Source organism: Thalia democratica, chromosome 8 (assembly GCF_965202585.1).
Source record: "Thalia democratica chromosome 8, ktThaDemo2.hap1.1, whole genome shotgun sequence".
In the NCBI taxonomy this organism is placed as follows: Eukaryota; Metazoa; Chordata; class Thaliacea; order Salpida; family Salpidae; genus Thalia; species Thalia democratica.
In genome coordinates, this window is record NC_139172.1 from 1,332,325 (window position 1) to 1,400,562 (window position 68,238).

At 28.9% G+C, this 68,238-nt stretch overlaps 14 protein-coding genes across 14 annotated transcripts in view; all 14 read right to left on the reverse strand.

The window, feature by feature from the left end:
- LOC145842251 (nuclear RNA export factor 1-like) overlaps nt 1–1,769 on the reverse strand; it is a 1,914-nt gene extending 145 nt beyond the window's left edge. Inside the window, exons 1-3 of the mRNA XM_082949671.1 lie at nt 1,735–1,769; nt 979–1,449; nt 1–849 (exon numbers count right to left, since the gene is read on the reverse strand). The exon at nt 1–849 is cut by the window's left edge and continues 145 nt beyond it. Coding sequence (XP_082805797.1) covers nt 1–849; nt 979–1,449; nt 1,735–1,769 — 1,355 coding nt within the window. The remainder of the gene's footprint in view (nt 850–978; nt 1,450–1,734) is intronic.
- A 3,245-nt stretch (nt 1,770–5,014) lies between these two features.
- On the reverse strand, nt 5,015–6,928 carry LOC145842253 (nuclear RNA export factor 1-like). Its single transcript, XM_082949673.1, has 3 exons — nt 6,894–6,928; nt 6,138–6,608; nt 5,015–6,008 (listed from the first exon to the last, which is right to left on the reverse strand). The coding sequence occupies exons 1-3, from the start codon at nt 6,926–6,928 to the stop codon at nt 5,015–5,017; spliced, it is 1,500 nt and encodes a 499-aa protein (XP_082805799.1).
- A 3,245-nt stretch (nt 6,929–10,173) lies between these two features.
- Nucleotides 10,174–12,087, reverse strand: LOC145842256 (nuclear RNA export factor 1-like). The gene is made up of 3 exons (XM_082949676.1): nt 12,053–12,087; nt 11,297–11,767; nt 10,174–11,167 (listed from the first exon to the last, which is right to left on the reverse strand). The coding sequence occupies exons 1-3, from the start codon at nt 12,085–12,087 to the stop codon at nt 10,174–10,176; spliced, it is 1,500 nt and encodes a 499-aa protein (XP_082805802.1).
- A 3,244-nt stretch (nt 12,088–15,331) lies between these two features.
- On the reverse strand, nt 15,332–17,245 carry LOC145842257 (nuclear RNA export factor 1-like). The gene is made up of 3 exons (XM_082949677.1): nt 17,211–17,245; nt 16,455–16,925; nt 15,332–16,325 (listed from the first exon to the last, which is right to left on the reverse strand). The coding sequence occupies exons 1-3, from the start codon at nt 17,243–17,245 to the stop codon at nt 15,332–15,334; spliced, it is 1,500 nt and encodes a 499-aa protein (XP_082805803.1).
- Nucleotides 17,246–20,490: 3,245 nt separating this feature from the next.
- On the reverse strand, nt 20,491–22,404 carry LOC145842258 (nuclear RNA export factor 1-like). Its single transcript, XM_082949678.1, has 3 exons — nt 22,370–22,404; nt 21,614–22,084; nt 20,491–21,484 (listed from the first exon to the last, which is right to left on the reverse strand). The coding sequence occupies exons 1-3, from the start codon at nt 22,402–22,404 to the stop codon at nt 20,491–20,493; spliced, it is 1,500 nt and encodes a 499-aa protein (XP_082805804.1).
- Nucleotides 22,405–25,647: 3,243 nt separating this feature from the next.
- Nucleotides 25,648–27,561, reverse strand: LOC145842260 (nuclear RNA export factor 1-like). The gene is made up of 3 exons (XM_082949680.1): nt 27,527–27,561; nt 26,771–27,241; nt 25,648–26,641 (listed from the first exon to the last, which is right to left on the reverse strand). Exons 1-3 carry the CDS (start codon nt 27,559–27,561, stop codon nt 25,648–25,650), a joined length of 1,500 nt encoding a protein of 499 aa, XP_082805806.1.
- A 3,245-nt stretch (nt 27,562–30,806) lies between these two features.
- On the reverse strand, nt 30,807–32,720 carry LOC145842261 (nuclear RNA export factor 1-like). The gene is made up of 3 exons (XM_082949681.1): nt 32,686–32,720; nt 31,930–32,400; nt 30,807–31,800 (listed from the first exon to the last, which is right to left on the reverse strand). Exons 1-3 carry the CDS (start codon nt 32,718–32,720, stop codon nt 30,807–30,809), a joined length of 1,500 nt encoding a protein of 499 aa, XP_082805807.1.
- Nucleotides 32,721–35,965: 3,245 nt separating this feature from the next.
- Nucleotides 35,966–37,879, reverse strand: LOC145842262 (nuclear RNA export factor 1-like). Its single transcript, XM_082949682.1, has 3 exons — nt 37,845–37,879; nt 37,089–37,559; nt 35,966–36,959 (listed from the first exon to the last, which is right to left on the reverse strand). Exons 1-3 carry the CDS (start codon nt 37,877–37,879, stop codon nt 35,966–35,968), a joined length of 1,500 nt encoding a protein of 499 aa, XP_082805808.1.
- A 3,245-nt stretch (nt 37,880–41,124) lies between these two features.
- LOC145842263 (nuclear RNA export factor 1-like) lies at nt 41,125–43,038 on the reverse strand. Its single transcript, XM_082949683.1, has 3 exons — nt 43,004–43,038; nt 42,248–42,718; nt 41,125–42,118 (listed from the first exon to the last, which is right to left on the reverse strand). Exons 1-3 carry the CDS (start codon nt 43,036–43,038, stop codon nt 41,125–41,127), a joined length of 1,500 nt encoding a protein of 499 aa, XP_082805809.1.
- A 3,245-nt stretch (nt 43,039–46,283) lies between these two features.
- LOC145842264 (nuclear RNA export factor 1-like) lies at nt 46,284–48,197 on the reverse strand. The gene is made up of 3 exons (XM_082949684.1): nt 48,163–48,197; nt 47,407–47,877; nt 46,284–47,277 (listed from the first exon to the last, which is right to left on the reverse strand). Exons 1-3 carry the CDS (start codon nt 48,195–48,197, stop codon nt 46,284–46,286), a joined length of 1,500 nt encoding a protein of 499 aa, XP_082805810.1.
- A 3,245-nt stretch (nt 48,198–51,442) lies between these two features.
- On the reverse strand, nt 51,443–53,356 carry LOC145842266 (nuclear RNA export factor 1-like). Its single transcript, XM_082949687.1, has 3 exons — nt 53,322–53,356; nt 52,566–53,036; nt 51,443–52,436 (listed from the first exon to the last, which is right to left on the reverse strand). Exons 1-3 carry the CDS (start codon nt 53,354–53,356, stop codon nt 51,443–51,445), a joined length of 1,500 nt encoding a protein of 499 aa, XP_082805813.1.
- Nucleotides 53,357–56,601: 3,245 nt separating this feature from the next.
- LOC145842270 (nuclear RNA export factor 1-like) lies at nt 56,602–58,515 on the reverse strand. The gene is made up of 3 exons (XM_082949690.1): nt 58,481–58,515; nt 57,725–58,195; nt 56,602–57,595 (listed from the first exon to the last, which is right to left on the reverse strand). The coding sequence occupies exons 1-3, from the start codon at nt 58,513–58,515 to the stop codon at nt 56,602–56,604; spliced, it is 1,500 nt and encodes a 499-aa protein (XP_082805816.1).
- Nucleotides 58,516–61,760: 3,245 nt separating this feature from the next.
- Nucleotides 61,761–63,674, reverse strand: LOC145842272 (nuclear RNA export factor 1-like). The gene is made up of 3 exons (XM_082949694.1): nt 63,640–63,674; nt 62,884–63,354; nt 61,761–62,754 (listed from the first exon to the last, which is right to left on the reverse strand). The coding sequence occupies exons 1-3, from the start codon at nt 63,672–63,674 to the stop codon at nt 61,761–61,763; spliced, it is 1,500 nt and encodes a 499-aa protein (XP_082805820.1).
- Nucleotides 63,675–66,919: 3,245 nt separating this feature from the next.
- The window catches only part of LOC145842276 (nuclear RNA export factor 1-like), a 1,914-nt gene continuing 595 nt past the window's right edge, over nt 66,920–68,238 (reverse strand). The window contains exons 2-3 of the mRNA XM_082949697.1: nt 68,043–68,238; nt 66,920–67,913 (exon numbers count right to left, since the gene is read on the reverse strand). The exon at nt 68,043–68,238 is cut by the window's right edge and continues 275 nt beyond it. Of these exons, the coding sequence (XP_082805823.1) occupies nt 66,920–67,913; nt 68,043–68,238 (1,190 nt within the window). The remainder of the gene's footprint in view (nt 67,914–68,042) is intronic.

Here is a 68,238-nt window from a genome sequence, read left to right on the forward strand (position 1 = left end):
TTCAACATCTCCGTTCGCACGTCACACGGCGGTCGTGGCAACTGGTTGATTGCGGCCACCTTGGCGGCGTTTTCTTTCTTTTCGGCGACCGATTGGTTCCTGATATGGAGCATGTCGCTCAGTATTGTAAATTTAATTTCAGCGGAAATTGCGCAGGATATGCTTCTGGTGAAGGCGCGAACTTTACCACCGGCTTCTTCAAAAGTGCCGCTGATAACGTAACTGATGAACTCACTAGAGCAGAACGTGACATCACAAACAAAGCTGTCCATGATGTGTTTTGATAAGGGTAGCTTGCGCAACGCTTTCACAATTTCCTCTCTCCCAAAGTTATACTTTTTGGAATCGGACTTATTACAACCGACTCTGACTTTCTGTCGGTTGTTTGGTGTGCACTCCTTGCACACTTCCAAGTATTTTTTCATTGTAGAATCTTTATCATTGCTAGAAATTGTCAAGCTAAACTGTGAATCTTTACAGTAAAAGTTGCTTGCATCATCTGAGGTTTTTACTTTGTCAAGGCAACTGAATAAGTTTTTGACATGATTGATGAACACTTCTTTTGCACTATCAGAAAGCAGCATAAAGTTGCTTCCCATAGTTTTTGGTATTTCATACTCTGCAACATCTATTTTAACTGGAGGCTCATAATCTCTGCAGTTAAGTTTGATCAAGTCTGGAAAGAGTTTTCGCCAGTTGCTTATATCATTTACAGTTGCATCTTGACTGCTATCGTATAACTTAAGCTCAATTAAATTCCAATCTCTTAATGCTTTCAAATCTTTTACGATTTTAATGTGATTTTCAGAAACTGAGAGACGGTTAATATTGGGAAACATATCAATGAGGCTGTTTTTGAGAAAGCCAATTGATTTATAACTTAAGTTATTTTTTTCTAAATTTAATGTTGTGATTCTTTTATTTTGATCACTTCCTCTGAACAGCGAATCTAATGTTTTTACAATAATTGTAAAATACTCGCTTCTATGCAGGTTAATTCTGATACCTTGCTTCTTCAGAGTTTTGTCAAAGCTGAGACCGCTCAAGTCAAGAACGCCTTGTTCTAAATAGACCCGGCTTTTGATGCACTGCTTAATGCTTTCTAGTTGGTCGTCACGGTATACATCAGACTTTGCTGTGTACCTAACTACTTTCAGCATATCATTACCGAAACTGCTGGTAAGTTGACGGTTGCAACTCAACAGCGCATCTGCTTTGCCTTTTCCAAGCACATAGAAACTAGCATCACCGTTGAAAACGTGATACTGCCTGTATTCTATGGGAGCATCAATAATTTTACTCATTTTTTCAATCAATTGAGTTTCAACTTCATCTGCGCCTCGAAATACTTTTATTTGGTACCAGGCGTTTTCTACATCAACTTTTGACTTATTGATGTTGTTGAAGTTGTTTTTGATTGCGGCAGGAGATATTTTGATATTTTCTCTCCTGTCAATTTTAAACTTTCTTATTATTGATCCTCTGTTTCGGCTCAACGGGTCACTGTGAAATTTAATACATTAAAGTTTTGTTTTACAAGGTAGTAAAACCTTGTACTCATAACCAAAACCTTGTACTCAAAACAATTGAATTTTTATTCAATATTATATTTTGATAAATGTTTTAGTTATTTTTATTATTAGTCTTAAGAGTTTACGTATAATAAAAAAGTACAAAAACTTAATATTTCAATTATACGAAAAATAAGTTTAAAAAAAACAAACAACAACTTACAATTTCTTTTTGTGAGCGTATAAGTCTCCCTTCATAATGACACAACCGTCATTATCTATATCATTATTATTTTGTGGTCGTCGTTTTCCAAGGCGGTCATAAACTGTTTTCCTTTAAAATAGTTTTTGTTTAACAATTTAAAAGTTTCATTATGAAATCGAAAAAATATACCATTCATGAGGAACGGTCTATAAAGCGTTACAAACAATTTATAAAACCTGAGTTACTGTAGTCTCAAATTTAAATATAAAATAGAATATCATAAGTATAGTATTGAGAAAAACAAACTACTGTTGAATAAATAATTTAAAAACATTGCGATTCAATATTTGTATTCAAGCTAACTTTGTAAATAACCAACTTTCAATTTCATTTTTAAATAACTCAACTTAATTCTATTTAAACTAGTTGTTAATTAAAACCTTTGTTTTCCTAGACGACCCTTGACTTTGTAACATTTCATTTTGTTTTTGTAACGTTTTCTACCACTTTTGTACGATATAGAACATTTTTCTAATGTCTTAGGTTCGTAACAATCTCCGTGATCAACATGATGTAATGAGATGTTAAGTCTTTCATCATGATCATTGTTTTTTTTATGAGATTCTGAAAAATAGTTTGTTTCGACGTTTAGCTAATTTACATGACTAAAAATATTATAAAAACACATTTACCTAGGTAACTTAAAAACTTATATAACTTAATAACGGTAAGAAAAAACATCTTAATAATTTTATAAGAACACTGTAAACATTACCTCTGCTTTTAGGTGGTTTATATAATTGAATACTTTTCTTTTGAACTGTAATGTTTTTCATTTTTGACAGTAAATCTTCCATATTTGTCATTATTTATTTGCGTTATATGTTACTAAGCTGTTCTGAAAATACGCCACTAGTTAGTTTAAGTACAGTCATCTATTCATTTTTCTAAAATACATATATTAAATAAAAATTAGAGACAGGTATCATAAAACCATTTTTGTTGTGCAAAAAAGTAAAACATGTTTCAGCTAATACTTATCAACTACTTTTGTTAGCAACTAATTATATCATAAACGTCAATTAAGTAGCTTTAGGTTTTATCAGAGTAAGATAAAAAGTAAGATCAATTAAGTAAGATCAAAAGTTTAAAATTACATAATTAATTTGTGTTAATGTAATTATAAACTGTTAATAACCGTTAAAAACTGTTAAAATTACGAGTAAATTCAGTTTGAAACTTGCTTTGTTATATTTTAAATCCCACAATACTAACTATAAGTAACAAATATAGTTTTATAATTTTTAAAACAATTGTAGTTATAACATCAAACTTTAAAATTATTTAAGTTAAAAGAAGCATAATTAACTTAAGCTTTTAACACAAACTAAATTTTACATAAATTATTATTTGGTGTGCTGCTATAATTAGACTGAATATCTGATGCAATACTACTCTAAAATACTAATTTACAAGTATGATTTAGTTATAAGTACTAAATTATAACTTAAATGTCCTTTCTCGAGAATTTTCTTAAACCTGTCGTCTCAATAACTATAGGTTTTTATATTTACTTATAAACAACTTTGTCATATTAATCTTACATTATATTATAATTATATTTTTTCTAACTATTTTATCAAAGTCATCAAGTGATATCTATCACTTAATACAATACACTTTTAGCTAGCTTTAATTCTAACCTAATCATAATGTAAACTAAAAACAAACAAAAAGTGCCTTGGTTTGTTAACAAAATTAAACTTGTCTGACTTTTTTTGCTTAACTTTTAATAAACAATGAGTTTTTATAAACTTTCATGTATTATTTTTTTCAAAGGTAAAACTATTTTGTTATTGTACTAGCCAAATCATATCTATTTATTTTTAGATACTAAAGTATAATAAAAACATGGTCAACTTTAGAACTTGAACAAACAATTTTTCATATAAAATAACAATATTAAACTTTAAGACTATTCCAGCTAGTAAAAAACTAATTTACGTAAGCTTCCGTACAAACTAAAACTTACATGTTGCTCTCTTGACTGCTAAGCTCAAATGAAAAAAATTTGATAAGTTCAACTATTTATACAAAAACTGCGCCAACTAGTGGCAATTGCGTCAGTATTCGAATATGGCCATTTTTTTGTCTGGCACCAGTACTCAGGGTTAAAACAATAAATAATGCAAGTAACTTCTAGCAACATTCTGACTTTTTTTGCTTAACTTTTAATAAACAATAAGTTTTTATAAGTTTTCATGTATTATTTTTTTCAAAGGTAAAACTATTTTTTTATTGTACTAGCCAAATCATATCTATTTATTTTTAGATACTAAAGTATAATAAAAACATGGTCAACTTTAGAACTTGAACAAACAATTTTTTATACAATTAACAATATTGAACGTACGAAAAAAAAAAGCGCTCAAATATTTGGTCCTAGGACCTGATGTACGAAAAAACCTTTCGGTTATTGAGTCATACACCAGGATACAGTTTAATGTCATGTCCAGGACAGAATACTAAACTTAACTAACTAAATATAACTATTTAAGCTAGTACAAAACTAATTTGCATAAGCTTTTGCACAAATATCGAAAGCCGTCCTCTAGTTTTTGTTTAATTTTATACATGTCAGTCTTATATTCAATAAAAAACTAAATTTTGCCAAATCTCGGTTCAGTTTATTTTCAAACATGACCAATGGGATTTATCAGTGCAAACACTTTTATTTCTTAAAATATTAGACTGTAGTCTAAATTAAACTATTTATCTATAATAATAATAAACTGAAAGTATCCAAACGAAAGTATGATATTTAAAATGATTGAGTTACAGTAAAGCCTTATGTTTTATATTATATGACCTTGATGTTTTAATGCAAATGAAATAGTTTTGGAGTAGGCAATCTAAGTATTATTTTTATATAAAATAATTCATTTATTGTAATTTATTTCTATTGTATTAGATATTATTTTATGATAATTAATACTAAACATCAATTTCTTTGCATAAAAAACTCTTCTATCAAAGGTTTTCGCATTCTTTTCTGCGGATATATCAGTGAAAACTTTTATTTTACTTAGACCATTTTTTAGCTTATACTTATTGATAATATAAAAATTTATTTTTTTTTAATTAAAATTTATTAAAATTGTAAAAGAAAACAACAACAAATAAAAGAGCTCAATTAAAAATTTGTTAAAATCAAGGGAAAAAATAACAAGAAAAGAAGCTTTTAGTTAAGATCGATAGTTCGTTTTAGCTTCTTTGTTTTTATTTTGTTAACAGTATTTTAGAATTGATATGCTTCAAGCGGTATGTGGTTGTTTTTGTGCAGTTCCATAAAATTTCTTCCGGCTTTATCATAATCCCACCCGTTGTTGTGCAGACATTCGTGCGAATATTTCTCGTTCATTCCTGAGTCTTTCATGAAAGTTTTCAGCATCTCCGTTCGCACGTCACACGGCGGTCGTGGCAACTGGTTGATTGCGGCCACCTTGGCGGCGTTTTCTTTCTTTTCGGCGACCGATTGGTTCCTGATATGGAGCATGTCGCTCAGTATTGTAAATTTAATTTCAGCGGAAATTGCGCAGGATATGCTTCTGGTGAAGGCGCGAACTTTACCACCGGCTTCTTCAAAAGTGCCGCTGATAACGTAACTGATGAACTCACTAGAGCAGAACGTGACATCACAAACAAAGCTGTCCATGATGTGTTTTGATAAGGGTAGCTTGCGCAACGCTTTCACAATTTCCTCTCTCCCAAAGTTATACTTTTTGGAATCGGACTTATTACAACCGACTCTGACTTTCTGTCGGTTGTTTGGTGTGCACTCCTTGCACACTTCCAAGTATTTTTTCATTGTAGAATCTTTATCATTGCTAGAAATTGTCAAGCTAAACTGTGAATCTTTACAGTAAAAGTTGCTTGCATCATCTGAGGTTTTTACTTTGTCAAGGCAACTGAATAAGTTTTTGACATGATTGATGAACACTTCTTTTGCACTATCAGAAAGCAGCATAAAGTTGCTTCCCATAGTTTTTGGTATTTCATACTCTGCAACATCTATTTTAACTGGAGGCTCATAACCTCTGCAGTTAAGTTTGATCAAGTCTGGAAAGAGTTTTCGCCAGTTGCTTATATCATTTACAGTTGCATCTTGACTGCTATCGTATAACTTAAGCTCAATTAAATTCCAATCTCTTAATGCTTTCAAATCTTTTACGATTTTAATGTGATTTTCAGAAACTGAGAGACGGTTAATATTGGGAAACATATCAATGAGGCTGTTTTTGAGAAAGCCAATTGATTTATAACTTAAGTTATTTTTTTCTAAATTTAATGTTGTGATTCTTTTATTTTGATCACTTCCTCTGAACAGCGAATCTAATGTTTTTACAATAATTGTAAAATACTCGCTTCTATGCAGGTTAATTCTGATACCTTGCTTCTTCAGAGTTTTGTCAAAGCTGAGACCGCTCAAGTCAAGAACGCCTTGTTCTAAATAGACCCGGCTTTTGATGCACTGCTTAATGCTTTCTAGTTGGTCGTCACGGTATACATCAGACTTTGCTGTGTACCTAACTACTTTCAGCATATCATTACCGAAACTGCTGGTAAGTTGACGGTTGCAACTCAACAGCGCATCTGCTTTGCCTTTTCCAAGCACATAGAAACTAGCATCACCGTTGAAAACGTGATACTGCCTGTATTCTATGGGAGCATCAATAATTTTACTCATTTTTTCAATCAATTGAGTTTCAACTTCATCTGCGCCTCGAAATACTTTTATTTGGTACCAGGCGTTTTCTACATCAACTTTTGACTTATTGATGTTGTTGAAGTTGTTTTTGATTGCGGCAGGAGATATTTTGATATTTTCTCTCCTGTCAATTTTAAACTTTCTTATTATTGATCCTCTGTTTCGGCTCAACGGGTCACTGTGAAATTTAATACATTAAAGTTTTGTTTTACAAGGTAGTAAAACCTTGTACTCATAACCAAAACCTTGTACTCAAAACAATTGAATTTTTATTCAATATTATATTTTGATAAATGTTTTAGTTATTTTTATTATTAGTCTTAAGAGTTTACGTATAATAAAAAAGTACAAAAACTTAATATTTCAATTATACGAAAAATAAGTTTAAAAAAAACAAACAACAACTTACAATTTCTTTTTGTGAGCGTATAAGTCTCCCTTCATAATGACACAACCGTCATTATCTATATCATTATTATTTTGTGGTCGTCGTTTTCCAAGGCGGTCATAAACTGTTTTCCTTTAAAATAGTTTTTGTTTAACAATTTAAAAGTTTCATTATGAAATCGAAAAAATATACCATTCATGAGGAACGGTCTATAAAGCGTTACAAACAATTTATAAAACCTGAGTTACTGTAGTCTCAAATTTAAATATAAAATAGAATATCATAAGTATAGTATTGAGAAAAACAAACTACTGTTGAATAAATAATTTAAAAACATTGCGATTCAATATTTGTATTCAAGCTAACTTTGTAAATAACCAACTTTCAATTTCATTTTTAAATAACTCAACTTAATTCTATTTAAACTAGTTGTTAATTAAAACCTTTGTTTTCCTAGACGACCCTTGACTTTGTAACATTTCATTTTGTTTTTGTAACGTTTTCTACCACTTTTGTACGATATAGAACATTTTTCTAATGTCTTAGGTTCGTAACAATCTCCGTGATCAACATGATGTAATGAGATGTTAAGTCTTTCATCATGATCATTGTTTTTTTTATGAGATTCTGAAAAATAGTTTGTTTCGACGTTTAGCTAATTTACATGACTAAAAATATTATAAAAACACATTTACCTAGGTAACTTAAAAACTTATATAACTTAATAACGGTAAGAAAAAACATCTTAATAATTTTATAAGAACACTGTAAACATTACCTCTGCTTTTAGGTGGTTTATATAATTGAATACTTTTCTTTTGAACTGTAATGTTTTTCATTTTTGACAGTAAATCTTCCATATTTGTCATTATTTATTTGCGTTATATGTTACTAAGCTGTTCTGAAAATACGCCACTAGTTAGTTTAAGTACAGTCATCTATTCATTTTTCTAAAATACATATATTAAATAAAAATTAGAGACATGTATCATAAAACCATTTTTGTTGTGCAAAAAAGTAAAACATGTTTCAGCTAATACTTATCAACTACTTTTGTTAGCAACTAATTATATCATAAACGTCAATTAAGTAGCTTTAGGTTTTATCAGAGTAAGATAAAAAGTAAGATCAATTAAGTAAGATCAAAAGTTTAAAATTACATAATTAATTTGTGTTAATGTAATCATAAACTGTTAATAACTGTTAAAAACTGTTAAAATTACGAGTAAATTCAGTTTGAAACTTGCTTTGTTATATTTTAAATCCCACAATACTAACTATAAGTAACAAATATAGTTTTATAATTTTTAAAACAATTGTAGTTATAACATCAAACTTTAAAATTATTTAAGTTAAAAGAAGCATAATTAACTTAAGCTTTTAACACAAACTAAATTTTACATAAATTATTATTTGGTGTGCTGCTATAATTAGACTGAATATCTGATGCAATACTACTCTAAAATACTAATTTACAAGTATGATTTAGTTATAAGTACTAAATTATAACTTAAATGTCCTTTCTCGAGAATTTTCTTAAACCTGTCGTCTCAATAACTATAGGTTTTTATATTTACTTATAAACAACTTTGTCATATTAATCTTACATTATATTATAATTATATTTTTTCTAACTATTTTATCAAAGTCATCAAGTGATATCTATCACTTAATACAATACACTTTTAGCTAGCTTTAATTCTAACCTAATCATAATGTAAACTAAAAACAAACAAAAAGTGCCTTGGTTTGTTAACAAAATTAAACTTGTCTGACTTTTTTTGCTTAACTTTTAATAAACAATGAGTTTTTATAAACTTTCATGTATTATTTTTTTCAAAGGTAAAACTATTTTGTTATTGTACTAGCCAAATCATATCTATTTATTTTTAGATACTAAAGTATAATAAAAACATGGTCAACTTTAGAACTTGAACAAACAATTTTTCATATAAAATAACAATATTAAACTTTAAGACTATTCCAGCTAGTAAAAAACTAATTTACGTAAGCTTCCGTACAAACTAAAACTTACATGTTGCTCTCTTGACTGCTAAGCTCAAATGAAAAAAATTTGATAAGTTCAACTATTTATACAAAAACTGCGCCAACTAGTGGCAATTGCGTCAGTATTCGAATATGGCCATTTTTTTGTCTGGCACCAGTACTCAGGGTTAAAACAATAAATAATGCAAGTAACTTCTAGCAACGTTCTGACTTTTTTTGCTTAACTTTTAATAAACAATAAGTTTTTATAAATTTTCATGTATTATTTTTTTCAAAGGTAAAACTATTTTTTTATTGTACTAGCCAAATCATATCTATTTATTTTTAGATACTAAAGTATAATAAAAACATGGTCAACTTTAGAACTTGAACAAACAATTTTTTATACAATTAACAATATTGAACGTACGAAAAAAAAAAGCGCTCAAATATTTGGTCCTAGGACCTGATGTACGAAAAAACCTTTCGGTTATTGAGTCATACACCAGGATACAGTTTAATGTCATGTCCAGGACAGAATACTAAACTTAACTAACTAAATATAACTATTTAAGCTAGTACAAAACTAATTTGCATAAGCTTTTGCACAAATATCGAAAGCCGTCCTCTAGTTTTTGTTTAATTTTATACATGTCAGTCTTATATTCAATAAAAAACTAAATTTTGCCAAATCTCGGTTCAGTTTATTTTCAAACATGACCAATGGGATTTATCAGTGCAAACACTTTTATTTCTTAAAATATTAGACTGTAGTCTAAATTAAACTATTTATCTATAATAATAATAAACTGAAAGTATCCAAACGAAAGTATGATATTTAAAATGATTGAGTTACAGTAAAGCCTTATGTTTTATATTATATGACCTTGATGTTTTAATGCAAATGAAATAGTTTTGGAGTAGGCAATCTAAGTATTATTTTTATATAAAATAATTCATTTATTGTAATTTATTTCTATTGTATTAGATATTATTTTATGATAATTAATACTAAACATCAATTTCTTTGCATAAAAAACTCTTCTATCAAAGGTTTTCGCATTCTTTTCTGCGGATATATCAGTGAAAACTTTTATTTTACTTAGACCATTTTTTAGCTTATACTTATTGATAATATAAAAACTTATTTTTTTTTAATTAAAATTTATTAAAATTGTAAAAGAAAACAACAACAAATAAAAGAGCTCAATTAAAAATTTGTTAAAATCAAGGGAAAAAATAACAAGAAAAGAAGCTTTTAGTTAAGATCGATAGTTCGTTTTAGCTTCTTTGTTTTTATTTTGTTAACAGTATTTTAGAATTGATATGCTTCAAGCGGTATGTGGTTGTTTTTGTGCAGTTCCATAAAATTTCTTCCGGCTTTATCATAATCCCACCCGTTGTTGTGCAGACATTCGTGCGAATATTTCTCGTTCATTCCTGAGTCTTTCATGAAAGTTTTCAACATCTCCGTTCGCACGTCACACGGCGGTCGTGGCAACTGGTTGATTGCGGCCACCTTGGCGGCGTTTTCTTTCTTTTCGGCGACCGATTGGTTCCTGATATGGAGCATGTCGCTCAGTATTGTAAATTTAATTTCAGCGGAAATTGCGCAGGATATGCTTCTGGTGAAGGCGCGAACTTTACCACCGGCTTCTTCAAAAGTGCCGCTGATAACGTAACTGATGAACTCACTAGAGCAGAACGTGACATCACAAACAAAGCTGTCCATGATGTGTTTTGATAAGGGTAGCTTGCGCAACGCTTTCACAATTTCCTCTCTCCCAAAGTTATACTTTTTGGAATCGGACTTATTACAACCGACTCTGACTTTCTGTCGGTTGTTTGGTGTGCACTCCTTGCACACTTCCAAGTATTTTTTCATTGTAGAATCTTTATCATTGCTAGAAATTGTCAAGCTAAACTGTGAATCTTTACAGTAAAAGTTGCTTGCATCATCTGAGGTTTTTACTTTGTCAAGGCAACTGAATAAGTTTTTGACATGATTGATGAACACTTCTTTTGCACTATCAGAAAGCAGCATAAAGTTGCTTCCCATAGTTTTTGGTATTTCATACTCTGCAACATCTATTTTAACTGGAGGCTCATAATCTCTGCAGTTAAGTTTGATCAAGTCTGGAAAGAGTTTTCGCCAGTTGCTTATATCATTTACAGTTGCATCTTGACTGCTATCGTATAACTTAAGCTCAATTAAATTCCAATCTCTTAATGCTTTCAAATCTTTTACGATTTTAATGTGATTTTCAGAAACTGAGAGACGGTTAATATTGGGAAACATATCAATGAGGCTGTTTTTGAGAAAGCCAATTGATTTATAACTTAAGTTATTTTTTTCTAAATTTAATGTTGTGATTCTTTTATTTTGATCACTTCCTCTGAACAGCGAATCTAATGTTTTTACAATAATTGTAAAATACTCGCTTCTATGCAGGTTAATTCTGATACCTTGCTTCTTCAGAGTTTTGTCAAAGCTGAGACCGCTCAAGTCAAGAACGCCTTGTTCTAAATAGACCCGGCTTTTGATGCACTGCTTAATGCTTTCTAGTTGGTCGTCACGGTATACATCAGACTTTGCTGTGTACCTAACTACTTTCAGCATATCATTACCGAAACTGCTGGTAAGTTGACGGTTGCAACTCAACAGCGCATCTGCTTTGCCTTTTCCAAGCACATAGAAACTAGCATCACCGTTGAAAACGTGATACTGCCTGTATTCTATGGGAGCATCAATAATTTTACTCATTTTTTCAATCAATTGAGTTTCAACTTCATCTGCGCCTCGAAATACTTTTATTTGGTACCAGGCGTTTTCTACATCAACTTTTGACTTATTGATGTTGTTGAAGTTGTTTTTGATTGCGGCAGGAGATATTTTGATATTTTCTCTCCTGTCAATTTTAAACTTTCTTATTATTGATCCTCTGTTTCGGCTCAACGGGTCACTGTGAAATTTAATACATTAAAGTTTTGTTTTACAAGGTAGTAAAACCTTGTACTCATAACCAAAACCTTGTACTCAAAACAATTGAATTTTTATTCAATATTATATTTTGATAAATGTTTTAGTTATTTTTATTATTAGTCTTAAGAGTTTACGTATAATAAAAAAGTACAAAAACTTAATATTTCAATTATACGAAAAATAAGTTTAAAAAAAACAAACAACAACTTACAATTTCTTTTTGTGAGCGTATAAGTCTCCCTTCATAATGACACAACCGTCATTATCTATATCATTATTATTTTGTGGTCGTCGTTTTCCAAGGCGGTCATAAACTGTTTTCCTTTAAAATAGTTTTTGTTTAACAATTTAAAAGTTTCATTATGAAATCGAAAAAATATACCATTCATGAGGAACGGTCTATAAAGCGTTACAAACAATTTATAAAACCTGAGTTACTGTAGTCTCAAATTTAAATATAAAATAGAATATCATAAGTATAGTATTGAGAAAAACAAACTACTGTTGAATAAATAATTTAAAAACATTGCGATTCAATATTTGTATTCAAGCTAACTTTGTAAATAACCAACTTTCAATTTCATTTTTAAATAACTCAACTTAATTCTATTTAAACTAGTTGTTGATTAAAACCTTTGTTTTACTAGACGACCCTTGACTTTGTAACATTTCATTTTGTTTTTGTAACGTTTTCTACCACTTTTGTACGATATAGAACATTTTTCTAATGTCTTAGGTTCGTAACAATCTCCGTGATCAACATGATGTAATGAGATGTTAAGTCTTTCATCATGATCATTGTTTTTTTTATGAGATTCTGAAAAATAGTTTGTTTCGACGTTTAGCTAATTTACATGACTAAAAATATTATAAAAACACATTTACCTAGGTAACTTAAAAACTTATATAACTTAATAACGGTAAGAAAAAACATCTTAATAATTTTATAAGAACACTGTAAACATTACCTCTGCTTTTAGGTGGTTTATATAATTGAATACTTTTCTTTTGAACTGTAATGTTTTTCATTTTTGACAGTAAATCTTCCATATTTGTCATTATTTATTTGCGTTATATGTTACTAAGCTGTTCTGAAAATACGCCACTAGTTAGTTTAAGTACAGTCATCTATTCATTTTTCTAAAATACATATATTAAATAAAAATTAGAGACATGTATCATAAAACCATTTTTGTTGTGCAAAAAAGTAAAACATGTTTCAGCTAATACTTATCAACTACTTTTGTTAGCAACTAATTATATCATAAACGTCAATTAAGTAGCTTTAGGTTTTATCAGAGTAAGATAAAAAGTAAGATCAATTAAGTAAGATCAAAAGTTTAAAATTACATAATTAATTTGTGTTAATGTAATTATAAACTGTTATAACTGTTAAAAACTGTTAAAATTACGAGTAAATTCAGTTTGAAACTTGCTTTGTTATATTTTAAATCCCACAATACTAACTATAAGTAACAAATATAGTTTTATAATTTTTAAAACAATTGTAGTTATAACATCAAACTTTAAAATTATTTAAGTTAAAAGAAGCATAATTAACTTAAGCTTTTAACACAAACTAAATTTTACATAAATTATTATTTGGTGTGCTGCTATAATTAGACTGAATATCTGATGCAATACTACTCTAAAATACTAATTTACAAGTATGATTTAGTTATAAGTACTAAATTATAACTTAAATGTCCTTTCTCGAGAATTTTCTTAAACCTGTCGTCTCAATAACTATAGGTTTTTATATTTACTTATAAACAACTTTGTCATATTAATCTTACATTATATTATAATTATATTTTTTCTAACTATTTTATCAAAGTCATCAAGTGATATCTATCACTTAATACAATACACTTTTAGCTAGCTTTAATTCTAACCTAATCATAATGTAAACTAAAAACAAACAAAAAGTGCCTTGGTTTGTTAACAAAATTAAACTTGTCTGACTTTTTTTGCTTAACTTTTAATAAACAATGAGTTTTTATAAACTTTCATGTATTATTTTTTTCAAAGGTAAAACTATTTTGTTATTGTACTAGCCAAATCATATCTATTTATTTTTAGATACTAAAGTATAATAAAAACATGGTCAACTTTAGAACTTGAACAAACAATTTTTCATATAAAATAACAATATTAAACTTTAAGACTATTCCAGCTAGTAAAAAACTAATTTACGTAAGCTTCCGTACAAACTAAAACTTACATGTTGCTCTCTTGACTGCTAAGCTCAAATGAAAAAAATTTGATAAGTTCAACTATTTATACAAAAACTGCGCCAACTAGTGGCAATTGCGTCAGTATTCGAATATGGCCATTTTTTTGTCTGGCACCAGTACTCAGGGTTAAAACAATAAATAATGCAAGTAACTTCTAGCAACGTTCTGACTTTTTTTGCTTAACTTTTAATAAACAATAAGTTTTTATAAATTTTCATGTATTATTTTTTTCAAAGGTAAAACTATTTTTTTATTGTACTAGCCAAATCATATCTATTTATTTTTAGATACTAAAGTATAATAAAAACATGGTCAACTTTAGAACTTGAACAAACAATTTTTTATACAATTAACAATATTGAACGTACGAAAAAAAAAAGCGCTCAAATATTTGGTCCTAGGACCTGATGTACGAAAAAACCTTTCGTTTATTGAGTCATACACCAGGATACAGTTTAATGTCATGTCCAGGACAGAATACTAAACTTAACTAACTAAATATAACTATTTAAGCTAGTACAAAACTAATTTGCATAAGCTTTTGCACAAATATCGAAAGCCGTCCTCTAGTTTTTGTTTAATTTTATACATGTCAGTCTTATATTCAATAAAAAACTAAATTTTGCCAAATCTCGGTTCAGTTTATTTTCAAACATGACCAATGGGATTTATCAGTGCAAACACTTTTATTTCTTAAAATATTAGACTGTAGTCTAAATTAAACTATTTATCTATAATAATAATAAACTGAAAGTATCCAAACGAAAGTATGATATTTAAAATGATTGAGTTACAGTAAAGCCTTATGTTTTATATTATATGACCTTGATGTTTTAATGCAAATGAAATAGTTTTGGAGTAGGCAATCTAAGTATTATTTTTATATAAAATAATTCATTTATTGTAATTTATTTCTATTGTATTAGATATTATTTTATGATAATTAATACTAAACATCAATTTCTTTGCATAAAAAACTCTTCTATCAAAGGTTTTCGCATTCTTTTCTGCGGATATATCAGTGAAAACTTTTATTTTACTTAGACCATTTTTTAGCTTATACTTATTGATAATATAAAAACTTATTTTTTTTTAATTAAAATTTATTAAAGTTGTAAAAGAAAACAACAACAAATAAAAGAGCTCAATTAAAAATTTGTTAAAATCAAGGGAAAAAATAACAAGAAAAGAAGCTTTTAGTTAAGATCGATAGTTCGTTTTAGCTTCTTTGTTTTTATTTTGTTAACAGTATTTTAGAATTGATATGCTTCAAGCGGTATGTGGTTGTTTTTGTGCAGTTCCATAAAATTTCTTCCGGCTTTATCATAATCCCACCCGTTGTTGTGCAGACATTCGTGCGAATATTTCTCGTTCATTCCTGAGTCTTTCATGAAAGTTTTCAACATCTCCGTTCGCACGTCACACGGCGGTCGTGGCAACTGGTTGATTGCGGCCACCTTGGCGGCGTTTTCTTTCTTTTCGGCGACCGATTGGTTCCTGATATGGAGCATGTCGCTCAGTATTGTAAATTTAATTTCAGCGGAAATTGCGCAGGATATGCTTCTGGTGAAGGCGCGAACTTTACCACCGGCTTCTTCAAAAGTGCCGCTGATAACGTAACTGATGAACTCACTAGAGCAGAACGTGACATCACAAACAAAGCTGTCCATGATGTGTTTTGATAAGGGTAGCTTGCGCAACGCTTTCACAATTTCCTCTCTCCCAAAGTTATACTTTTTGGAATCGGACTTATTACAACCGACTCTGACTTTCTGTCGGTTGTTTGGTGTGCACTCCTTGCACACTTCCAAGTATTTTTTCATTGTAGAATCTTTATCATTGCTAGAAATTGTCAAGCTAAACTGTGAATCTTTACAGTAAAAGTTGCTTGCATCATCTGAGGTTTTTACTTTGTCAAGGCAACTGAATAAGTTTTTGACATGATTGATGAACACTTCTTTTGCACTATCAGAAAGCAGCATAAAGTTGCTTCCCATAGTTTTTGGTATTTCATACTCTGCAACATCTATTTTAACTGGAGGCTCATAATCTCTGCAGTTAAGTTTGATCAAGTCTGGAAAGAGTTTTCGCCAGTTGCTTATATCATTTACAGTTGCATCTTGACTGCTATCGTATAACTTAAGCTCAATTAAATTCCAATCTCTTAATGCTTTCAAATCTTTTACGATTTTAATGTGATTTTCAGAAACTGAGAGACGGTTAATATTGGGAAACATATCAATGAGGCTGTTTTTGAGAAAGCCAATTGATTTATAACTTAAGTTATTTTTTTCTAAATTTAATGTTGTGATTCTTTTATTTTGATCACTTCCTCTGAACAGCGAATCTAATGTTTTTACAATAATTGTAAAATACTCGCTTCTATGCAGGTTAATTCTGATACCTTGCTTCTTCAGAGTTTTGTCAAAGCTGAGACCGCTCAAGTCAAGAACGCCTTGTTCTAAATAGACCCGGCTTTTGATGCACTGCTTAATGCTTTCTAGTTGGTCGTCACGGTATACATCAGACTTTGCTGTGTACCTAACTACTTTCAGCATATCATTACCGAAACTGCTGGTAAGTTGACGGTTGCAACTCAACAGCGCATCTGCTTTGCCTTTTCCAAGCACATAGAAACTAGCATCACCGTTGAAAACGTGATACTGCCTGTATTCTATGGGAGCATCAATAATTTTACTCATTTTTTCAATCAATTGAGTTTCAACTTCATCTGCGCCTCGAAATACTTTTATTTGGTACCAGGCGTTTTCTACATCAACTTTTGACTTATTGATGTTGTTGAAGTTGTTTTTGATTGCGGCAGGAGATATTTTGATATTTTCTCTCCTGTCAATTTTAAACTTTCTTATTATTGATCCTCTGTTTCGGCTCAACGGGTCACTGTGAAATTTAATACATTAAAGTTTTGTTTTACAAGGTAGTAAAACCTTGTACTCATAACCAAAACCTTGTACTCAAAAAAATTGAATTTTTATTCAATATTATATTTTGATAAATGTTTTAGTTATTTTTATTATTAGTCTTAAGAGTTTACGTATAATAAAAAAGTACAAAAACTTAATATTTCAATTATACGAAAAATAAGTTTAAAAAAAACAAACAACAACTTACAATTTCTTTTTGTGAGCGTATAAGTCTCCCTTCATAATGACACAACCGTCATTATCTATATCATTATTATTTTGTGGTCGTCGTTTTCCAAGGCGGTCATAAACTGTTTTCCTTTAAAATAGTTTTTGTTTAACAATTTAAAAGTTTCATTATGAAATCGAAAAAATATACCATTCATGAGAAACGGTCTATAAAGCGTTACAAACAATTTATAAAACCTGAGTTACTGTAGTCTCAAATTTAAATATAAAATAGAATATCATAAGTATAGTATTGAGAAAAACAAACTACTGTTGAATAAATAATTTAAAAACATTGCGATTCAATATTTGTATTCAAGCTAACTTTGTAAATAACCAACTTTCAATTTCATTTTTAAATAACTCAACTTAATTCTATTTAAACTAGTTGTTAATTAAAACCTTTGTTTTCCTAGACGACCCTTGACTTTGTAACATTTCATTTTGTTTTTGTAACGTTTTCTACCACTTTTGTACGATATAGAACATTTTTCTAATGTCTTAGGTTCGTAACAATCTCCGTGATCAACATGATGTAATGAGATGTTAAGTCTTTCATCATGATCATTGTTTTTTTTATGAGATTCTGAAAAATAGTTTGTTTCGACGTTTAGCTAATTTACATGACTAAAAATATTATAAAAACACATTTACCTAGGTAACTTAAAAACTTATATAACTTAATAACGGTAAGAAAAAACATCTTAATAATTTTATAAGAACACTGTAAACATTACCTCTGCTTTTAGGTGGTTTATATAATTGAATACTTTTCTTTTGAACTGTAATGTTTTTCATTTTTGACAGTAAATCTTCCATATTTGTCATTATTTATTTGCGTTATATGTTACTAAGCTGTTCTGAAAATACGCCACTAGTTAGTTTAAGTACAGTCATCTATTCATTTTTCTAAAATACATATATTAAATAAAAATTAGAGACATGTATCATAAAACCATTTTTGTTGTGCAAAAAAGTAAAACATGTTTCAGCTAATACTTATCAACTACTTTTGTTAGCAACTAATTATATCATAAACGTCAATTAAGTAGCTTTAGGTTTTATCAGAGTAAGATAAAAAGTAAGATCAATTAAGTAAGATCAAAAGTTTAAAATTACATAATTAATTTGTGTTAATGTAATTATAAACTGTTAATAACTGTTAAAAACTGTTAAAATTACGAGTAAATTCAGTTTGAAACTTGCTTTGTTATATTTTAAATCCCACAATACTAACTATAAGTAACAAATATAGTTTTATAATTTTTAAAACAATTGTAGTTATAACATCAAACTTTAAAATTATTTAAGTTAAAAGAAGCATAATTAACTTAAGCTTTTAACACAAACTAAATTTTACATAAATTATTATTTGGTGTGCTGCTATAATTAGACTGAATATCTGATGCAATACTACTCTAAAATACTAATTTACAAGTATGATTTAGTTATAAGTACTAAATTATAACTTAAATGTCCTTTCTCGAGAATTTTCTTAAACCTGTCGTCTCAATAACTATAGGTTTTTATATTTACTTATAAACAACTTTGTCATATTAATCTTACATTATATTATAATTATATTTTTTCTAACTATTTTATCAAAGTCATCAAGTGATATCTATCACTTAATACAATACACTTTTAGCTAGCTTTAATTCTAACCTAATCATAATGTAAACTAAAAACAAACAAAAAGTGCCTTGGTTTGTTAACAAAATTAAACTTGTCTGACTTTTTTTGCTTAACTTTTAATAAACAATGAGTTTTTATAAACTTTCATGTATTATTTTTTTCAAAGGTAAAACTATTTTGTTATTGTACTAGCCAAATCATATCTATTTATTTTTAGATACTAAAGTATAATAAAAACATGGTCAACTTTAGAACTTGAACAAACAATTTTTCATATAAAATAACAATATTAAACTTTAAGACTATTCCAGCTAGTAAAAAACTAATTTACGTAAGCTTCCGTACAAACTAAAACTTACATGTTGCTCTCTTGACTGCTAAGCTCAAATGAAAAAAATTTGATAAGTTCAACTATTTATACAAAAACTGCGCCAACTAGTGGCAATTGCGTCAGTATTCGAATATGGCCATTTTTTTGTCTGGCACCAGTACTCAGGGTTAAAACAATAAATAATGCAAGTAACTTCTAGCAACGTTCTGACTTTTTTTGCTTAACTTTTAATAAACAATAAGTTTTTATAAATTTTCATGTATTATTTTTTTCAAAGGTAAAACTATTTTTTTATTGTACTAGCCAAATCATATCTATTTATTTTTAGATACTAAAGTATAATAAAAACATGGTCAACTTTAGAACTTGAACAAACAATTTTTTATACAATTAACAATATTGAACGTACGAAAAAAAAAAGCGCTCAAATATTTGGTCCTAGGACCTGATGTACGAAAAAACCTTTCGGTTATTGAGTCATACACCAGGATACAGTTTAATGTCATGTCCAGGACAGAATACTAAACTTAACTAACTAAATATAACTATTTAAGCTAGTACAAAACTAATTTGCATAAGCTTTTGCACAAATATCGAAAGCCGTCCTCTAGTTTTTGTTTAATTTTATACATGTCAGTCTTATATTCAATAAAAAACTAAATTTTGCCAAATCTCGGTTCAGTTTATTTTCAAACATGACCAATGGGATTTATCAGTGCAAACACTTTTATTTCTTAAAATATTAGACTGTAGTCTAAATTAAACTATTTATCTATAATAATAATAAACTGAAAGTATCCAAACGAAAGTATGATATTTAAAATGATTGAGTTACAGTAAAGCCTTATGTTTTATATTATATGACCTTGATGTTTTAATGCAAATGAAATAGTTTTGGAGTAGGCAATCTAAGTATTATTTTTATATAAAATAATTCATTTATTGTAATTTATTTCTATTGTATTAGATATTATTTTATGATAATTAATACTAAACATCAATTTCTTTGCATAAAAAACTCTTCTATCAAAGGTTTTCGCATTCTTTTCTGCGGATATATCAGTGAAAACTTTTATTTTACTTAGACCATTTTTTAGCTTATACTTATTGATAATATAAAAACTTATTTTTTTTTAATTAAAATTTATTAAAATTGTAAAAGAAAACAACAACAAATAAAAGAGCTCAATTAAAAATTTGTTAAAATCAAGGGAAAAAATAACAAGAAAAGAAGCTTTTAGTTAAGATCGATAGTTCGTTTTAGCTTCTTTGTTTTTATTTTGTTAACAGTATTTTAGAATTGATATGCTTCAAGCGGTATGTGGTTGTTTTTGTGCAGTTCCATAAAATTTCTTCCGGCTTTATCATAATCCCACCCGTTGTTGTGCAGACATTCGTGCGAATATTTCTCGTTCATTCCTGAGTCTTTCATGAAAGTTTTCAACATCTCCGTTCGCACGTCACACGGCGGTCGTGGCAACTGGTTGATTGCGGCCACCTTGGCGGCGTTTTCTTTCTTTTCGGCGACCGATTGGTTCCTGATATGGAGCATGTCGCTCAGTATTGTAAATTTAATTTCAGCGGAAATTGCGCAGGATATGCTTCTGGTGAAGGCGCGAACTTTACCACCGGCTTCTTCAAAAGTGCCGCTGATAACGTAACTGATGAACTCACTAGAGCAGAACGTGACATCACAAACAAAGCTGTCCATGATGTGTTTTGATAAGGGTAGCTTGCGCAACGCTTTCACAATTTCCTCTCTCCCAAAGTTATACTTTTTGGAATCGGACTTATTACAACCGACTCTGACTTTCTGTCGGTTGTTTGGTGTGCACTCCTTGCACACTTCCAAGTATTTTTTCATTGTAGAATCTTTATCATTGCTAGAAATTGTCAAGCTAAACTGTGAATCTTTACAGTAAAAGTTGCTTGCATCATCTGAGGTTTTTACTTTGTCAAGGCAACTGAATAAGTTTTTGACATGATTGATGAACACTTCTTTTGCACTATCAGAAAGCAGCATAAAGTTGCTTCCCATAGTTTTTGGTATTTCATACTCTGCAACATCTATTTTAACTGGAGGCTCATAATCTCTGCAGTTAAGTTTGATCAAGTCTGGAAAGAGTTTTCGCCAGTTGCTTATATCATTTACAGTTGCATCTTGACTGCTATCGTATAACTTAAGCTCAATTAAATTCCAATCTCTTAATGCTTTCAAATCTTTTACGATTTTAATGTGATTTTCAGAAACTGAGAGACGGTTAATATTGGGAAACATATCAATGAGGCTGTTTTTGAGAAAGCCAATTGATTTATAACTTAAGTTATTTTTTTCTAAATTTAATGTTGTGATTCTTTTATTTTGATCACTTCCTCTGAACAGCGAATCTAATGTTTTTACAATAATTGTAAAATACTCGCTTCTATGCAGGTTAATTCTGATACCTTGCTTCTTCAGAGTTTTGTCAAAGCTGAGACCGCTCAAGTCAAGAACGCCTTGTTCTAAATAGACCCGGCTTTTGATGCACTGCTTAATGCTTTCTAGTTGGTCGTCACGGTATACATCAGACTTTGCTGTGTACCTAACTACTTTCAGCATATCATTACCGAAACTGCTGGTAAGTTGACGGTTGCAACTCAACAGCGCATCTGCTTTGCCTTTTCCAAGCACATAGAAACTAGCATCACCGTTGAAAACGTGATACTGCCTGTATTCTATGGGAGCATCAATAATTTTACTCATTTTTTCAATCAATTGAGTTTCAACTTCATCTGCGCCTCGAAATACTTTTATTTGGTACCAGGCGTTTTCTACATCAACTTTTGACTTATTGATGTTGTTGAAGTTGTTTTTGATTGCGGCAGGAGATATTTTGATATTTTCTCTCCTGTCAATTTTAAACTTTCTTATTATTGATCCTCTGTTTCGGCTCAACGGGTCACTGTGAAATTTAATACATTAAAGTTTTGTTTTACAAGGTAGTAAAACCTTGTACTCATAACCAAAACCTTGTACTCAAAACAATTGAATTTTTATTCAATATTATATTTTGATAAATGTTTTAGTTATTTTTATTATTAGTCTTAAGAGTTTACGTATAATAAAAAAGTACAAAAACTTAATATTTCAATTATACGAAAAATAAGTTTAAAAAAAACAAACAACAACTTACAATTTCTTTTTGTGAGCGTATAAGTCTCCCTTCATAATGACACAACCGTCATTATCTATATCATTATTATTTTGTGGTCGTCGTTTTCCAAGGCGGTCATAAACTGTTTTCCTTTAAAATAGTTTTTGTTTAACAATTTAAAAGTTTCATTATGAAATCGAAAAAATATACCATTCATGAGGAACGGTCTATAAAGCGTTACAAACAATTTATAAAACCTGAGTTACTGTAGTCTCAAATTTAAATATAAAATAGAATATCATAAGTATAGTATTGAGAAAAACAAACTACTGTTGAATAAATAATTTAAAAACATTGCGATTCAATATTTGTATTCAAGCTAACTTTGTAAATAACCAACTTTCAATTTCATTTTTAAATAACTCAACTTAATTCTATTTAAACTAGTTGTTAATTAAAACCTTTGTTTTCCTAGACGACCCTTGACTTTGTAACATTTCATTTTGTTTTTGTAACGTTTTCTACCACTTTTGTACGATATAGAACATTTTTCTAATGTCTTAGGTTCGTAACAATCTCCGTGATCAACATGATGTAATGAGATGTTAAGTCTTTCATCATGATCATTGTTTTTTTTATGAGATTCTGAAAAATAGTTTGTTTCGACGTTTAGCTAATTTACATGACTAAAAATATTATAAAAACACATTTACCTAGGTAACTTAAAAACTTATATAACTTAATAACGGTAAGAAAAAACATCTTAATAATTTTATAAGAACACTGTAAACATTACCTCTGCTTTTAGGTGGTTTATATAATTGAATACTTTTCTTTTGAACTGTAATGTTTTTCATTTTTGACAGTAAATCTTCCATATTTGTCATTATTTATTTGCGTTATATGTTACTAAGCTGTTCTGAAAATACGCCACTAGTTTGTTTAAGTACAGTCATCTATTCATTTTTCTAAAATACATATATTAAATAAAAATTAGAGACAGGTATCATAAAACCATTTTTGTTGTGCAAAAAAGTAAAACATGTTTCAGCTAATACTTATCAACTACTTTTGTTAGCAACTAATTATATCATAAACGTCAATTAAGTAGCTTTAGGTTTTATCAGAGTAAGATAAAAAGTAAGATCAATTAAGTAAGATCAAAAGTTTAAAATTACATAATTAATTTGTGTTAATGTAATTATAAACTGTTAATAACTGTTAAAAACTGTTAAAATTACGAGTAAATTCAGTTTGAAACTTGCTTTGTTATATTTTAAATCCCACAATACTAACTATAAGTAACAAATATAGTTTTATAATTTTTAAAACAATTGTAGTTATAACATCAAACTTTAAAATTATTTAAGTTAAAAGAAGCATAATTAACTTAAGCTTTTAACACAAACTAAATTTTACATAAATTATTATTTGGTGTGCTGCTATAATTAGACTGAATATCTGATGCAATACTACTCTAAAATACTAATTTACAAGTATGATTTAGTTATAAGTACTAAATTATAACTTAAATGTCCTTTCTCGAGAATTTTCTTAAACCTGTCGTCTCAATAACTATAGGTTTTTATATTTACTTATAAACAACTTTGTCATATTAATCTTACATTATATTATAATTATATTTTTTCTAACTATTTTATCAAAATCATCAAGTGATATCTATCACTTAATACAATACACTTTTAGCTAGCTTTAATTCTAACCTAATCATAATGTAAACTAAAAACAAACAAAAAGTGCCTTGGTTTGTTAACAAAATTAAACTTGTCTGACTTTTTTTGCTTAACTTTTAATAAACAATGAGTTTTTATAAACTTTCATGTATTATTTTTTTCAAAGGTAAAACTATTTTGTTATTGTACTAGCCAAATCATATCTATTTATTTTTAGATACTAAAGTATAATAAAAACATGGTCAACTTTAGAACTTGAACAAACAATTTTTCATATAAAATAACAATATTAAACTTTAAGACTATTCCAGCTAGTAAAAAACTAATTTACGTAAGCTTCCGTACAAACTAAAACTTACATGTTGCTCTCTTGACTGCTAAGCTCAAATGAAAAAAATTTGATAAGTTCAACTATTTATACAAAAACTGCACCAACTAGTGGCAATTGCGTCAGTATTCGAATATGGCCATTTTTTGTCTGGCACCAGTACTCAGGGTTAAAACAATAAATAATGCAAGTAACTTCTAGCAACGTTCTGACTTTTTTTGCTTAACTTTTAATAAACAATAAGTTTTTATAAATTTTCATGTATTATTTTTTTCAAAGGTAAAACTATTTTTTTATTGTACTAGCCAAATCATATCTATTTATTTTTAGATACTAAAGTATAATAAAAACATGGTCAACTTTAGAACTTGAACAAACAATTTTTTATACAATTAACAATATTGAACGTACGAAAAAAAAAGCGCTCAAATATTTGGTCCTAGGACCTGATGTACGAAAAAACCTTTCGGTTATTGAGTCATACACCAGGATACAGTTTAATGTCATGTCCAGGACAGAATACTAAACTTAACTAACTAAATATAACTATTTAAGCTAGTACAAAACTAATTTGCATAAGCTTTTGCACAAATATCGAAAGCCGTCCTCTAGTTTTTGTTTAATTTTATACATGTCAGTCTTATATTCAATAAAAAACTAAATTTTGCCAAATCTCGGTTCAGTTTATTTTCAAACATGACCAATGGGATTTATCAGTGCAAACACTTTTATTTCTTAAAATATTAGACTGTAGTCTAAATTAAACTATTTATCTATAATAATAATAAACTGAAAGTATCCAAACGAAAGTATGATATTTAAAATGATTGAGTTACAGTAAAGCCTTATGTTTTATATTATATGACCTTGATGTTTTAATGCAAATGAAATAGTTTTGGAGTAGGCAATCTAAGTATTATTTTTATATAAAATAATTCATTTATTGTAATTTATTTCTATTGTATTAGATATTATTTTATGATAATTAATACTAAACATCAATTTCTTTGCATAAAAAACTCTTCTATCAAAGGTTTTCGCATTCTTTTCTGCGGATATATCAGTGAAAACTTTTATTTTACTTAGACCATTTTTTAGCTTATACTTATTGATAATATAAAAACTTATTTTTTTTTAATTAAAATTTATTAAAATTGTAAAAGAAAACAACAACAAATAAAAGAGCTCAATTAAAAATTTGTTAAAATCAAGGGAAAAAATAACAAGAAAAGAAGCTTTTAGTTAAGATCGATAGTTCGTTTTAGCTTCTTTGTTTTTATTTTGTTAACAGTATTTTAGAATTGATATGCTTCAAGCGGTATGTGGTTGTTTTTGTGCAGTTCCATAAAATTTCTTCCGGCTTTATCATAATCCCACCCGTTGTTGTGCAGACATTCGTGCGAATATTTCTCGTTCATTCCTGAGTCTTTCATGAAAGTTTTCAACATCTCCGTTCGCACGTCACACGGCGGTCGTGGCAACTGGTTGATTGCGGCCACCTTGGCGGCGTTTTCTTTCTTTTCGGCGACCGATTGGTTCCTGATATGGAGCATGTCGCTCAGTATTGTAAATTTAATTTCAGCGGAAATTGCGCAGGATATGCTTCTGGTGAAGGCGCGAACTTTACCACCGGCTTCTTCAAAAGTGCCGCTGATAACGTAACTGATGAACTCACTAGAGCAGAACGTGACATCACAAACAAAGCTGTCCATGATGTGTTTTGATAAGGGTAGCTTGCGCAACGCTTTCACAATTTCCTCTCTCCCAAAGTTATACTTTTTGGAATCGGACTTATTACAACCGACTCTGACTTTCTGTCGGTTGTTTGGTGTGCACTCCTTGCACACTTCCAAGTATTTTTTCATTGTAGAATCTTTATCATTGCTAGAAATTGTCAAGCTAAACTGTGAATCTTTACAGTAAAAGTTGCTTGCATCATCTGAGGTTTTTACTTTGTCAAGGCAACTGAATAAGTTTTTGACATGATTGATGAACACTTCTTTTGCACTATCAGAAAGCAGCATAAAGTTGCTTCCCATAGTTTTTGGTATTTCATACTCTGCAACATCTATTTTAACTGGAGGCTCATAATCTCTGCAGTTAAGTTTGATCAAGTCTGGAAAGAGTTTTCGCCAGTTGCTTATATCATTTACAGTTGCATCTTGACTGCTATCGTATAACTTAAGCTCAATTAAATTCCAATCTCTTAATGCTTTCAAATCTTTTACGATTTTAATGTGATTTTCAGAAACTGAGAGACGGTTAATATTGGGAAACATATCAATGAGGCTGTTTTTGAGAAAGCCAATTGATTTATAACTTAAGTTATTTTTTTCTAAACTTAATGTTGTGATTCTTTTATTTTGATCACTTCCTCTGAACAGCGAATCTAATGTTTTTACAATAATTGTAAAATACTCGCTTCTATGCAGGTTAATTCTGATACCTTGCTTCTTCAGAGTTTTGTCAAAGCTGAGACCGCTCAAGTCAAGAACGCCTTGTTCTAAATAGACCCGGCTTTTGATGCACTGCTTAATGCTTTCTAGTTGGTCGTCACGGTATACATCAGACTTTGCTGTGTACCTAACTACTTTCAGCATATCATTACCGAAACTGCTGGTAAGTTGACGGTTGCAACTCAACAGCGCATCTGCTTTGCCTTTTCCAAGCACATAGAAACTAGCATCACCGTTGAAAACGTGATACTGCCTGTATTCTATGGGAGCATCAATAATTTTACTCATTTTTTCAATCAATTGAGTTTCAACTTCATCTGCGCCTCGAAATACTTTTATTTGGTACCAGGCGTTTTCTACATCAACTTTTGACTTATTGATGTTGTTGAAGTTGTTTTTGATTGCGGCAGGAGATATTTTGATATTTTCTCTCCTGTCAATTTTAAACTTTCTTATTATTGATCCTCTGTTTCGGCTCAACGGGTCACTGTGAAATTTAATACATTAAAGTTTTGTTTTACAAGGTAGTAAAACCTTGTACTCATAACCAAAACCTTGTACTCAAAACAATTGAATTTTTATTCAATATTATATTTTGATAAATGTTTTAGTTATTTTTATTATTAGTCTTAAGAGTTTACGTATAATAAAAAAGTACAAAAACTTAATATTTCAATTATACGAAAAATAAGTTTAAAAAAAACAAACAACAACTTACAATTTCTTTTTGTGAGCGTATAAGTCTCCCTTCATAATGACACAACCGTCATTATCTATATCATTATTATTTTGTGGTCGTCGTTTTCCAAGGCGGTCATAAACTGTTTTCCTTTAAAATAGTTTTTGTTTAACAATTTAAAAGTTTCATTATGAAATCGAAAAAATATACCATTCATGAGGAACGGTCTATAAAGCGTTACAAACAATTTATAAAACCTGAGTTACTGTAGTCTCAAATTTAAATATAAAATAGAATATCATAAGTATAGTATTGAGAAAAACAAACTACTGTTGAATAAATAATTTAAAAACATTGCGATTCAATATTTGTATTCAAGCTAACTTTGTAAATAACCAACTTTCAATTTCATTTTTAAATAACTCAACTTAATTCTATTTAAACTAGTTGTTAATTAAAACCTTTGTTTTCCTAGACGACCCTTGACTTTGTAACATTTCATTTTGTTTTTGTAACGTTTTCTACCACTTTTGTACGATATAGAACATTTTTCTAATGTCTTAGGTTCGTAACAATCTCCGTGATCAACATGATGTAATGAGATGTTAAGTCTTTCATCATGATCATTGTTTTTTTTATGAGATTCTGAAAAATAGTTTGTTTCGACGTTTAGCTAATTTACATGACTAAAAATATTATAAAAACACATTTACCTAGGTAACTTAAAAACTTATATAACTTAATAACGGTAAGAAAAAACATCTTAATAATTTTATAAGAACACTGTAAACATTACCTCTGCTTTTAGGTGGTTTATATAATTGAATACTTTTCTTTTGAACTGTAATGTTTTTCATTTTTGACAGTAAATCTTCCATATTTGTCATTATTTATTTGCGTTATATGTTACTAAGCTGTTCTGAAAATACGCCACTAGTTAGTTTAAGTACAGTCATCTATTCATTTTTGTAAAATACATATATTAAATAAAAATTAGAGACATGTATCATAAAACCATTTTTGTTGTGCAAAAAAGTAAAACATGTTTCAGCTAATACTTATCAACTACTTTTGTTAGCAACTAATTATATCATAAACGTCAATTAAGTAGCTTTAGGTTTTATCAGAGTAAGATAAAAAGTAAGATCAATTAAGTAAGATCAAAAGTTTAAAATTACATAATTAATTTGTGTTAATGTAATTATAAACTGTTAATAACTGTTAAAAACTGTTAAAATTACGAGTAAATTCAGTTTGAAACTTGCTTTGTTATATTTTAAATCCCACAATACTAACTATAAGTAACAAATATAGTTTTATAATTTTTAAAACAATTGTAGTTATAACATCAAACTTTAAAATTATTTAAGTTAAAAGAAGCATAATTAACTTAAGCTTTTAACACAAACTAAATTTTACATAAATTATTATTTGGTGTGCTGCTATAATTAGACTGAATATCTGATGCAATACTACTCTAAAATACTAATTTACAAGTATGATTTAGTTATAAGTACTAAATTATAACTTAAATGTCCTTTCTCGAGAATTTTCTTAAACCTGTCGTCTCAATAACTATAGGTTTTTATATTTACTTATAAACAACTTTGTCATATTAATCTTACATTATATTATAATTATATTTTTTCTAACTATTTTATCAAAGTCATCAAGTGATATCTATCACTTAATACAATACACTTTTAGCTAGCTTTAATTCTAACCTAATCATAATGTAAACTAAAAACAAACAAAAAGTGCCTTGGTTTGTTAACAAAATTAAACTTGTCTGACTTTTTTTGCTTAACTTTTAATAAACAATGAGTTTTTATAAACTTTCATGTATTATTTTTTTCAAAGGTAAAACTATTTTGTTATTGTACTAGCCAAATCATATCTATTTATTTTTAGATACTAAAGTATAATAAAAACATGGTCAACTTTAGAACTTGAACAAACAATTTTTCATATAAAATAACAATATTAAACTTTAAGACTATTCCAGCTAGTAAAAAACTAATTTACGTAAGCTTCCGTACAAACTAAAACTTACATGTTGCTCTCTTGACTGCTAAGCTCAAATGAAAAAAATTTGATAAGTTCAACTATTTATACAAAAACTGCGCCAACTAGTGGCAATTGCGTCAGTATTCGAATATGGCCATTTTTTTGTCTGGCACCAGTACTCAGGGTTAAAACAATAAATAATGCAAGTAACTTCTAGCAACGTTCTGACTTTTTTTGCTTAACTTTTAATAAACAATAAGTTTTTATAAATTTTCATGTATTATTTTTTTCAAAGGTAAAACTATTTTTTTATTGTACTAGCCAAATCATATCTATTTATTTTTAGATACTAAAGTATAATAAAAACATGGTCAACTTTAGAACTTGAACAAACAATTTTTTATACAATTAACAATATTGAACGTACGAAAAAAAAAAGCGCTCAAATATTTGGTCCTAGGACCTGATGTACGAAAAAACCTTTCGGTTATTGAGTCATACACCAGGATACAGTTTAATGTCATGTCCAGGACAGAATACTAAACTTAACTAACTAAATATAACTATTTAAGCTAGTACAAAACTAATTTGCATAAGCTTTTGCACAAATATCGAAAGCCGTCCTCTAGTTTTTGTTTAATTTTATACATGTCAGTCTTATATTCAATAAAAAACTAAATTTTGCCAAATCTCGGTTCAGTTTATTTTCAAACATGACCAATGGGATTTATCAGTGCAAACACTTTTATTTCTTAAAATATTAGACTGTAGTCTAAATTAAACTATTTATCTATAATAATAATAAACTGAAAGTATCCAAACGAAAGTATGATATTTAAAATGATTGAGTTACAGTAAAGCCTTATGTTTTATATTATATGACCTTGATGTTTTAATGCAAATGAAATAGTTTTGGAGTAGGCAATCTAAGTATTATTTTTATATAAAATAATTCATTTATTGTAATTTATTTCTATTGTATTAGATATTATTTTATGATAATTAATACTAAACATCAATTTCTTTGCATAAAAAACTCTTCTATCAAAGGTTTTCGCATTCTTTTCTGCGGATATATCAGTGAAAACTTTTATTTTACTTAGACCATTTTTTAGCTTATACTTATTGATAATATAAAAACTTATTTTTTTTTAATTAAAATTTATTAAAATTGTAAAAGAAAACAACAACAAATAAAAGAGCTCAATTAAAAATTTGTTAAAATCAAGGGAAAAAATAACAAGAAAAGAAGCTTTTAGTTAAGATCGATAGTTCGTTTTAGCTTCTTTGTTTTTATTTTGTTAACAGTATTTTAGAATTGATATGCTTCAAGCGGTATGTGGTTGTTTTTGTGCAGTTCCATAAAATTTCTTCCGGCTTTATCATAATCCCACCCGTTGTTGTGCAGACATTCGTGCGAATATTTCTCGTTCATTCCTGAGTCTTTCATGAAAGTTTTCAACATCTCCGTTCGCACGTCACACGGCGGTCGTGGCAACTGGTTGATTGCGGCCACCTTGGCGGCGTTTTCTTTCTTTTCGGCGACCGATTGGTTCCTGATATGGAGCATGTCGCTCAGTATTGTAAATTTAATTTCAGCGGAAATTGCGCAGGATATGCTTCTGGTGAAGGCGCGAACTTTACCACCGGCTTCTTCAAAAGTGCCGCTGATAACGTAACTGATGAACTCACTAGAGCAGAACGTGACATCACAAACAAAGCTGTCCATGATGTGTTTTGATAAGGGTAGCTTGCGCAACGCTTTCACAATTTCCTCTCTCCCAAAGTTATACTTTTTGGAATCGGACTTATTACAACCGACTCTGACTTTCTGTCGGTTGTTTGGTGTGCACTCCTTGCACACTTCCAAGTATTTTTTCATTGTAGAATCTTTATCATTGCTAGAAATTGTCAAGCTAAACTGTGAATCTTTACAGTAAAAGTTGCTTGCATCATCTGAGGTTTTTACTTTGTCAAGGCAACTGAATAAGTTTTTGACATGATTGATGAACACTTCTTTTGCACTATCAGAAAGCAGCATAAAGTTGCTTCCCATAGTTTTTGGTATTTCATACTCTGCAACATCTATTTTAACTGGAGGCTCATAATCTCTGCAGTTAAGTTTGATCAAGTCTGGAAAGAGTTTTCGCCAGTTGCTTATATCATTTACAGTTGCATCTTGACTGCTATCGTATAACTTAAGCTCAATTAAATTCCAATCTCTTAATGCTTTCAAATCTTTTACGATTTTAATGTGATTTTCAGAAACTGAGAGACGGTTAATATTGGGAAACATATCAATGAGGCTGTTTTTGAGAAAGCCAATTGATTTATAACTTAAGTTATTTTTTTCTAAACTTAATGTTGTGATTCTTTTATTTTGATCACTTCCTCTGAACAGCGAATCTAATGTTTTTACAATAATTGTAAAATACTCGCTTCTATGCAGGTTAATTCTGATACCTTGCTTCTTCAGAGTTTTGTCAAAGCTGAGACCGCTCAAGTCAAGAACGCCTTGTTCTAAATAGACCCGGCTTTTGATGCACTGCTTAATGCTTTCTAGTTGGTCGTCACGGTATACATCAGACTTTGCTGTGTACCTAACTACTTTCAGCATATCATTACCGAAACTGCTGGTAAGTTGACGGTTGCAACTCAACAGCGCATCTGCTTTGCCTTTTCCAAGCACATAGAAACTAGCATCACCGTTGAAAACGTGATACTGCCTGTATTCTATGGGAGCATCAATAATTTTACTCATTTTTTCAATCAATTGAGTTTCAACTTCATCTGCGCCTCGAAATACTTTTATTTGGTACCAGGCGTTTTCTACATCAACTTTTGACTTATTGATGTTGTTGAAGTTGTTTTTGATTGCGGCAGGAGATATTTTGATATTTTCTCTCCTGTCAATTTTAAACTTTCTTATTATTGATCCTCTGTTTCGGCTCAACGGGTCACTGTGAAATTTAATACATTAAAGTTTTGTTTTACAAGGTAGTAAAACCTTGTACTCATAACCAAAACCTTGTACTCAAAACAATTGAATTTTTATTCAATATTATATTTTGATAAATGTTTTAGTTATTTTTATTATTAGTCTTAAGAGTTTACGTATAATAAAAAAGTACAAAAACTTAATATTTCAATTATACGAAAAATAAGTTTAAAAAAAACAAACAACAACTTACAATTTCTTTTTGTGAGCGTATAAGTCTCCCTTCATAATGACACAACCGTCATTATCTATATCATTATTATTTTGTGGTCGTCGTTTTCCAAGGCGGTCATAAACTGTTTTCCTTTAAAATAGTTTTTGTTTAACAATTTAAAAGTTTCATTATGAAATCGAAAAAATATACCATTCATGAGGAACGGTCTATAAAGCGTTACAAACAATTTATAAAACCTGAGTTACTGTAGTCTCAAATTTAAATATAAAATAGAATATCATAAGTATAGTATTGAGAAAAACAAACTACTGTTGAATAAATAATTTAAAAACATTGCGATTCAATATTTGTATTCAAGCTAACTTTGTAAATAACCAACTTTCAATTTCATTTTTAAATAACTCAACTTAATTCTATTTAAACTAGTTGTTAATTAAAACCTTTGTTTTCCTAGACGACCCTTGACTTTGTAACATTTCATTTTGTTTTTGTAACGTTTTCTACCACTTTTGTACGATATAGAACATTTTTCTAATGTCTTAGGTTCGTAACAATCTCCGTGATCAACATGATGTAATGAGATGTTAAGTCTTTCATCATGATCATTGTTTTTTTTATGAGATTCTGAAAAATAGTTTGTTTCGACGTTTAGCTAATTTACATGACTAAAAATATTATAAAAACACATTTACCTAGGTAACTTAAAAACTTATATAACTTAATAACGGTAAGAAAAAACATCTTAATAATTTTATAAGAACACTGTAAACATTACCTCTGCTTTTAGGTGGTTTATATAATTGAATACTTTTCTTTTGAACTGTAATGTTTTTCATTTTTGACAGTAAATCTTCCATATTTGTCATTATTTATTTGCGTTATATGTTACTAAGCTGTTCTGAAAATACGCCACTAGTTAGTTTAAGTACAGTCATCTATTCATTTTTCTAAAATACATATATTAAATAAAAATTAGAGACATGTATCATAAAACCATTTTTGTTGTGCAAAAAAGTAAAACATGTTTCAGCTAATACTTATCAACTACTTTTGTTAGCAACTAATTATATCATAAACGTCAATTAAGTAGCTTTAGGTTTTATCAGAGTAAGATAAAAAGTAAGATCAATTAAGTAAGATCAAAAGTTTAAAATTACATAATTAATTTGTGTTAATGTAATTATAAACTGTTAATAACTGTTAAAAACTGTTAAAATTACGAGTAAATTCAGTTTGAAACTTGCTTTGTTATATTTTAAATCCCACAATACTAACTATAAGTAACAAATATAGTTTTATAATTTTTAAAACAATTGTAGTTATAACATCAAACTTTAAAATTATTTAAGTTAAAAGAAGCATAATTAACTTAAGCTTTTAACACAAACTAAATTTTACATAAATTATTATTTGGTGTGCTGCTATAATTAGACTGAATATCTGATGCAATACTACTCTAAAATACTAATTTACAAGTATGATTTAGTTATAAGTACTAAATTATAACTTAAATGTCCTTTCTCGAGAATTTTCTTAAACCTGTCGTCTCAATAACTATAGGTTTTTATATTTACTTATAAACAACTTTGTCATATTAATCTTACATTATATTATAATTATATTTTTTCTAACTATTTTATCAAAGTCATCAAGTGATATCTATCACTTAATACAATACACTTTTAGCTAGCTTTAATTCTAACCTAATCATAATGTAAACTAAAAACAAACAAAAAGTGCCTTGGTTTGTTAACAAAATTAAACTTGTCTGACTTTTTTTGCTTAACTTTTAATAAACAATGAGTTTTTATAAACTTTCATGTATTATTTTTTTCAAAGGTAAAACTATTTTGTTATTGTACTAGCCAAATCATATCTATTTATTTTTAGATACTAAAGTATAATAAAAACATGGTCAACTTTAGAACTTGAACAAACAATTTTTCATATAAAATAACAATATTAAACTTTAAGACTATTCCAGCTAGTAAAAAACTAATTTACGTAAGCTTCCGTACAAACTAAAACTTACATGTTGCTCTCTTGACTGCTAAGCTCAAATGAAAAAAATTTGATAAGTTCAACTATTTATACAAAAACTGCGCCAACTAGTGGCAATTGCGTCAGTATTCGAATATGGCCATTTTTTTGTCTGGCACCAGTACTCAGGGTTAAAACAATAAATAATGCAAGTAACTTCTAGCAACGTTCTGACTTTTTTTGCTTAACTTTTAATAAACAATAAGTTTTTATAAATTTTCATGTATTATTTTTTTCAAAGGTAAAACTATTTTTTTATTGTACTAGCCAAATCATATCTATTTATTTTTAGATACTAAAGTATAATAAAAACATGGTCAACTTTAGAACTTGAACAAACAATTTTTTATACAATTAACAATATTGAACGTACGAAAAAAAAAAGCGCTCAAATATTTGGTCCTAGGACCTGATGTACGAAAAAACCTTTCGGTTATTGAGTCATACACCAGGATACAGTTTAATGTCATGTCCAGGACAGAATACTAAACTTAACTAACTAAATATAACTATTTAAGCTAGTACAAAACTAATTTGCATAAGCTTTTGCACAAATATCGAAAGCCGTCCTCTAGTTTTTGTTTAATTTTATACATGTCAGTCTTATATTCAATAAAAAACTAAATTTTGCCAAATCTCGGTTCAGTTTATTTTCAAACATGACCAATGGGATTTATCAGTGCAAACACTTTTATTTCTTAAAATATTAGACTGTAGTCTAAATTAAACTATTTATCTATAATAATAATAAACTGAAAGTATCCAAACGAAAGTATGATATTTAAAATGATTGAGTTACAGTAAAGCCTTATGTTTTATATTATATGACCTTGATGTTTTAATGCAAATGAAATAGTTTTGGAGTAGGCAATCTAAGTATTATTTTTATATAAAATAATTCATTTATTGTAATTTATTTCTATTGTATTAGATATTATTTTATGATAATTAATACTAAACATCAATTTCTTTGCATAAAAAACTCTTCTATCAAAGGTTTTCGCATTCTTTTCTGCGGATATATCAGTGAAAACTTTTATTTTACTTAGACCATTTTTTAGCTTATACTTATTGATAATATAAAAACTTATTTTTTTTTAATTAAAATTTATTAAAATTGTAAAAGAAAACAACAACAAATAAAAGAGCTCAATTAAAAATTTGTTAAAATCAAGGGAAAAAATAACAAGAAAAGAAGCTTTTAGTTAAGATCGATAGTTCGTTTTAGCTTCTTTGTTTTTATTTTGTTAACAGTATTTTAGAATTGATATGCTTCAAGCGGTATGTGGTTGTTTTTGTGCAGTTCCATAAAATTTCTTCCGGCTTTATCATAATCCCACCCGTTGTTGTGCAGACATTCGTGCGAATATTTCTCGTTCATTCCTGAGTCTTTCATGAAAGTTTTCAACATCTCCGTTCGCACGTCACACGGCGGTCGTGGCAACTGGTTGATTGCGGCCACCTTGGCGGCGTTTTCTTTCTTTTCGGCGACCGATTGGTTCCTGATATGGAGCATGTCGCTCAGTATTGTAAATTTAATTTCAGCGGAAATTGCGCAGGATATGCTTCTGGTGAAGGCGCGAACTTTACCACCGGCTTCTTCAAAAGTGCCGCTGATAACGTAACTGATGAACTCACTAGAGCAGAACGTGACATCACAAACAAAGCTGTCCATGATGTGTTTTGATAAGGGTAGCTTGCGCAACGCTTTCACAATTTCCTCTCTCCCAAAGTTATACTTTTTGGAATCGGACTTATTACAACCGACTCTGACTTTCTGTCGGTTGTTTGGTGTGCACTCCTTGCACACTTCCAAGTATTTTTTCATTGTAGAATCTTTATCATTGCTAGAAATTGTCAAGCTAAACTGTGAATCTTTACAGTAAAAGTTGCTTGCATCATCTGAGGTTTTTACTTTGTCAAGGCAACTGAATAAGTTTTTGACATGATTGATGAACACTTCTTTTGCACTATCAGAAAGCAGCATAAAGTTGCTTCCCATAGTTTTTGGTATTTCATACTCTGCAACATCTATTTTAACTGGAGGCTCATAATCTCTGCAGTTAAGTTTGATCAAGTCTGGAAAGAGTTTTCGCCAGTTGCTTATATCATTTACAGTTGCATCTTGACTGCTATCGTATAACTTAAGCTCAATTAAATTCCAATCTCTTAATGCTTTCAAATCTTTTACGATTTTAATGTGATTTTCAGAAACTGAGAGACGGTTAATATTGGGAAACATATCAATGAGGCTGTTTTTGAGAAAGCCAATTGATTTATAACTTAAGTTATTTTTTTCTAAACTTAATGTTGTGATTCTTTTATTTTGATCACTTCCTCTGAACAGCGAATCTAATGTTTTTACAATAATTGTAAAATACTCGCTTCTATGCAGGTTAATTCTGATACCTTGCTTCTTCAGAGTTTTGTCAAAGCTGAGACCGCTCAAGTCAAGAACGCCTTGTTCTAAATAGACCCGGCTTTTGATGCACTGCTTAATGCTTTCTAGTTGGTCGTCACGGTATACATCAGACTTTGCTGTGTACCTAACTACTTTCAGCATATCATTACCGAAACTGCTGGTAAGTTGACGGTTGCAACTCAACAGCGCATCTGCTTTGCCTTTTCCAAGCACATAGAAACTAGCATCACCGTTGAAAACGTGATACTGCCTGTATTCTATGGGAGCATCAATAATTTTACTCATTTTTTCAATCAATTGAGTTTCAACTTCATCTGCGCCTCGAAATACTTTTATTTGGTACCAGGCGTTTTCTACATCAACTTTTGACTTATTGATGTTGTTGAAGTTGTTTTTGATTGCGGCAGGAGATATTTTGATATTTTCTCTCCTGTCAATTTTAAACTTTCTTATTATTGATCCTCTGTTTCGGCTCAACGGGTCACTGTGAAATTTAATACATTAAAGTTTTGTTTTACAAGGTAGTAAAACCTTGTACTCATAACCAAAACCTTGTACTCAAAACAATTGAATTTTTATTCAATATTATATTTTGATAAATGTTTTAGTTATTTTTATTATTAGTCTTAAGAGTTTACGTATAATAAAAAAGTACAAAAACTTAATATTTCAATTATACGAAAAATAAGTTTAAAAAAAACAAACAACAACTTACAATTTCTTTTTGTGAGCGTATAAGTCTCCCTTCATAATGACACAACCGTCATTATCTATATCATTATTATTTTGTGGTCGTCGTTTTCCAAGGCGGTCATAAACTGTTTTCCTTTAAAATAGTTTTTGTTTAACAATTTAAAAGTTTCATTATGAAATCGAAAAAATATACCATTCATGAGGAACGGTCTATAAAGCGTTACAAACAATTTATAAAACCTGAGTTACTGTAGTCTCAAATTTAAATATAAAATAGAATATCATAAGTATAGTATTGAGAAAAACAAACTACTGTTGAATAAATAATTTAAAAACATTGCGATTCAATATTTGTATTCAAGCTAACTTTGTAAATAACCAACTTTCAATTTCATTTTTAAATAACTCAACTTAATTCTATTTAAACTAGTTGTTAATTAAAACCTTTGTTTTCCTAGACGACCCTTGACTTTGTAACATTTCATTTTGTTTTTGTAACGTTTTCTACCACTTTTGTACGATATAGAACATTTTTCTAATGTCTTAGGTTCGTAACAATCTCCGTGATCAACATGATGTAATGAGATGTTAAGTCTTTCATCATGATCATTGTTTTTTTTATGAGATTCTGAAAAATAGTTTGTTTCGACGTTTAGCTAATTTACATGACTAAAAATATTATAAAAACACATTTACCTAGGTAACTTAAAAACTTATATAACTTAATAACGGTAAGAAAAAACATCTTAATAATTTTATAAGAACACTGTAAACATTACCTCTGCTTTTAGGTGGTTTATATAATTGAATACTTTTCTTTTGAACTGTAATGTTTTTCATTTTTGACAGTAAATCTTCCATATTTGTCATTATTTATTTGCGTTATATGTTACTAAGCTGTTCTGAAAATACGCCACTAGTTAGTTTAAGTACAGTCATCTATTCATTTTTCTAAAATACATATATTAAATAAAAATTAGAGACATGTATCATAAAACCATTTTTGTTGTGCAAAAAAGTAAAACATGTTTCAGCTAATACTTATCAACTACTTTTGTTAGCAACTAATTATATCATAAACGTCAATTAAGTAGCTTTAGGTTTTATCAGAGTAAGATAAAAAGTAAGATCAATTAAGTAAGATCAAAAGTTTAAAATTACATAATTAATTTGTGTTAATGTAATTATAAACTGTTAATAACTGTTAAAAACTGTTAAAATTACGAGTAAATTCAGTTTGAAACTTGCTTTGTTATATTTTAAATCCCACAATACTAACTATAAGTAACAAATATAGTTTTATAATTTTTAAAACAATTGTAGTTATAACATCAAACTTTAAAATTATTTAAGTTAAAAGAAGCATAATTAACTTAAGCTTTTAACACAAACTAAATTTTACATAAATTATTATTTGGTGTGCTGCTATAATTAGACTGAATATCTGATGCAATACTACTCTAAAATACTAATTTACAAGTATGATTTAGTTATAAGTACTAAATTATAACTTAAATGTCCTTTCTCGAGAATTTTCTTAAACCTGTCGTCTCAATAACTATAGGTTTTTATATTTACTTATAAACAACTTTGTCATATTAATCTTACATTATATTATAATTATATTTTTTCTAACTATTTTATCAAAGTCATCAAGTGATATCTATCACTTAATACAATACACTTTTAGCTAGCTTTAATTCTAACCTAATCATAATGTAAACTAAAAACAAACAAAAAGTGCCTTGGTTTGTTAACAAAATTAAACTTGTCTGACTTTTTTTGCTTAACTTTTAATAAACAATGAGTTTTTATAAACTTTCATGTATTATTTTTTTCAAAGGTAAAACTATTTTGTTATTGTACTAGCCAAATCATATCTATTTATTTTTAGATACTAAAGTATAATAAAAACATGGTCAACTTTAGAACTTGAACAAACAATTTTTCATATAAAATAACAATATTAAACTTTAAGACTATTCCAGCTAGTAAAAAACTAATTTACGTAAGCTTCCGTACAAACTAAAACTTACATGTTGCTCTCTTGACTGCTAAGCTCAAATGAAAAAAATTTGATAAGTTCAACTATTTATACAAAAACTGCGCCAACTAGTGGCAATTGCGTCAGTATTCGAATATGGCCATTTTTTTGTCTGGCACCAGTACTCAGGGTTAAAACAATAAATAATGCAAGTAACTTCTAGCAACGTTCTGACTTTTTTTGCTTAACTTTTAATAAACAATAAGTTTTTATAAATTTTCATGTATTATTTTTTTCAAAGGTAAAACTATTTTTTTATTGTACTAGCCAAATCATATCTATTTATTTTTAGATACTAAAGTATAATAAAAACATGGTCAACTTTAGAACTTGAACAAACAATTTTTTATACAATTAACAATATTGAACGTACGAAAAAAAAAAGCGCTCAAATATTTGGTCCTAGGACCTGATGTACGAAAAAACCTTTCGGTTATTGAGTCATACACCAGGATACAGTTTAATGTCATGTCCAGGACAGAATACTAAACTTAACTAACTAAATATAACTATTTAAGCTAGTACAAAACTAATTTGCATAAGCTTTTGCACAAATATCGAAAGCCGTCCTCTAGTTTTTGTTTAATTTTATACATGTCAGTCTTATATTCAATAAAAAACTAAATTTTGCCAAATCTCGGTTCAGTTTATTTTCAAACATGACCAATGGGATTTATCAGTGCAAACACTTTTATTTCTTAAAATATTAGACTGTAGTCTAAATTAAACTATTTATCTATAATAATAATAAACTGAAAGTATCCAAACGAAAGTATGATATTTAAAATGATTGAGTTACAGTAAAGCCTTATGTTTTATATTATATGACCTTGATGTTTTAATGCAAATGAAATAGTTTTGGAGTAGGCAATCTAAGTATTATTTTTATATAAAATAATTCATTTATTGTAATTTATTTCTATTGTATTAGATATTATTTTATGATAATTAATACTAAACATCAATTTCTTTGCATAAAAAACTCTTCTATCAAAGGTTTTCGCATTCTTTTCTGCGGATATATCAGTGAAAACTTTTATTTTACTTAGACCATTTTTTAGCTTATACTTATTGATAATATAAAAACTTATTTTTTTTTAATTAAAATTTATTAAAATTGTAAAAGAAAACAACAACAAATAAAAGAGCTCAATTAAAAATTTGTTAAAATCAAGGGAAAAAATAACAAGAAAAGAAGCTTTTAGTTAAGATCGATAGTTCGTTTTAGCTTCTTTGTTTTTATTTTGTTAACAGTATTTTAGAATTGATATGCTTCAAGCGGTATGTGGTTGTTTTTGTGCAGTTCCATAAAATTTCTTCCGGCTTTATCATAATCCCACCCGTTGTTGTGCAGACATTCGTGCGAATATTTCTCGTTCATTCCTGAGTCTTTCATGAAAGTTTTCAACATCTCCGTTCGCACGTCACACGGCGGTCGTGGCAACTGGTTGATTGCGGCCACCTTGGCGGCGTTTTCTTTCTTTTCGGCGACCGATTGGTTCCTGATATGGAGCATGTCGCTCAGTATTGTAAATTTAATTTCAGCGGAAATTGCGCAGGATATGCTTCTGGTGAAGGCGCGAACTTTACCACCGGCTTCTTCAAAAGTGCCGCTGATAACGTAACTGATGAACTCACTAGAGCAGAACGTGACATCACAAACAAAGCTGTCCATGATGTGTTTTGATAAGGGTAGCTTGCGCAACGCTTTCACAATTTCCTCTCTCCCAAAGTTATACTTTTTGGAATCGGACTTATTACAACCGACTCTGACTTTCTGTCGGTTGTTTGGTGTGCACTCCTTGCACACTTCCAAGTATTTTTTCATTGTAGAATCTTTATCATTGCTAGAAATTGTCAAGCTAAACTGTGAATCTTTACAGTAAAAGTTGCTTGCATCATCTGAGGTTTTTACTTTGTCAAGGCAACTGAATAAGTTTTTGACATGATTGATGAACACTTCTTTTGCACTATCAGAAAGCAGCATAAAGTTGCTTCCCATAGTTTTTGGTATTTCATACTCTGCAACATCTATTTTAACTGGAGGCTCATAATCTCTGCAGTTAAGTTTGATCAAGTCTGGAAAGAGTTTTCGCCAGTTGCTTATATCATTTACAGTTGCATCTTGACTGCTATCGTATAACTTAAGCTCAATTAAATTCCAATCTCTTAATGCTTTCAAATCTTTTACGATTTTAATGTGATTTTCAGAAACTGAGAGACGGTTAATATTGGGAAACATATCAATGAGGCTGTTTTTGAGAAAGCCAATTGATTTATAACTTAAGTTATTTTTTTCTAAATTTAATGTTGTGATTCTTTTATTTTGATCACTTCCTCTGAACAGCGAATCTAATGTTTTTACAATAATTGTAAAATACTCGCTTCTATGCAGGTTAATTCTGATACCTTGCTTCTTCAGAGTTTTGTCAAAGCTGAGACCGCTCAAGTCAAGAACGCCTTGTTCTAAATAGACCCGGCTTTTGATGCACTGCTTAATGCTTTCTAGTTGGTCGTCACGGTATACATCAGACTTTGCTGTGTACCTAACTACTTTCAGCATATCATTACCGAAACTGCTGGTAAGTTGACGGTTGCAACTCAACAGCGCATCTGCTTTGCCTTTTCCAAGCACATAGAAACTAGCATCACCGTTGAAAACGTGATACTGCCTGTATTCTATGGGAGCATCAATAATTTTACTCATTTTTTCAATCAATTGAGTTTCAACTTCATCTGCGCCTCGAAATACTTTTATTTGGTACCAGGCGTTTTCTACATCAACTTTTGACTTATTGATGTTGTTGAAGTTGTTTTTGATTGCGGCAGGAGATATTTTGATATTTTCTCTCCTGTCAATTTTAAACTTTCTTATTATTGATCCTCTGTTTCGGCTCAACGGGTCACTGTGAAATTTAATACATTAAAGTTTTGTTTTACAAGGTAGTAAAACCTTGTACTCATAACCAAAACCTTGTACTCAAAACAATTGAATTTTTATTCAATATTATATTTTGATAAATGTTTTAGTTATTTTTATTATTAGTCTTAAGAGTTTACGTATAATAAAAAAGTACAAAAACTTAATATTTCAATTATACGAAAAATAAGTTTAAAAAAAACAAACAACAACTTACAATTTCTTTTTGTGAGCGTATAAGTCTCCCTTCATAATGACACAACCGTCATTATCTATATCATTATTATTTTGTGGTCGTCGTTTTCCAAGGCGGTCATAAACTGTTTTCCTTTAAAATAGTTTTTGTTTAACAATTTAAAAGTTTCATTATGAAATCGAAAAAATATACCATTCATGAGGAACGGTCTATAAAGCGTTACAAACAATTTATAAAACCTGAGTTACTGTAGTCTCAAATTTAAATATAAAATAGAATATCATAAGTATAGTATTGAGAAAAACAAACTACTGTTGAATAAATAATTTAAAAACATTGCGATTCAATATTTGTATTCAAGCTAACTTTGTAAATAACCAACTTTCAATTTCATTTTTAAATAACTCAACTTAATTCTATTTAAACTAGTTGTTAATTAAAACCTTTGTTTTCCTAGACGACCCTTGACTTTGTAACATTTCATTTTGTTTTTGTAACGTTTTCTACCACTTTTGTACGATATAGAACATTTTTCTAATGTCTTAGGTTCGTAACAATCTCCGTGATCAACATGATGTAATGAGATGTTAAGTCTTTCATCATGATCATTGTTTTTTTTATGAGATTCTGAAAAATAGTTTGTTTCGACGTTTAGCTAATTTACATGACTAAAAATATTATAAAAACACATTTACCTAGGTAACTTAAAAACTTATATAACTTAATAACGGTAAGAAAAAACATCTTAATAATTTTATAAGAACACTGTAAACATTACCTCTGCTTTTAGGTGGTTTATATAATTGAATACTTTTCTTTTGAACTGTAATGTTTTTCATTTTTGACAGTAAATCTTCCATATTTGTCATTATTTATTTGCGTTATATGTTACTAAGCTGTTCTGAAAATACGCCACTAGTTAGTTTAAGTACAGTCATCTATTCATTTTTCTAAAATACATATATTAAATAAAAATTAGAGACATGTATCATAAAACCATTTTTGTTGTGCAAAAAAGTAAAACATGTTTCAGCTAATACTTATCAACTACTTTTGTTAGCAACTAATTATATCATAAACGTCAATTAAGTAGCTTTAGGTTTTATCAGAGTAAGATAAAAAGTAAGATCAATTAAGTAAGATCAAAAGTTTAAAATTACATAATTAATTTGTGTTAATGTAATTATAAACTGTTAATAACTGTTAAAAACTGTTAAAATTACGAGTAAATTCAGTTTGAAACTTGCTTTGTTATATTTTAAATCCCACAATACTAACTATAAGTAACAAATATAGTTTTATAATTTTTAAAACAATTGTAGTTATAACATTAAACTTTAAAATTATTTAAGTTAAAAGAAGCATAATTAACTTAAGCTTTTAACACAAACTAAATTTTACATAAATTATTATTTGGTGTGCTGCTATAATTAGACTGAATATCTGATGCAATACTACTCTAAAATACTAATTTACAAGTATGATTTAGTTATAAGTACTAAATTATAACTTAAATGTCCTTTCTCGAGAATTTTCTTAAACCTGTCGTCTCAATAACTATAGGTTTTTATATTTACTTATAAACAACTTTGTCATATTAATCTTACATTATATTATAATTATATTTTTTCTAACTATTTTATCAAAGTCATCAAGTGATATCTATCACTTAATACAATACACTTTTAGCTAGCTTTAATTCTAACCTAATCATAATGTAAACTAAAAACAAACAAAAAGTGCCTTGGTTTGTTAACAAAATTAAACTTGTCTGACTTTTTTTGCTTAACTTTTAATAAACAATGAGTTTTTATAAACTTTCATGTATTATTTTTTTCAAAGGTAAAACTATTTTGTTATTGTACTAGCCAAATCATATCTATTTATTTTTAGATACTAAAGTATAATAAAAACATGGTCAACTTTAGAACTTGAACAAACAATTTTTCATATAAAATAACAATATTAAACTTTAAGACTATTCCAGCTAGTAAAAAACTAATTTACGTAAGCTTCCGTACAAACTAAAACTTACATGTTGCTCTCTTGACTGCTAAGCTCAAATGAAAAAAATTTGATAAGTTCAACTATTTATACAAAAACTGCGCCAACTAGTGGCAATTGCGTCAGTATTCGAATATGGCCATTTTTTTGTCTGGCACCAGTACTCAGGGTTAAAACAATAAATAATGCAAGTAACTTCTAGCAACGTTCTGAGTTTTTTTGCTTAACTTTTAATAAACAATAAGTTTTTATAAATTTTCATGTATTATTTTTTTCAAAGGTAAAACTATTTTTTTATTGTACTAGCCAAATCATATCTATTTATTTTTAGATACTAAAGTATAATAAAAACATGGTCAACTTTAGAACTTGAACAAACAATTTTTTATACAATTAACAATATTGAACGTACGAAAAAAAAAAGCGCTCAAATATTTGGTCCTAGGACCTGATGTACGAAAAAACCTTTCGGTTATTGAGTCATACACCAGGATACAGTTTAATGTCATGTCCAGGACAGAATACTAAACTTAACTAACTAAATATAACTATTTAAGCTAGTACAAAACTAATTTGCATAAGCTTTTGCACAAATATCGAAAGCCGTCCTCTAGTTTTTGTTTAATTTTATACATGTCAGTCTTATATTCAATAAAAAACTAAATTTTGCCAAATCTCGGTTCAGTTTATTTTCAAACATGACCAATGGGATTTATCAGTGCAAACACTTTTATTTCTTAAAATATTAGACTGTAGTCTAAATTAAACTATTTATCTATAATAATAATAAACTGAAAGTATCCAAACGAAAGTATGATATTTAAAATGATTGAGTTACAGTAAAGCCTTATGTTTTATATTATATGACCTTGATGTTTTAATGCAAATGAAATAGTTTTGGAGTAGGCAATCTAAGTATTATTTTTATATAAAATAATTCATTTATTGTAATTTATTTCTATTGTATTAGATATTATTTTATGATAATTAATACTAAACATCAATTTCTTTGCATAAAAAACTCTTCTATCAAAGGTTTTCGCATTCTTTTCTGCGGATATATCAGTGAAAACTTTTATTTTACTTAGACCATTTTTTAGCTTATACTTATTGATAATATAAAAACTTATTTTTTTTTAATTAAAATTTATTAAAATTGTAAAAGAAAACAACAACAAATAAAAGAGCTCAATTAAAAATTTGTTAAAATCAAGGGAAAAAATAACAAGAAAAGAAGCTTTTAGTTAAGATCGATAGTTCGTTTTAGCTTCTTTGTTTTTATTTTGTTAACAGTATTTTAGAATTGATATGCTTCAAGCGGTATGTGGTTGTTTTTGTGCAGTTCCATAAAATTTCTTCCGGCTTTATCATAATCCCACCCGTTGTTGTGCAGACATTCGTGCGAATATTTCTCGTTCATTCCTGAGTCTTTCATGAAAGTTTTCAACATCTCCGTTCGCACGTCACACGGCGGTCGTGGCAACTGGTTGATTGCGGCCACCTTGGCGGCGTTTTCTTTCTTTTCGGCGACCGATTGGTTCCTGATATGGAGCATGTCGCTCAGTATTGTAAATTTAATTTCAGCGGAAATTGCGCAGGATATGCTTCTGGTGAAGGCGCGAACTTTACCACCGGCTTCTTCAAAAGTGCCGCTGATAACGTAACTGATGAACTCACTAGAGCAGAACGTGACATCACAAACAAAGCTGTCCATGATGTGTTTTGATAAGGGTAGCTTGCGCAACGCTTTCACAATTTCCTCTCTCCCAAAGTTATACTTTTTGGAATCGGACTTATTACAACCGACTCTGACTTTCTGTCGGTTGTTTGGTGTGCACTCCTTGCACACTTCCAAGTATTTTTTCATTGTAGAATCTTTATCATTGCTAGAAATTGTCAAGCTAAACTGTGAATCTTTACAGTAAAAGTTGCTTGCATCATCTGAGGTTTTTACTTTGTCAAGGCAACTGAATAAGTTTTTGACATGATTGATGAACACTTCTTTTGCACTATCAGAAAGCAGCATAAAGTTGCTTCCCATAGTTTTTGGTATTTCATACTCTGCAACATCTATTTTAACTGGAGGCTCATAATCTCTGCAGTTAAGTTTGATCAAGTCTGGAAAGAGTTTTCGCCAGTTGCTTATATCATTTACAGTTGCATCTTGACTGCTATCGTATAACTTAAGCTCAATTAAATTCCAATCTCTTAATGCTTTCAAATCTTTTACGATTTTAATGTGATTTTCAGCAACTGAGAGACGGTTAATATTGGGAAACATATCAATGAGGCTGTTTTTGAGAAAGCCAATTGATTTATAACTTAAGTTATTTTTTTCTAAATTTAATGTTGTGATTCTTTTATTTTGATCACTTCCTCTGAACAGCGAATCTAATGTTTTTACAATAATTGTAAAATACTCGCTTCTATGCAGGTTAATTCTGATACCTTGCTTCTTCAGAGTTTTGTCAAAGCTGAGACCGCTCAAGTCAAGAACGTCTTGTTCTAAATAGACCCGGCTTTTGATGCACTGCTTAATGCTTTCTAGTTGGTCGTCACGGTATACATCAGACTTTGCTGTGTACCTAACTACTTTCAGCATATCATTACCGAAACTGCTGGTAAGTTGACGGTTGCAACTCAACAGCGCATCTGCTTTGCCTTTTCCAAGCACATAGAAACTAGCATCACCGTTGAAAACGTGATACTGCCTGTATTCTATGGGAGCATCAATAATTTTACTCATTTTTTCAATCAATTGAGTTTCAACTTCATCTGCGCCTCGAAATACTTTTATTTGGTACCAGGCGTTTTCTACATCAACTTTTGACTTATTGATGTTGTTGAAGTTGTTTTTGATTGCGGCAGGAGATATTTTGATATTTTCTCTCCTGTCAATTTTAAACTTTCTTATTATTGATCCTCTGTTTCGGCTCAACGGGTCACTGTGAAATTTAATACATTAAAGTTTTGTTTTACAAGGTAGTAAAACCTTGTACTCATAACCAAAACCTTGTACTCAAAACAATTGAATTTTTATTCAATATTATATTTTGATAAATGTTTTAGTTATTTTTATTATTAGTCTTAAGAGTTTACGTATAATAAAAAAGTACAAAAACTTAATATTTCAATTATACGAAAAATAAGTTTAAAAAAAACAAACAACAACTTACAATTTCTTTTTGTGAGCGTATAAGTCTCCCTTCATAATGACACAACCGTCATTATCTATATCATTATTATTTTGTGGTCGTCGTTTTCCAAGGCGGTCATAAACTGTTTTCCTTTAAAATAGTTTTTGTTTAACAATTTAAAAGTTTCATTATCAAATCGAAAAAATATACCATTCATGAGGAACGGTCTATAAAGCGTTACAAACAATTTATAAAACCTGAGTTACTGTAGTCTCAAATTTAAATATAAAATAGAATATCATAAGTATAGTATTGAGAAAAACAAACTACTGTTGAATAAATAATTTAAAAACATTGCGATTCAATATTTGTATTCAAGCTAACTTTGTAAATAACCAACTTTCAATTTCATTTTTAAATAACTCAACTTAATTCTATTTAAACTAGTTGTTAATTAAAACCTTTGTTTTCCTAGACGACCCTTGACTTTGTAACATTTCATTTTGTTTTTGTAACGTTTTCTACCACTTTTGTACGATATAGAACATTTTTCTAATGTCTTAGGTTCGTAACAATCTCCGTGATCAACATGATGTAATGAGATGTTAAGTCTTTCATCATGATCATTGTTTTTTTTATGAGATTCTGAAAAATAGTTTGTTTCGACGTTTAGCTAATTTACATGACTAAAAATATTATAAAAACACATTTACCTAGGTAACTTAAAAACTTATATAACTTAATAACGGTAAGAAAAAACATCTTAATAATTTTATAAGAACACTGTAAACATTACCTCTGCTTTTAGGTGGTTTATATAATTGAATACTTTTCTTTTGAACTGTAATGTTTTTCATTTTTGACAGTAAATCTTCCATATTTGTCATTATTTATTTGCGTTATATGTTACTAAGCTGTTCTGAAAATACGCCACTAGTTAGTTTAAGTACAGTCATCTATTCATTTTTCTAAAATACATATATTAAATAAAAATTAGAGACATGTATCATAAAACCATTTTTGTTGTGCAAAAAAGTAAAACATGTTTCAGCTAATACTTATCAACTACTTTTGTTAGCAACTAATTATATCATAAACGTTAATTAAGTAGCTTTAGGTTTTATCAGAGTAAGATAAAAAGTAAGATCAATTAAGTAAGATCAAAAGTTTAAAATTACATAATTAATTTGTGTTAATGTAATTATAAACTGTTAATAACTGTTAAAAACTGTTAAAATTACGAGTAAATTCAGTTTGAAACTTGCTTTGTTATATTTTAAATCCCACAATACTAACTATAAGTAACAAATATAGTTTTATAATTTTTAAAACAATTGTAGTTATAACATTAAACTTTAAAATTATTTAAGTTAAAAGAAGCATAATTAACTTAAGCTTTTAACACAAACTAAATTTTACATAAATTATTATTTGGTGTGCTGCTATAATTAGACTGAATATCTGATGCAATACTACTCTAAAATACTAATTTACAAGTATGATTTAGTTATAAGTACTAAATTATAACTTAAATGTCCTTTCTCGAGAATTTTCTTAAACCTGTCGTCTCAATAACTATAGGTTTTTATATTTACTTATAAACAACTTTGTCATATTAATCTTACATTATATTATAATTATATTTTTTCTAACTATTTTATCAAAGTCATCAAGTGATATCTATCACTTAATACAATACACTTTTAGCTAGCTTTAATTCTAACCTAATCATAATGTAAACTAAAAACAAACAAAAAGTGCCTTGGTTTGTTAACAAAATTAAACTTGTCTGACTTTTTTTGCTTAACTTTTAATAAACAATGAGTTTTTATAAACTTTCATGTATTATTTTTTTCAAAGGTAAAACTATTTTGTTATTGTACTAGCCAAATCATATCTATTTATTTTTAGATACTAAAGTATAATAAAAACATGGTCAACTTTAGAACTTGAACAAACAATTTTTCATATAAAATAACAATATTAAACTTTAAGACTATTCCAGCTAGTAAAAAACTAATTTACGTAAGCTTCCGTACAAACTAAAACTTACATGTTGCTCTCTTGACTGCTAAGCTCAAATGAAAAAAATTTGATAAGTTCAACTATTTATACAAAAACTGCGCCAACTAGTGGCAATTGCGTCAGTATTCGAATATGGCCATTTTTTTGTCTGGCACCAGTACTCAGGGTTAAAACAATAAATAATGCAAGTAACTTCTAGCAACGTTCTGAGTTTTTTTGCTTAACTTTTAATAAACAATAAGTTTTTATAAATTTTCATGTATTATTTTTTTCAAAGGTAAAACTATTTTTTTATTGTACTAGCCAAATCATATCTATTTATTTTTAGATACTAAAGTATAATAAAAACATGGTCAACTTTAGAACTTGAACAAACAATTTTTTATACAATTAACAATATTGAACGTACGAAAAAAAAAAGCGCTCAAATATTTGGTCCTAGGACCTGATGTACGAAAAAACCTTTCGGTTATTGAGTCATACACCAGGATACAGTTTAATGTCATGTCCAGGACAGAATACTAAACTTAACTAACTAAATATAACTATTTAAGCTAGTACAAAACTAATTTGCATAAGCTTTTGCACAAATATCGAAAGCCGTCCTCTAGTTTTTGTTTAATTTTATACATGTCAGTCTTATATTCAATAAAAAACTAAATTTTGCCAAATCTCGGTTCAGTTTATTTTCAAACATGACCAATGGGATTTATCAGTGCAAACACTTTTATTTCTTAAAATATTAGACTGTAGTCTAAATTAAACTATTTATCTATAATAATAATAAACTGAAAGTATCCAAACGAAAGTATGATATTTAAAATGATTGAGTTACAGTAAAGCCTTATGTTTTATATTATATGACCTTGATGTTTTAATGCAAATGAAATAGTTTTGGAGTAGGCAATCTAAGTATTATTTTTATATAAAATAATTCATTTATTGTAATTTATTTCTATTGTATTAGATATTATTTTATGATAATTAATACTAAACATCAATTTCTTTGCATAAAAAACTCTTCTATCAAAGGTTTTCGCATTCTTTTCTGCGGATATATCAGTGAAAACTTTTATTTTACTTAGACCATTTTTTAGCTTATACTTATTGATAATATAAAAACTTATTTTTTTTTAATTAAAATTTATTAAAATTGTAAAAGAAAACAACAACAAATAAAAGAGCTCAATTAAAAATTTGTTAAAATCAAGGGAAAAAATAACAAGAAAAGAAGCTTTTAGTTAAGATCGATAGTTCGTTTTAGCTTCTTTGTTTTTATTTTGTTAACAGTATTTTAGAATTGATATGCTTCAAGCGGTATGTGGTTGTTTTTGTGCAGTTCCATAAAATTTCTTCCGGCTTTATCATAATCCCACCCGTTGTTGTGCAGACATTCGTGCGAATATTTCTCGTTCATTCCTGAGTCTTTCATGAAAGTTTTCAACATCTCCGTTCGCACGTCACACGGCGGTCGTGGCAACTGGTTGATTGCGGCCACCTTGGCGGCGTTTTCTTTCTTTTCGGCGACCGATTGGTTCCTGATATGGAGCATGTCGCTCAGTATTGTAAATTTAATTTCAGCGGAAATTGCGCAGGATATGCTTCTGGTGAAGGCGCGAACTTTACCACCGGCTTCTTCAAAAGTGCCGCTGATAACGTAACTGATGAACTCACTAGAGCAGAACGTGACATCACAAACAAAGCTGTCCATGATGTGTTTTGATAAGGGTAGCTTGCGCAACGCTTTCACAATTTCCTCTCTCCCAAAGTTATACTTTTTGGAATCGGACTTATTACAACCGACTCTGACTTTCTGTCGGTTGTTTGGTGTGCACTCCTTGCACACTTCCAAGTATTTTTTCATTGTAGAATCTTTATCATTGCTAGAAATTGTCAAGCTAAACTGTGAATCTTTACAGTAAAAGTTGCTTGCATCATCTGAGGTTTTTACTTTGTCAAGGCAACTGAATAAGTTTTTGACATGATTGATGAACACTTCTTTTGCACTATCAGAAAGCAGCATAAAGTTGCTTCCCATAGTTTTTGGTATTTCATACTCTGCAACATCTATTTTAACTGGAGGCTCATAATCTCTGCAGTTAAGTTTGATCAAGTCTGGAAAGAGTTTTCGCCAGTTGCTTATATCATTTACAGTTGCATCTTGACTGCTATCGTATAACTTAAGCTCAATTAAATTCCAATCTCTTAATGCTTTCAAATCTTTTACGATTTTAATGTGATTTTCAGCAACTGAGAGACGGTTAATATTGGGAAACATATCAATGAGGCTGTTTTTGAGAAAGCCAATTGATTTATAACTTAAGTTATTTTTTTCTAAATTTAATGTTGTGATTCTTTTATTTTGATCACTTCCTCTGAACAGCGAATCTAATGTTTTTACAATAATTGTAAAATACTCGCTTCTATGCAGGTTAATTCTGATACCTTGCTTCTTCAGAGTTTTGTCAAAGCTGAGACCGCTCAAGTCAAGAACGCCTTGTTCTAAATAGACCCGGCTTTTGATGCACTGCTTAATGCTTTCTAGTTGGTCGTCACGGTATACATCAGACTTTGCTGTGTACCTAACTACTTTCAGCATATCATTACCGAAACTGCTGGTAAGTTGACGGTTGCAACTCAACAGCGCATCTGCTTTGCCTTTTCCAAGCACATAGAAACTAGCATCACCGTTGAAAACGTGATACTGCCTGTATTCTATGGGAGCATCAATAATTTTACTCATTTTTTCAATCAATTGAGTTTCAACTTCATCTGCGCCTCGAAATACTTTTATTTGGTACCAGGCGTTTTCTACATCAACTTTTGACTTATTGATGTTGTTGAAGTTGTTTTTGATTGCGGCAGGAGATATTTTGATATTTTCTCTCCTGTCAATTTTAAACTTTCTTATTATTGATCCTCTGTTTCGGCTCAACGGGTCACTGTGAAATTTAATACATTAAAGTTTTGTTTTACAAGGTAGTAAAACCTTGTACTCATAACCAAAACCTTGTACTCAAAACAATTGAATTTTTATTCAATATTATATTTTTATAAATGTTTTAGTTATTTTTATTATTAGTCTTAAGAGTTTACGTATAATAAAAAAGTACAAAAACTTAATATTTCAATTATACGAAAAATAAGTTTAAAAAAAACAAACAACAACTTACAATTTCTTTTTGTGAGCGTATAAGTCTCCCTTCATAATGACACAACCGTCATTATCTATATCATTATTATTTTGTGGTCGTCGTTTTCCAAGGCGGTCATAAACTGTTTTCCTTTAAAATAGTTTTTGTTTAACAATTTAAAAGTTTCATTATCAAATCGAAAAAATATACCATTCATGAGGAACGGTCTATAAAGCGTTACAAACAATTTATAAAACCTGAGTTACTGTAGTCTCAAATTTAAATATAAAATAGAATATCATAAGTATAGTATTGAGAAAAACAAACTACTGTTGAATAAATAATTTAAAAACATTGCGATTCAATATTTGTATTCAAGCTAACTTTGTAAATAACCAACTTTCAATTTCATTTTTAAATAACTCAACTTAATTCTATTTAAACTAGTTGTTAATTAAAACCTTTGTTTTCCTAGACGACCCTTGACTTTGTAACATTTCATTTTGTTTTTGTAACGTTTTCTACCACTTTTGTACGATATAGAACATTTTTCTAATGTCTTAGGTTCGTAACAATCTCCGTGATCAACATGATGTAATGAGATGTTAAGTCTTTCATCATGATCATTGTTTTTTTTATGAGATTCTGAAAAATAGTTTGTTTCGACGTTTAGCTAATTTACATGACTAAAAATATTATAAAAACACATTTACCTAGGTAACTTAAAAACTTATATAACTTAATAACGGTAAGAAAAAACATCTTAATAATTTTATAAGAACACTGTAAACATTACCTCTGCTTTTAGGTGGTTTATATAATTGAATACTTTTCTTTTGAACTGTAATGTTTTTCATTTTTGACAGTAAATCTTCCATATTTGTCATTATTTATTTGCGTTATATGTTACTAAGCTGTTCTGAAAATACGCCACTAGTTAGTTTAAGTACAGTCATCTATTCATTTTTCTAAAATACATATATTAAATAAAAATTAGAGACATGTATCATAAAACCATTTTTGTTGTGCAAAAAAGTAAAACATGTTTCAGCTAATACTTATCAACTACTTTTGTTAGCAACTAATTATATCATAAACGTTAATTAAGTAGCTTTAGGTTTTATCAGAGTAAGATAAAAAGTAAGATCAATTAAGTAAGATCAAAAGTTTAAAATTACATAATTAATTTGTGTTAATGTAATTATAAACTGTTAATAACTGTTAAAAACTGTTAAAATTACGAGTAAATTCAGTTTGAAACTTGCTTTGTTATATTTTAAATCCCACAATACTAACTATAAGTAACAAATATAGTTTTATAATTTTTAAAACAATTGTAGTTATAACATTAAACTTTAAAATTATTTAAGTTAAAAGAAGCATAATTAACTTAAGCTTTTAACACAAACTAAATTTTACATAAATTATTATTTGGTGTGCTGCTATAATTAGACTGAATATCTGATGCAATACTACTCTAAAATACTAATTTACAAGTATGATTTAGTTATAAGTACTAAATTATAACTTAAATGTCCTTTCTCGAGAATTTTCTTAAACCTGTCGTCTCAATAACTATAGGTTTTTATATTTACTTATAAACAACTTTGTCATATTAATCTTACATTATATTATAATTATATTTTTTCTAACTATTTTATCAAAGTCATCAAGTGATATCTATCACTTAATACAATACACTTTTAGCTAGCTTTAATTCTAACCTAATCATAATGTAAACTAAAAACAAACAAAAAGTGCCTTGGTTTGTTAACAAAATTAAACTTGTCTGACTTTTTTTGCTTAACTTTTAATAAACAATGAGTTTTTATAAACTTTCATGTATTATTTTTTTCAAAGGTAAAACTATTTTGTTATTGTACTAGCCAAATCATATCTATTTATTTTTAGATACTAAAGTATAATAAAAACATGGTCAACTTTAGAACTTGAACAAACAATTTTTCATATAAAATAACAATATTAAACTTTAAGACTATTCCAGCTAGTAAAAAACTAATTTACGTAAGCTTCCGTACAAACTAAAACTTACATGTTGCTCTCTTGACTGCTAAGCTCAAATGAAAAAAATTTGATAAGTTCAACTATTTATACAAAAACTGCGCCAACTAGTGGCAATTGCGTCAGTATTCGAATATGGCCATTTTTTTGTCTGGCACCAGTACTCAGGGTTAAAACAATAAATAATGCAAGTAACTTCTAGCAACGTTCTGAGTTTTTTTGCTTAACTTTTAATAAACAATAAGTTTTTATAAATTTTCATGTATTATTTTTTTCAAAGGTAAAACTATTTTTTTATTGTACTAGCCAAATCATATCTATTTATTTTTAGATACTAAAGTATAATAAAAACATGGTCAACTTTAGAACTTGAACAAACAATTTTTTATACAATTAACAATATTGAACGTACGAAAAAAAAAAGCGCTCAAATATTTGGTCCTAGGACCTGATGTACGAAAAAACCTTTCGGTTATTGAGTCATACACCAGGATACAGTTTAATGTCATGTCCAGGACAGAATACTAAACTTAACTAACTAAATATAACTATTTAAGCTAGTACAAAACTAATTTGCATAAGCTTTTGCACAAATATCGAAAGCCGTCCTCTAGTTTTTGTTTAATTTTATACATGTCAGTCTTATATTCAATAAAAAACTAAATTTTGCCAAATCTCGGTTCAGTTTATTTTCAAACATGACCAATGGGATTTATCAGTGCAAACACTTTTATTTCTTAAAATATTAGACTGTAGTCTAAATTAAACTATTTATCTATAATAATAATAAACTGAAAGTATCCAAACGAAAGTATGATATTTAAAATGATTGAGTTACAGTAAAGCCTTATGTTTTATATTATATGACCTTGATGTTTTAATGCAAATGAAATAGTTTTGGAGTAGGCAATCTAAGTATTATTTTTATATAAAATAATTCATTTATTGTAATTTATTTCTATTGTATTAGATATTATTTTATGATAATTAATACTAAACATCAATTTCTTTGCATAAAAAACTCTTCTATCAAAGGTTTTCGCATTCTTTTCTGCGGATATATCAGTGAAAACTTTTATTTTACTTAGACCATTTTTTAGCTTATACTTATTGATAATATAAAAACTTATTTTTTTTTAATTAAAATTTATTAAAATTGTAAAAGAAAACAACAACAAATAAAAGAGCTCAATTAAAAATTTGTTAAAATCAAGGGAAAAAATAACAAGAAAAGAAGCTTTTAGTTAAGATCGATAGTTCGTTTTAGCTTCTTTGTTTTTATTTTGTTAACAGTATTTTAGAATTGATATGCTTCAAGCGGTATGTGGTTGTTTTTGTGCAGTTCCATAAAATTTCTTCCGGCTTTATCATAATCCCACCCGTTGTTGTGCAGACATTCGTGCGAATATTTCTCGTTCATTCCTGAGTCTTTCATGAAAGTTTTCAACATCTCCGTTCGCACGTCACACGGCGGTCGTGGCAACTGGTTGATTGCGGCCACCTTGGCGGCGTTTTCTTTCTTTTCGGCGACCGATTGGTTCCTGATATGGAGCATGTCGCTCAGTATTGTAAATTTAATTTCAGCGGAAATTGCGCAGGATATGCTTCTGGTGAAGGCGCGAACTTTACCACCGGCTTCTTCAAAAGTGCCGCTGATAACGTAACTGATGAACTCACTAGAGCAGAACGTGACATCACAAACAAAGCTGTCCATGATGTGTTTTGATAAGGGTAGCTTGCGCAACGCTTTCACAATTTCCTCTCTCCCAAAGTTATACTTTTTGGAATCGGACTTATTACAACCGACTCTGACTTTCTGTCGGTTGTTTGGTGTGCACTCCTTGCACACTTCCAAGTATTTTTTCATTGTAGAATCTTTATCATTGCTAGAAATTGTCAAGCTAAACTGTGAATCTTTACAGTAAAAGTTGCTTGCATCATCTGAGGTTTTTACTTTGTCAAGGCAACTGAATAAGTTTTTGACATGATTGATGAACACTTCTTTTGCACTATCAGAAAGCAGCATAAAGTTGCTTCCCATAGTTTTTGGTATTTCATACTCTGCAACATCTATTTTAACTGGAGGCTCATAATCTCTGCAGTTAAGTTTGATCAAGTCTGGAAAGAGTTTTCGCCAGTTGCTTATATCATTTACAGTTGCATCTTGACTGCTATCGTATAACTTAAGCTCAATTAAATTCCAATCTCTTAATGCTTTCAAATCTTTTACGATTTTAATGTGATTTTCAGCAACTGAGAGACGGTTAATATTGGGAAACATATCAATGAGGCTGTTTTTGAGAAAGCCAATTGATTTATAACTTAAGTTATTTTTTTCTAAATTTAATGTTGTGATTCTTTTATTTTGATCACTTCCTCTGAACAGCGAATCTAATGTTTTTACAATAATTGTAAAATACTCGCTTCTATGCAGGTTAATTCTGATACCTTGCTTCTTCAGAGTTTTGTCAAAGCTGAGACCGCTCAAGTCAAGAACGCCTTGTTCTAAATAGACCCGGCTTTTGATGCACTGCTTAATGCTTTCTAGTTGGTCGTCACGGTATACATCAGACTTTGCTGTGTACCTAACTACTTTCAGCATATCATTACCGAAACTGCTGGTAAGTTGACGGTTGCAACTCAACAGCGCATCTGCTTTGCCTTTTCCAAGCACATAGAAACTAGCATCACCGTTGAAAACGTGATACTGCCTGTATTCTATGGGAGCATCAATAATTTTACTCATTTTTTCAATCAATTGAGTTTCAACTTCATCTGCGCCTCGAAATACTTTTATTTGGTACCAGGCGTTTTCTACATCAACTTTTGACTTATTGATGTTGTTGAAGTTGTTTTTGATTGCGGCAGGAGATATTTTGATATTTTCTCTCCTGTCAATTTTAAACTTTCTTATTATTGATCCTCTGTTTCGGCTCAACGGGTCACTGTGAAATTTAATACATTAAAGTTTTGTTTTACAAGGTAGTAAAACCTTGTACTCATAACCAAAACCTTGTACTCAAAACAATTGAATTTTTATTCAATATTATATTTTTATAAATGTTTTAGTTATTTTTATTATTAGTCTTAAGAGTTTACGTATAATAAAAAAGTACAAAAACTTAATATTTCAATTATACGAAAAATAAGTTTAAAAAAAACAAACAACAACTTACAATTTCTTTTTGTGAGCGTATAAGTCTCCCTTCATAATGACACAACCGTCATTATCTATATCATTATTATTTTGTGGTCGTCGTTTTCCAAGGCGGTCATAAACTGTTTTCCTTTAAAATAGTTTTTGTTTAACAATTTAAAAGTTTCATTATCAAATCGAAAAAATATACCATTCATGAGGAACGGTCTATAAAGCGTTACAAACAATTTATAAAACCTGAGTTACTGTAGTCTCAAATTTAAATATAAAATAGAATATCATAAGTATAGTATTGAGAAAAACAAACTACTGTTGAATAAATAATTTAAAAACATTGCGATTCAATATTTGTATTCAAGCTAACTTTGTAAATAACCAACTTTCAATTTCATTTTTAAATAACTCAACTTAATTCTATTTAAACTAGTTGTTAATTAAAACCTTTGTTTTCCTAGACGACCCTTGACTTTGTAACATTTCATTTTGTTTTTGTAACGTTTTCTACCACTTTTGTACGATATAGAACATTTTTCTAATGTCTTAGGTTCGTAACAATCTCCGTGATCAACATGATGTAATGAGATGTTAAGTCTTTCATCATGATCATTGTTTTTTTTATGAGATTCTGAAAAATAGTTTGTTTCGACGTTTAGCTAATTTACATGACTAAAAATATTATAAAAACACATTTACCTAGGTAACTTAAAAACTTATATAACTTAATAACGGTAAGAAAAAACATCTTAATAATTTTATAAGAACACTGTAAACATTACCTCTGCTTTTAGGTGGTTTATATAATTGAATACTTTTCTTTTGAACTGTAATGTTTTTCATTTTTGACAGTAAATCTTCCATATTTGTCATTATTTATTTGCGTTATATGTTACTAAGCTGTTCTGAAAATACGCCACTAGTTAGTTTAAGTACAGTCATCTATTCATTTTTCTAAAATACATATATTAAATAAAAATTAGAGACATGTATCATAAAACCATTTTTGTTGTGCAAAAAAGTAAAACATGTTTCAGCTAATACTTATCAACTACTTTTGTTAGCAACTAATTATATCATAAACGTTAATTAAGTAGCTTTAGGTTTTATCAGAGTAAGATAAAAAGTAAGATCAATTAAGTAAGATCAAAAGTTTAAAATTACATAATTAATTTGTGTTAATGTAATTATAAACTGTTAATAACTGTTAAAAACTGTTAAAATTACGAGTAAATTCAGTTTGAAACTTGCTTTGTTATATTTTAAATCCCACAATACTAACTATAAGTAACAAATATAGTTTTATAATTTTTAAAACAATTGTAGTTATAACATTAAACTTTAAAATTATTTAAGTTAAAAGAAGCATAATTAACTTAAGCTTTTAACACAAACTAAATTTTACATAAATTATTATTTGGTGTGCTGCTATAATTAGACTGAATATCTGATGCAATACTACTCTAAAATACTAATTTACAAGTATGATTTAGTTATAAGTACTAAATTATAACTTAAATGTCCTTTCTCGAGAATTTTCTTAAACCTGTCGTCTCAATAACTATAGGTTTTTATATTTACTTATAAACAACTTTGTCATATTAATCTTACATTATATTATAATTATATTTTTTCTAACTATTTTATCAAAGTCATCAAGTGATATCTATCACTTAATACAATACACTTTTAGCTAGCTTTAATTCTAACCTAATCATAATGTAAACTAAAAACAAACAAAAAGTGCCTTGGTTTGTTAACAAAATTAAACTTGTCTGACTTTTTTTGCTTAACTTTTAATAAACAATGAGTTTTTATAAACTTTCATGTATTATTTTTTTCAAAGGTAAAACTATTTTGTTATTGTACTAGCCAAATCATATCTATTTATTTTTAGATACTAAAGTATAATAAAAACATGGTCAACTTTAGAACTTGAACAAACAATTTTTCATATAAAATAACAATATTAAACTTTAAGACTATTCCAGCTAGTAAAAAACTAATTTACGTAAGCTTCCGTACAAACTAAAACTTACATGTTGCTCTCTTGACTGCTAAGCTCAAATGAAAAAAATTTGATAAGTTCAACTATTTATACAAAAACTGCGCCAACTAGTGGCAATTGCGTCAGTATTCGAATATGGCCATTTTTTTGTCTGGCACCAGTACTCAGGGTTAAAACAATAAATAATGCAAGTAACTTCTAGCAACGTTCTGAGTTTTTTTGCTTAACTTTTAATAAACAATAAGTTTTTATAAATTTTCATGTATTATTTTTTTCAAAGGTAAAACTATTTTTTTATTGTACTAGCCAAATCATATCTATTTATTTTTAGATACTAAAGTATAATAAAAACATGGTCAACTTTAGAACTTGAACAAACAATTTTTTATACAATTAACAATATTGAACGTACGAAAAAAAAAAGCGCTCAAATATTTGGTCCTAGGACCTGATGTACGAAAAAACCTTTCGGTTATTGAGTCATACACCAGGATACAGTTTAATGTCATGTCCAGGACAGAATACTAAACTTAACTAACTAAATATAACTATTTAAGCTAGTACAAAACTAATTTGCATAAGCTTTTGCACAAATATCGAAAGCCGTCCTCTAGTTTTTGTTTAATTTTATACATGTCAGTCTTATATTCAATAAAAAACTAAATTTTGCCAAATCTCGGTTCAGTTTATTTTCAAACATGACCAATGGGATTTATCAGTGCAAACACTTTTATTTCTTAAAATATTAGACTGTAGTCTAAATTAAACTATTTATCTATAATAATAATAAACTGAAAGTATCCAAACGAAAGTATGATATTTAAAATGATTGAGTTACAGTAAAGCCTTATGTTTTATATTATATGACCTTGATGTTTTAATGCAAATGAAATAGTTTTGGAGTAGGCAATCTAAGTATTATTTTTATATAAAATAATTCATTTATTGTAATTTATTTCTATTGTATTAGATATTATTTTATGATAATTAATACTAAACATCAATTTCTTTGCATAAAAAACTCTTCTATCAAAGGTTTTCGCATTCTTTTCTGCGGATATATCAGTGAAAACTTTTATTTTACTTAGACCATTTTTTAGCTTATACTTATTGATAATATAAAAACTTATTTTTTTTTAATTAAAATTTATTAAAATTGTAAAAGAAAACAACAACAAATAAAAGAGCTCAATTAAAAATTTGTTAAAATCAAGGGAAAAAATAACAAGAAAAGAAGCTTTTAGTTAAGATCGATAGTTCGTTTTAGCTTCTTTGTTTTTATTTTGTTAACAGTATTTTAGAATTGATATGCTTCAAGCGGTATGTGGTTGTTTTTGTGCAGTTCCATAAAATTTCTTCCGGCTTTATCATAATCCCACCCGTTGTTGTGCAGACATTCGTGCGAATATTTCTCGTTCATTCCTGAGTCTTTCATGAAAGTTTTCAACATCTCCGTTCGCACGTCACACGGCGGTCGTGGCAACTGGTTGATTGCGGCCACCTTGGCGGCGTTTTCTTTCTTTTCGGCGACCGATTGGTTCCTGATATGGAGCATGTCGCTCAGTATTGTAAATTTAATTTCAGCGGAAATTGCGCAGGATATGCTTCTGGTGAAGGCGCGAACTTTACCACCGGCTTCTTCAAAAGTGCCGCTGATAACGTAACTGATGAACTCACTAGAGCAGAACGTGACATCACAAACAAAGCTGTCCATGATGTGTTTTGATAAGGGTAGCTTGCGCAACGCTTTCACAATTTCCTCTCTCCCAAAGTTATACTTTTTGGAATCGGACTTATTACAACCGACTCTGACTTTCTGTCGGTTGTTTGGTGTGCACTCCTTGCACACTTCCAAGTATTTTTTCATTGTAGAATCTTTATCATTGCTAGAAATTGTCAAGCTAAACTGTGAATCTTTACAGTAAAAGTTGCTTGCATCATCTGAGGTTTTTACTTTGTCAAGGCAACTGAATAAGTTTTTGACATGATTGATGAACACTTCTTTTGCACTATCAGAAAGCAGCATAAAGTTGCTTCCCATAGTTTTTGGTATTTCATACTCTGCAACATCTATTTTAACTGGAGGCTCATAATCTCTGCAGTTAAGTTTGATCAAGTCTGGAAAGAGTTTTCGCCAGTTGCTTATATCATTTACAGTTGCATCTTGACTGCTATCGTATAACTTAAGCTCAATTAAATTCCAATCTCTTAATGCTTTCAAATCTTTTACGATTTTAATGTGATTTTCAGCAACTGAGAGACGGTTAATATTGGGAAACATATCAATGAGGCTGTTTTTGAGAAAGCCAATTGATTTATAACTTAAGTTATTTTTTTCTAAATTTAATGTTGTGATTCTTTTATTTTGATCACTTCCTCTGAACAGCGAATCTAATGTTTTTACAATAATTGTAAAATACTCGCTTCTATGCAGGTTAATTCTGATACCTTGCTTCTTCAGAGTTTTGTCAAAGCTGAGACCGCTCAAGTCAAGAACGCCTTGTTCTAAATAGACCCGGCTTTTGATGCACTGCTTAATGCTTTCTAGTTGGTCGTCACGGTATACATCAGACTTTGCTGTGTACCTAACTACTTTCAGCATATCATTACCGAAACTGCTGGTAAGTTGACGGTTGCAACTCAACAGCGCATCTGCTTTGCCTTTTCCAAGCACATAGAAACTAGCATCACCGTTGAAAACGTGATACTGCCTGTATTCTATGGGAGCATCAATAATTTTACTCATTTTTTCAATCAATTGAGTTTCAACTTCATCTGCGCCTCGAAATACTTTTATTTGGTACCAGGCGTTTTCTACATCAACTTTTGACTTATTGATGTTGTTGAAGTTGTTTTTGATTGCGGCAGGAGATATTTTGATATTTTCTCTCCTGTCAATTTTAAACTTTCTTATTATTGATCCTCTGTTTCGGCTCAACGGGTCACTGTGAAATTTAATACATTAAAGTTTTGTTTTACAAGGTAGTAAAACCTTGTACTCATAACCAAAACCTTGTACTCAAAACAATTGAATTTTTATTCAATATTATATTTTGATAAATGTTTTAGTTATTTTTATTATTAGTCTTAAGAGTTTACGTATAATAAAAAAGTACAAAAACTTAATATTTCAATTATACGAAAAATAAGTTTAAAAAAAACAAACAACAACTTACAATTTCTTTTTGTGAGCGTATAAGTCTCCCTTCATAATGACACAACCGTCATTATCTATATCATTATTATTTTGTGGTCGTCGTTTTCCAAGGCGGTCATAAACTGTTTTCCTTTAAAATAGTTTTTGTTTAACAATTTAAAAGTTTCATTATCAAATCGAAAAAATATACCATTCATGAGGAACGGTCTATAAAGCGTTACAAACAATTTATAAAACCTGAGTTACTGTAGTCTCAAATTTAAATATAAAATAGAATATCATAAGTATAGTATTGAGAAAAACAAACTACTGTTGAATAAATAATTTAAAAACATTGCGATTCAATATTTGTATTCAAGCTAACTTTGTAAATAACCAACTTTCAATTTCATTTTTAAATAACTCAACTTAATTCTATTTAAACTAGTTGTTAATTAAAACCTTTGTTTTCCTAGACGACCCTTGACTTTGTAACATTTCATTTTGTTTTTGTAACGTTTTCTACCACTTTTGTACGATATAGAACATTTTTCTAATGTCTTAGGTTCGTAACAATCTCCGTGATCAACATGATGTAATGAGATGTTAAGTCTTTCATCATGATCATTGTTTTTTTTATGAGATTCTGAAAAATAGTTTGTTTCGACGTTTAGCTAATTTACATGACTAAAAATATTATAAAAACACATTTACCTAGGTAACTTAAAAACTTATATAACTTAATAACGGTAAGAAAAAACATCTTAATAATTTTATAAGAACACTGTAAACATTACCTCTGCTTTTAGGTGGTTTATATAATTGAATACTTTTCTTTTGAACTGTAATGTTTTTCATTTTTGACAGTAAATCTTCCATATTTGTCATTATTTATTTGCGTTATATGTTACTAAGCTGTTCTGAAAATACGCCACTAGTTAGTTTAAGTACAGTCATCTATTCATTTTTCTAAAATACATATATTAAATAAAAATTAGAGACATGTATCATAAAACCATTTTTGTTGTGCAAAAAAGTAAAACATGTTTCAGCTAATACTTATCAACTACTTTTGTTAGCAACTAATTATATCATAAACGTTAATTAAGTAGCTTTAGGTTTTATCAGAGTAAGATAAAAAGTAAGATCAATTAAGTAAGATCAAAAGTTTAAAATTACATAATTAATTTGTGTTAATGTAATTATAAACTGTTAATAACTGTTAAAAACTGTTAAAATTACGAGTAAATTCAGTTTGAAACTTGCTTTGTTATATTTTAAATCCCACAATACTAACTATAAGTAACAAATATAGTTTTATAATTTTTAAAACAATTGTAGTTATAACATTAAACTTTAAAATTATTTAAGTTAAAAGAAGCATAATTAACTTAAGCTTTTAACACAAACTAAATTTTACATAAATTATTATTTGGTGTGCTGCTATAATTAGACTGAATATCTGATGCAATACTACTCTAAAATACTAATTTACAAGTATGATTTAGTTATAAGTACTAAATTATAACTTAAATGTCCTTTCTCGAGAATTTTCTTAAACCTGTCGTCTCAATAACTATAGGTTTTTATATTTACTTATAAACAACTTTGTCATATTAATCTTACATTATATTATAATTATATTTTTTCTAACTATTTTATCAAAGTCATCAAGTGATATCTATCACTTAATACAATACACTTTTAGCTAGCTTTAATTCTAACCTAATCATAATGTAAACTAAAAACAAACAAAAAGTGCCTTGGTTTGTTAACAAAATTAAACTTGTCTGACTTTTTTTGCTTAACTTTTAATAAACAATGAGTTTTTATAAACTTTCATGTATTATTTTTTTCAAAGGTAAAACTATTTTGTTATTGTACTAGCCAAATCATATCTATTTATTTTTAGATACTAAAGTATAATAAAAACATGGTCAACTTTAGAACTTGAACAAACAATTTTTCATATAAAATAACAATATTAAACTTTAAGACTATTCCAGCTAGTAAAAAACTAATTTACGTAAGCTTCCGTACAAACTAAAACTTACATGTTGCTCTCTTGACTGCTAAGCTCAAATGAAAAAAATTTGATAAGTTCAACTATTTATACAAAAACTGCGCCAACTAGTGGCAATTGCGTCAGTATTCGAATATGGCCATTTTTTTGTCTGGCACCAGTACTCAGGGTTAAAACAATAAATAATGCAAGTAACTTCTAGCAACGTTCTGAGTTTTTTTGCTTAACTTTTAATAAACAATAAGTTTTTATAAATTTTCATGTATTATTTTTTTCAAAGGTAAAACTATTTTTTTATTGTACTAGCCAAATCATATCTATTTATTTTTAGATACTAAAGTATAATAAAAACATGGTCAACTTTAGAACTTGAACAAACAATTTTTTATACAATTAACAATATTGAACGTACGAAAAAAAAAAGCGCTCAAATATTTGGTCCTAGGACCTGATGTACGAAAAAACCTTTCGGTTATTGAGTCATACACCAGGATACAGTTTAATGTCATGTCCAGGACAGAATACTAAACTTAACTAACTAAATATAACTATTTAAGCTAGTACAAAACTAATTTGCATAAGCTTTTGCACAAATATCGAAAGCCGTCCTCTAGTTTTTGTTTAATTTTATACATGTCAGTCTTATATTCAATAAAAAACTAAATTTTGCCAAATCTCGGTTCAGTTTATTTTCAAACATGACCAATGGGATTTATCAGTGCAAACACTTTTATTTCTTAAAATATTAGACTGTAGTCTAAATTAAACTATTTATCTATAATAATAATAAACTGAAAGTATCCAAACGAAAGTATGATATTTAAAATGATTGAGTTACAGTAAAGCCTTATGTTTTATATTATATGACCTTGATGTTTTAATGCAAATGAAATAGTTTTGGAGTAGGCAATCTAAGTATTATTTTTATATAAAATAATTCATTTATTGTAATTTATTTCTATTGTATTAGATATTATTTTATGATAATTAATACTAAACATCAATTTCTTTGCATAAAAAACTCTTCTATCAAAGGTTTTCGCATTCTTTTCTGCGGATATATCAGTGAAAACTTTTATTTTACTTAGACCATTTTTTAGCTTATACTTATTGATAATATAAAAACTTATTTTTTTTTAATTAAAATTTATTAAAATTGTAAAAGAAAACAACAACAAATAAAAGAGCTCAATTAAAAATTTGTTAAAATCAAGGGAAAAAATAACAAGAAAAGAAGCTTTTAGTTAAGATCGATAGTTCGTTTTAGCTTCTTTGTTTTTATTTTGTTAACAGTATTTTAGAATTGATATGCTTCAAGCGGTATGTGGTTGTTTTTGTGCAGTTCCATAAAATTTCTTCCGGCTTTATCATAATCCCACCCGTTGTTGTGCAGACATTCGTGCGAATATTTCTCGTTCATTCCTGAGTCTTTCATGAAAGTTTTCAACATCTCCGTTCGCACGTCACACGGCGGTCGTGGCAACTGGTTGATTGCGGCCACCTTGGCGGCGTTTTCTTTCTTTTCGGCGACCGATTGGTTCCTGATATGGAGCATGTCGCTCAGTATTGTAAATTTAATTTCAGCGGAAATTGCGCAGGATATGCTTCTGGTGAAGGCGCGAACTTTACCACCGGCTTCTTCAAAAGTGCCGCTGATAACGTAACTGATGAACTCACTAGAGCAGAACGTGACATCACAAACAAAGCTGTCCATGATGTGTTTTGATAAGGGTAGCTTGCGCAACGCTTTCACAATTTCCTCTCTCCCAAAGTTATACTTTTTGGAATCGGACTTATTACAACCGACTCTGACTTTCTGTCGGTTGTTTGGTGTGCACTCCTTGCACACTTCCAAGTATTTTTTCATTGTAGAATCTTTATCATTGCTAGAAATTGTCAAGCTAAACTGTGAATCTTTACAGTAAAAGTTGCTTGCATCATCTGAGGTTTTTACTTTGTCAAGGCAACTGAATAAGTTTTTGACATGATTGATGAACACTTCTTTTGCACTATCAGAAAGCAGCATAAAGTTGCTTCCCATAGTTTTTGGTATTTCATACTCTGCAACATCTATTTTAACTGGAGGCTCATAATCTCTGCAGTTAAGTTTGATCAAGTCTGGAAAGAGTTTTCGCCAGTTGCTTATATCATTTACAGTTGCATCTTGACTGCTATCGTATAACTTAAGCTCAATTAAATTCCAATCTCTTAATGCTTTCAAATCTTTTACGATTTTAATGTGATTTTCAGCAACTGAGAGACGGTTAATATTGGGAAACATATCAATGAGGCTGTTTTTGAGAAAGCCAATTGATTTATAACTTAAGTTATTTTTTTCTAAATTTAATGTTGTGATTCTTTTATTTTGATCACTTCCTCTGAACAGCGAATCTAATGTTTTTACAATAATTGTAAAATACTCGCTTCTATGCAGGTTAATTCTGATACCTTGCTTCTTCAGAGTTTTGTCAAAGCTGAGACCGCTCAAGTCAAGAACGCCTTGTTCTAAATAGACCCGGCTTTTGATGCACTGCTTAATGCTTTCTAGTTGGTCGTCACGGTATACATCAGACTTTGCTGTGTACCTAACTACTTTCAGCATATCATTACCGAAAC

What these genes read in the sequence shown, in the direction of transcription:
- LOC145842264 (XM_082949684.1), bottom strand. Translation starts at nt 48,197, where the DNA reads ATGAAGGGAGACTTATACGCTCACAAAAAGAAATT. An exon ending in TACGCTCACAAAAAGAAATT is followed by an intron (nt 47,878 to 48,162) that starts GTAAGTTGTTGT and finishes TAAAATTGACAG; the next exon opens with GAGAGAAAATATCAAAATAT. An exon ending in ATTAACCTGCATAGAAGCGA is followed by an intron (nt 47,278 to 47,406) that starts GTATTTTACAAT and finishes TCTCAAAAACAG; the next exon opens with CCTCATTGATATGTTTCCCA.
- LOC145842261 (XM_082949681.1), bottom strand. Translation starts at nt 32,720, where the DNA reads ATGAAGGGAGACTTATACGCTCACAAAAAGAAATT. An exon ending in TACGCTCACAAAAAGAAATT is followed by an intron (nt 32,401 to 32,685) that starts GTAAGTTGTTGT and finishes TAAAATTGACAG; the next exon opens with GAGAGAAAATATCAAAATAT. An exon ending in ATTAACCTGCATAGAAGCGA is followed by an intron (nt 31,801 to 31,929) that starts GTATTTTACAAT and finishes TCTCAAAAACAG; the next exon opens with CCTCATTGATATGTTTCCCA.
- LOC145842266 (XM_082949687.1), bottom strand. Translation starts at nt 53,356, where the DNA reads ATGAAGGGAGACTTATACGCTCACAAAAAGAAATT. An exon ending in TACGCTCACAAAAAGAAATT is followed by an intron (nt 53,037 to 53,321) that starts GTAAGTTGTTGT and finishes TAAAATTGACAG; the next exon opens with GAGAGAAAATATCAAAATAT. An exon ending in ATTAACCTGCATAGAAGCGA is followed by an intron (nt 52,437 to 52,565) that starts GTATTTTACAAT and finishes TCTCAAAAACAG; the next exon opens with CCTCATTGATATGTTTCCCA.
- LOC145842270 (XM_082949690.1), bottom strand. Translation starts at nt 58,515, where the DNA reads ATGAAGGGAGACTTATACGCTCACAAAAAGAAATT. An exon ending in TACGCTCACAAAAAGAAATT is followed by an intron (nt 58,196 to 58,480) that starts GTAAGTTGTTGT and finishes TAAAATTGACAG; the next exon opens with GAGAGAAAATATCAAAATAT. An exon ending in ATTAACCTGCATAGAAGCGA is followed by an intron (nt 57,596 to 57,724) that starts GTATTTTACAAT and finishes TCTCAAAAACAG; the next exon opens with CCTCATTGATATGTTTCCCA.
- LOC145842262 (XM_082949682.1), bottom strand. Translation starts at nt 37,879, where the DNA reads ATGAAGGGAGACTTATACGCTCACAAAAAGAAATT. An exon ending in TACGCTCACAAAAAGAAATT is followed by an intron (nt 37,560 to 37,844) that starts GTAAGTTGTTGT and finishes TAAAATTGACAG; the next exon opens with GAGAGAAAATATCAAAATAT. An exon ending in ATTAACCTGCATAGAAGCGA is followed by an intron (nt 36,960 to 37,088) that starts GTATTTTACAAT and finishes TCTCAAAAACAG; the next exon opens with CCTCATTGATATGTTTCCCA.
- LOC145842256 (XM_082949676.1), bottom strand. Translation starts at nt 12,087, where the DNA reads ATGAAGGGAGACTTATACGCTCACAAAAAGAAATT. An exon ending in TACGCTCACAAAAAGAAATT is followed by an intron (nt 11,768 to 12,052) that starts GTAAGTTGTTGT and finishes TAAAATTGACAG; the next exon opens with GAGAGAAAATATCAAAATAT. An exon ending in ATTAACCTGCATAGAAGCGA is followed by an intron (nt 11,168 to 11,296) that starts GTATTTTACAAT and finishes TCTCAAAAACAG; the next exon opens with CCTCATTGATATGTTTCCCA.
- LOC145842260 (XM_082949680.1), bottom strand. Translation starts at nt 27,561, where the DNA reads ATGAAGGGAGACTTATACGCTCACAAAAAGAAATT. An exon ending in TACGCTCACAAAAAGAAATT is followed by an intron (nt 27,242 to 27,526) that starts GTAAGTTGTTGT and finishes TAAAATTGACAG; the next exon opens with GAGAGAAAATATCAAAATAT. An exon ending in ATTAACCTGCATAGAAGCGA is followed by an intron (nt 26,642 to 26,770) that starts GTATTTTACAAT and finishes TCTCAAAAACAG; the next exon opens with CCTCATTGATATGTTTCCCA.
- LOC145842258 (XM_082949678.1), bottom strand. Translation starts at nt 22,404, where the DNA reads ATGAAGGGAGACTTATACGCTCACAAAAAGAAATT. An exon ending in TACGCTCACAAAAAGAAATT is followed by an intron (nt 22,085 to 22,369) that starts GTAAGTTGTTGT and finishes TAAAATTGACAG; the next exon opens with GAGAGAAAATATCAAAATAT. An exon ending in ATTAACCTGCATAGAAGCGA is followed by an intron (nt 21,485 to 21,613) that starts GTATTTTACAAT and finishes TCTCAAAAACAG; the next exon opens with CCTCATTGATATGTTTCCCA.
- LOC145842253 (XM_082949673.1), bottom strand. Translation starts at nt 6,928, where the DNA reads ATGAAGGGAGACTTATACGCTCACAAAAAGAAATT. An exon ending in TACGCTCACAAAAAGAAATT is followed by an intron (nt 6,609 to 6,893) that starts GTAAGTTGTTGT and finishes TAAAATTGACAG; the next exon opens with GAGAGAAAATATCAAAATAT. An exon ending in ATTAACCTGCATAGAAGCGA is followed by an intron (nt 6,009 to 6,137) that starts GTATTTTACAAT and finishes TCTCAAAAACAG; the next exon opens with CCTCATTGATATGTTTCCCA.
- LOC145842257 (XM_082949677.1), bottom strand. Translation starts at nt 17,245, where the DNA reads ATGAAGGGAGACTTATACGCTCACAAAAAGAAATT. An exon ending in TACGCTCACAAAAAGAAATT is followed by an intron (nt 16,926 to 17,210) that starts GTAAGTTGTTGT and finishes TAAAATTGACAG; the next exon opens with GAGAGAAAATATCAAAATAT. An exon ending in ATTAACCTGCATAGAAGCGA is followed by an intron (nt 16,326 to 16,454) that starts GTATTTTACAAT and finishes TCTCAAAAACAG; the next exon opens with CCTCATTGATATGTTTCCCA.
- LOC145842263 (XM_082949683.1), bottom strand. Translation starts at nt 43,038, where the DNA reads ATGAAGGGAGACTTATACGCTCACAAAAAGAAATT. An exon ending in TACGCTCACAAAAAGAAATT is followed by an intron (nt 42,719 to 43,003) that starts GTAAGTTGTTGT and finishes TAAAATTGACAG; the next exon opens with GAGAGAAAATATCAAAATAT. An exon ending in ATTAACCTGCATAGAAGCGA is followed by an intron (nt 42,119 to 42,247) that starts GTATTTTACAAT and finishes TCTCAAAAACAG; the next exon opens with CCTCATTGATATGTTTCCCA.
- LOC145842272 (XM_082949694.1), bottom strand. Translation starts at nt 63,674, where the DNA reads ATGAAGGGAGACTTATACGCTCACAAAAAGAAATT. An exon ending in TACGCTCACAAAAAGAAATT is followed by an intron (nt 63,355 to 63,639) that starts GTAAGTTGTTGT and finishes TAAAATTGACAG; the next exon opens with GAGAGAAAATATCAAAATAT. An exon ending in ATTAACCTGCATAGAAGCGA is followed by an intron (nt 62,755 to 62,883) that starts GTATTTTACAAT and finishes TCTCAAAAACAG; the next exon opens with CCTCATTGATATGTTTCCCA.